The sequence below is a fragment of the Sphaeramia orbicularis genome, chromosome 12, assembly GCF_902148855.1.
Source record: "Sphaeramia orbicularis chromosome 12, fSphaOr1.1, whole genome shotgun sequence".
NCBI classification, from domain to species: Eukaryota; Metazoa; Chordata; class Actinopteri; order Kurtiformes; family Apogonidae; genus Sphaeramia; species Sphaeramia orbicularis.
The window spans coordinates 32919639-32991727 of record NC_043968.1 but is presented as its reverse complement, the minus strand read 5'-3'; the positions used below and the strand labels follow the sequence as shown (position 1 = coordinate 32991727).

The window sequence follows — 72089 nt, the reverse complement described above, 5'->3', positions numbered from 1 at the left end:
AGTATCAGGTACCAGATTCCAGGCCCTTTTTTGTAATGGAAACGCAAAAAGGCCGAGTTGAGTCGAGTCGAGCCGAGCCGATACCACGTAGTGGAAACGCGGCATAATGTTGCAGTTAATTCAATAGCAATTAAAACCCTGGGTACTATTCAACCTGATCCATAATTATCACTGCTGTTAGTATCAATACAGCATAGAAAGAAAGAAAGACAGAAAGAAAGACAGAAAGAAAGAAAGAAAGAACACCGAGGGTCATGGTGACCTTTAAAAAGGGAACAGTGCACAACATTCACCTTCTTCTAAAACTGACATGTTGACAAAAGATGCTCAAATGCAGACCGGTCACCGAAGGAGCACAATATAGAGAGGTCTATTAAGCCTTTATGAGTTTTAGTAGATTAAAAAGCACTTACCCAAATTGAAGTTGACCATTACTTCATGCCCTGTGATGCATGACACAGCATATAGTATATTATAGTACAGCATATTGCTGCAGGGGTGCTGCAAGGCATCCTGGGATATGTCTAAAACAAGAGGCAGATTTTCCTCCTATAACACCAGCAATCTGAGAACCCTGGAGGAAATGTTCTATTATATCCTGACAGATTATATTATTATGTGAGATAACTTGAGTTATTCAGTGGCGTCTGTAATGTGCCAGAATAGTAATGATGAAACCAATGAGAAACCAATAAAAACATTGGAATTATTGAAAATGTTTAAACCCTGCAAGCTGTACTCAAACAAAAAACATGGCACACTCAGGCAGGAAAGTCAAGGACAATTGGAATAACTCTCCAACCATGACTGCTACACAAACTGACAGTGAACATAGTACGGTGCAGCAGAGTATTGCTTTGCAGTGAGACACACTGAGTCTGTTAGTTGCATTGGCAGTGTTTTTGGGATTTTTTTTTTTTTCTTCATACCTTTTGGCAGGTTAGGGTTTTTTTTCCCTTTAAGAGATACTCAGTGCCAAGAAAGGCAAGAAAAAAGTGTGTATGAATGTGTGTGTGTGTGTGTGTGTGTGAGTGAGAGAGAACAAAAAAGATTTAAAAAAATAAAAAATAAAAAGGTTGGAGGACATGAAGAAGTAGAAGAAGAAGAGAGAGGAAGTTGAATGGGGAGGGGGGAGAAAGCAAGGAAGAGAGGTGATGCCAAGGTACCCTGCTGTTTTCTGTCTGACTAGAGGGCACAGTTACATTTCCTCTCTGTACAATTCTTTTTTATCACACACACACACATGCACATGAAAACACGCACACACACACACACACACACCCTGACTGGCTTTGAAATGTGGTTTCCTGGAAGCTACAGTAACCTGAATTATTGACTGTAAATGAGCACAATGCTGAAATACTGTCGATACCGCACTGTGAACATTTACAGGCTAATATCTGAGTGGTGTAGTTATCAGTGTCTTTTTTTTGGGGGGGGGGGGGGGGGGTCAGGAATCCAATCAAAAATCTGCAGAAAACTGGAAGCACTGTCAAACGCAACTGAAAATACAAAACTCTAAAATGTAGGTGCATGTATGTTTCAACTTGTTTTTCCAGCTTTTAATCAAAAACGTACGCAGATGCTATTATAGTCACTGTTGGGTCCGATCAAGCGAAAGTGAACGTCAGCATGAAAAAGCACATCATTTATCAAGTGGGATCATTTTTTCGCGAAAGATCTCTATTTTATGGAACTGTTATCCTTTTTAAAATACTACTCACACAGTACAGCAGAAGTTCCCAACCTTCTGCATTAAAATAACACAAAGACGTGCAGAAGACTGTCTATTACTTTGAGAAATTAAAATTCTGAATGATGATGTTTGTGAATTCATACACTGGTCACATTTAAAAAGACTACCTGTGAACTGTGACTGAGAAATGACTCTATTTGTAATTTACCTATATCAGAATGGACCACCACAAGTTGTAAAAACACTGTGTTAGTGTTAAATACATTAAATAAAGCATTGGGATTATATCTGACTTGTTTTAAAAAATGAGTCAACATTTGGGGTGATGCATACAATGGTCATCCACATGTTACTATGGCAACCTCCACGTGTTACCACATTCTCATGACTTTTCAATATTTTATTCCAAAATTTATTTTCAGCATAGTTGAACATAATATCTAAAAGGTTTTGTCCTACTTGATATCAATTTATGTCATGACCCGCATGTTGTGAATGTTTGTGTAAAGCTTAAAAGATTTGTCTGTTTCAAGTCCACGTGTTACCGAGCAGTAATTTGACATTTTTCACCTAAAAATTTTTTCTCCCCAAATTTTGTTATACATGTTAAAGTGCTTATAAAAACCTGCTCAAATAAGTATAATACATGCATATAAGTTACTCTGCTTACATGACAGAGACTGTTGAACTGTCGTTTCTTGATATTAGTGACACTTCAAATCCAAATCCACTAAACTGGTCAATGCAGCTGGTGTGTGGAGCCAGTGTTGGTCATTATTAAAATGGTTAATTATTAATTGCTGAGGTAACTGTCTGGATGTAAATGGGTCAGTATGACATCTGTGTGAATGGAGACAATGAAAAACCTGGACAATGTGATTGTGATCAATTTAGGGAGATGGGTAATTAGATTTTTAATGCTTATGTCAATATGATGTGATGAATGGCTGTTATTATTGGTCTGCTGTGTTTGCATGGAATGGCTTGGTTTCATTTTGGGCACATATTCATACTTGCATTATCTGTTTTTTGGATCTGATTTGACTTTAATAAAACCGCTCCTCTCCTTGTACATTGCACAATATGCACTTAAAGAATATTAATCTCTGTGATTATCTTGAAGTATCTGCAGAGTGGCAGGTTTGCATAAACTACAAATTTCCTTGTTCCTTGTGCTCCCCTGCTAGTGCTACAGTGCAGTCAGTCCCTCCATCAGCTGCCGCCTCCCCAGGTGGACTCACAGTTTGCAGCCGAGTGCAACAATCAAGTAGTCACACCTCAGAAACAGAAGGGGCTCACTCCCTCTGTTACAAACCCATCTTTCTATTCAAAGGTGTCCTTGTGACACAGTGGGCTACGGCACAGCATGTATTTACACACGGCTGGGGTTTTCAATCTGGACTCGTCTTGTTTTTGTATCAATTCGATCACAATCTGGAAGATCATAACTGTTTTATTATTGTGCCAGCTTTGGACGATTAATGTGCTGGCCAGAAAATGTTACCTGATGTTCAGAACCTTTAATTCAACGTCAAATCACAAATCACTGACCCAGTATTGACAATGATTACAATGGAACACTTTGTGTTTTATCGGTTAATGTAATTCAGTTTTATTTAATCTTTCTGAACTCACCAACCCACAGAGCATCTTTTTTTTTTTACCCTTTCCACTCAGAAAACAACTGAATACAGTGTGGCTCCACAATTTAAATATACAATATACATATGAAATATGATATGAACTAATAATGAAAACCAAATATATCACATTCCTTGACATTTGCACATTTTTAATTATTGCAAATAATAATCTTATCTTACATCAAGTTACTCGTTACTATTTTATTTCCTGCTATTATCAGTAAAAAAAATACATTTTACTTCACTTCTTTACATCAAATTCTAAATCTTGAATTGAAAATGCATCATTAATTGTTTGAGGCTTACCTACAGGACATAAATAATGACGTGTGTAGTTTTACTTCAACCTGTCTCTCAATTTAATAGGTTTCACAACTCCTATTCTTTAAACTGTCTTCCTGCCCAGTGGGCTCTGAGTAGCTGTCTATCACTGTTCCTTTGTTTCTTTCCTGTCTTTCTGTCTCTATATCCTTTTTCTTTTTATATCTCCGGCAGCAGTGTCTGCCCATGCAAGTCAGCCTCCCCCTAATTTTTGATTTGTCTCGGTTTTGTCATTGTGAATTCAGATTCTTCTCCATCACCCTTTCTCCCCATGTTGCTCTTATTCCTCTGTACACTTACACACAGCATTTATACAAGTGGCATTGGTGTGTGTGTGTGTGTGTGTGTGTGTGTGTGTGTGTGTGCATAAGAGAGAAAGAGGCGACAATGTGTTCAGCTTTTCAGCCAGTCTGAAGCCAATCAATGGGAGCTTATCAGGATGTGCTGTGCTGTGCTCTGTGGCTGTCTGCAGCCGAATCCAGAGGCAGATAGGACTGAGCCGAGTCTGTCGGGTTGGACTCAACAGGGGGTGGAAGAGGGAGGACTTAACAAGTGTGTCTGTGTGTGTGTGCGTGTGTGTGTGTGTGTGTGTGTGTGTGTGTGTAGTGTTCATGTGAGTATGTTGTCAGAGAGAAGGGCAGAGGAAAGTGTGTGTTTGCGTCAATCAGGCAGAAAGTGAATGGAAAGCTTTGATGGCCTACAATTTGAGTGTGTATTTTATTTTGGAGTGAGACAGACATAGATGTGTGTATTAGAGTATGTATGCACAAAACAGGGAAGCAGCGGGTGTCTGTGATCAAGAAACAGAGGATGAATGAATGCGTGTTTGTGTAATAGTGCCACTTAGGCACCCAGCCAGCTCGCTAATTGTAAACCCAAACTGTACTGAGTGCATTAGGTTAGAGTACTTAAAAACACACACAAACACACACATGTTGGGTTTCCATGGGTTTAGGAGGACTTACTTTCATCCCCTGGAGATGTACTCTAACCACAATATGACTATCCCTACCGCTAACATCAGTCTAACCCTAACTCAACCATAAATCAACTCTCAACCCTCATATTTAATAATTTACACCATGTGGACATGCATTGTGTCCCCATAAGTGATTATGGAAAAAGATATATGTCCTCATAGCATAATAAATACCCAAACCACCAGCACACATTTCCCTCCACTAAAAAACTAAAGTGACTGCTTCTCCTGCAACTTCACCGTCACTATGGTAATCACCAAGGCAACAAGTTACCGTGGTGACTTTTCTGTTGTTTTGTTTGTCTCGCCCAATTGTTGCAGCTTCCTGCTGTTAATTTCCTGGAGCAGATTAAGCTGGACCGCTTCAGGCAATTATAAATGTTAGCAATAACGGAAGATGATTTGTCTGCAGTTTTGATTTACCACGATAATAAAAGTCAAAGTAATCACTTCAGAAAATTCACCTCTTGATGAAAATCAGATTTTTTCGGCAGAGCAGCGACTCCGTTAGCATACTGACAACCAGGGGGGACTAATTGGGGTTTCAATTAGGGCTCTGCAGCACCAGACGGCTCCTCCTCTCTTTAATTAAAACCTCCAACAGGGTAATTATTGGAGGGGATGGATGTGTGGAGGGGTGGAAGAGGCAAAAGAGGCACATGAAGGGATGAATAGATGGACTGAAAAGGAAGGCAGGGAATGAGGACAGGAGGATGAATCGAATTAATGGAAGAAAATTAGGAGAAGTGGATGGATGGAGGGTAAGATAGCAAAAAAAGGATATGAGAGATAGAAGTGTGATAGATGAAAATGTGTGAGAAGATAAAAGTGGGTGTGGGGGAGATAAAGGGCCATCACAGGGGGGATGGGGGTGGAGGGGAGGGAGAGAGGAAGGGCGTGATAGAGGGAGGAGAGCAATTTGCTTGGATCTCTAAGGACGGCAACAGGACACAAAGGAGAAAGATCACCAGACTCTAATGATCAGTCGCAGGCTTCGCTGGATGTGTGTAGGGGTGAGTTGCCATGGCAATAAGTACTGCTCATTAGACGGTGTCCATCAAGTCGTCAGCAGCAGGTGTCCGTCTGCGGCCCTCCCACGAACACACACAAAGTAAAACCAGATCAGGCTGTAATCTGTCACATGAGCCAGATTACAGTTACCTGTCCATTTCCATCAACCAACAGTGATAAATCAATAACAGTGAACTCACATGAACACGCTTTCCCACTTCTCATCACATCGAGCCCATGTCTCAGTGCAGAGGGAGGAGCAGGGTGAGGATTGTATGTGTTTACGAAAGACAAAATTGCACCCTGTCCTCAGTAATCCCCTCTGTACCGCTGGCACAGACAAGTGAGCTGGAACAGAAGTTAGTGTGTGTTTAATCTGTGCTCATCCACACAAAACCACTGGGATCCATGCACTTTCAGAAAATGGAGATAGATTATTTCCAATTAGGCACTTGAACCTCTACCCTGAGTATATGACTGGCTGAACAAAATATTTATATTTTAAACGCTGTGAGAAACGGTGGTGCAGTGGATAGCACGGTCACCTCACAGTAACAAGGACCTGGGTTTGACTCCAACACCTACCTGTGTGGAGTTTAAGTGGAGTACACACATAAGGATTTTCTAAATCTGAAGAGATGTTTTATCTGTTACAGACTCCACACAGGGAGACGAAAGATCAGGCACTGAACAGTTTTGATGGTACTGTGTGTGGTGTGCTCCGATAATCTCAACACAGCACACCACACACACAACCATTCGGTCCCACCACCGAGCTAGAATCTAGTCCTCCAAGACAAATGTGGTCTAACAAAAACGAAGAAGAAGAAACATAGCATGACTCAGGAGCAGAGTCCTGAATCAGGTCAAGTAAGACCCCCCCCCCCCCCCCCCCCCCCCAAAAAAAAAAATGGTTGAGTAACCCACAAAAACATGCAGGGACAGGTATAAAAAAAAAAAAAAAAAAAGAGAAGAATTTTTGTGGGTAAAATTAAACGAAATGCTGGTGGGTACCGGGCAAGGAAGTGAAAAAATAAAATAAATTCGTGGCTAAAAATCATTTGCAGAACATTTAATGATGATCATCAAATTTGACCGTGGTTTTATTTTGAAGTGAGCTTCACGTCTGTTTACATCCGCCCACAGATTGCAGTTAGCATCCACTGGAAGACTACAACCTATTTACTTAGTTCGATCCAAGTGGAGACTGCTTTAACTGGGCGGTTATTCACATTTACCTTTAATCGCTACAGGTGGCTGTGACTCAGGAGGTAGAGCGGGTCGTCCAGTAACCAAAGGGTTGGCAGTTCAAATCCCAGTGTTCTTGGGTTCTTGGACAAGACACCCACCTTTCCTCTAGTGCTGCTACTCACACTGGTCTGTGAATGTTTGGTGGTGGTTGGAGGGGCTGTTGGCACGTGCTGGCAGGTTTACTGTTGTTGAGCTGGTTTTTATATGTTTCTATCTGGTTTAGTGCATCTCCTCTCACATAACACATCGGTTATTGTGCTCCTGAAATTTGATTACCAGTAGGAACAAATAATACTGAAATCATAGTTAATGTTAAAATATTGTTGAGCATGTGTCACTTAAGTGCGACCTCTTTTTTTTTTTTAGTAATGCATAACCACAGCTACATATCTGATGCTATCTTAAACAATCACTGGTACAGCTTATAGTTTGTCTGCTGAAGCTTTTACTCTAACTGTATAATAACATGTGAGAATGAATGAATAATGGATCCATTGTACGTGCTCTGAGTATGCATTAATAGAAGAGCGCTGTATGAATCAAATCCATTATTATTGATACACAACTGTTTCCAGTTTTTACAAGTATAAAAAAAATAATAATTAAAATACAGTTCCACACAATTAGTAACAGATGTTTTGGTGTTGTGTGCAACACGTGACATGGTTATAATTGATGGTTTATGTAAATTACACATATGTTAACTTCTGCACAGGAAGTATTTTTGACCATTGAGAAGTACATAAAGTGCAGGTCTGTTACCGTAAACAAAAACTGCATGACCTTTTTTGATAAAATGGTATATGAAAGAAAATCTGGATTTGTTTGTGGAGGAACTCAAAATGACTTTGCTTGTAAAAAGAAAATGTGCGTCCATGTCTTGGTGTGATGTTAAATAGGGATTAATGATGATGGATTCTCTGGAACAATTCACATTTTTACTTATTTTAGTCCTATTTTAGTCCTACAGCCAACTTCAGGCCAAAAGGTTATTGTAATCGTTTTGTTGTCCGTCTGTCTGTCCAATCAAAAACATAATCGCATTAACTGAAGAATGCATTGAGATATCCGCACAAAATTTATACTTGGCATGGAGCAGAAGAATATTTAAAATAGGTGACCTTGACCTACTTTTCAAGGTCAAATGACGACATGTCCTTTCAACAACGTAATCACATTATCTAAAGAATGCATTGAGATTTCCTCACCAAATTTACACAAAGGCAATCTAAGGGCAGTAACTTTCAACAGAATCTTACACTCCATTTGGCCAAGGGGGATTAAAAGTATGCAGTACGTTATGTTTCCTAATGTGTTCCAAGTAGTTTTGTGTGTAAACCTAACCAAACTGGTAATCTAGTATTATTAGTATATATAAAAAGTATTAGTTGTCTGTACGTTTCATGCCGATATCAAGGTTATTATCGTTAACAAAAATTAACGAAATGACAAAAACTAGAATTGAAAAAACATTTTCATTAACTGAAATAAATAAAAACTCAAATTAAAAGAAAAAAATAACTAACTGAAACTGCATTGTGTGCTTATAAAACTAACTAAAACGTATAAAAATTATGTGTAAAATTCCCTTCATTTTCGTCTTTGTCAATGTTGATATAGGATTGAACATGTGAAAATTTCATCTCAGATCAGTGGTATAAGAGAGGTATAGAAGTCAGGAGGCCAACGGTGAAAGAATGGAAAGTTTCAGTTTCATTTTCACATAAGTGACATTGTGTATGGATCACCCCCCCCAGCCTGCTATAGGGAATTTATACATCGTACTGTCCATATGTTCATGTTTCTGCTCAGTCAATGACCCCCAAATAAAGTGTCCAGGGTAACCCGCTGATCCGCACCTCACTAATTTCTTTGAACAGGATGGTGAGGAAGATAAAGTATATGAAAAAACTGAAACTAATACTAGAACTAAACTAAACTAAAACTAAGCATTCAGAAAAAACAACTACTAAAAACTAGCAAACCTGCTCTAAAAATGAATTAAAACTAACTGAATTAGAGACAAAAAAGTCAAAACTAAATAAAACTAAACTATAATGAAAAATCCAAAACTATTATAACCTTGGCCTATATGTCTTTTTCATCGTGATACTGTTGTTAGTTTAGACTTTGTCATAATGAATAAAATTTAAGACAGTTTAAAATGGTTCTTGCCATAAACTGTCATCAGTATTTTATTTATTCTAGTGTATTTATTTTTGGAAAAGGTTTCCACTGCCAACTGCCTCAGAAAGCCTTGTAGAAGACAGTCAGATTAACACACAAGTACCCTTTTCATCCTGTTATTTTGTCAGTTACGGAGTGGGTGGACTAGTTATTTGGCCTGAACTGCCCTTATCACAGAAGATCAGACCAGCCGATTTATTTGTCTCAACTCAGCGGTCAAAACATCAGACATACCTCCCATGTTATTCTGCAGTGAAAGATAGTGTTCATTAAAGTCTTTTACTCTTTCTCGCTGTAATCTGTACCATCTAAAGCGTGGCATGTCTGATTTAGTTTTTATTTCATCTTTTAGTCTTTTTGTGGCCATGTTATACTGTGAAATATTAGGTGTATTTTTCAGTAGATATGATAAAATAATGAACATGTTTGATTTCAGCTGGACTAAAATGAAAAAGCAATATGAAAAACCAACATCCAGCTGGGTATGTTATGTATGCTACACATGCAATTAAAAGAGCTACACATCTCACCAGCCATTATGGACGTATAAGCTGTCAAATACTGCTTTCACTGCAGTCCTTAAATTCCTCAGGTGTACTGAATGTAATTCATTTATGGCAACAATACGCTGAGGTTGTAATCAACCCCTTTTGAGACAAACCTCTGGAGGATTGTGCCCCTTATACAGTGCAGTACACAAAATGTTGATTTTCATTGTACAGATAAACTATTTACTCCAGAACACAACAACATCTACTCTGTCTTGGCTTCACATTATCGCACATACAGCATTTCTCAAATAAACAAATGAAGACAAACTGTCAAAAAAGAATTCTGTGTTTATGAAGCAAAACTTTTGTTCTTTGGGCTTCGTTTTCTCTGTCATTTCTTTGTGATAACAATACTTTATTCATGTAATAATGAACAGCAGAGCATGTCCTCTCCTGCAACAAAGCTTCTGCTTATATTTGATGATTTTTTTGGTTTCAGCACAATATAATTACACTCGCTGAGCGTAATTTTAAGCCTCCAACTACAACTCTCCATATGACTGAGCCAACTTGCCTTAAACAATAAATACAGTAGTTCGTCAAAGAGTGGAGTTTTATATTGAGGCTCAAAGGGTAAAATGACTGTGGTGAGTAAAGTAATTACCTTTCAGAGATGAGTATGTGTAGTCTGACAGTGTTTGTAATTATAACTCCCGGGACCATGTCTCTATATGTGTGTGTGTGTGTGTGTGTGTGTGTGTGTGTGTGTCCTGCTGCCTCTACCTCTGTGGGCATTGTGCTTTGTAATCTCAGCGTGCCTTCATGCATGTCTGTTTTATTGCACATGTCTGGGAGTTTCCTTCTTTGCTAGCGATGCAGTGAGAGCCCAGTGGATGCAGCAGAACACCAGCCAAACACCAGTGTGTCTGAAAACAGCTGGACTGGAACAGGCATCAGCACTGATTAGAAAACACTTACTGTGAAAAATACTCCAAATCAGCAGCAACAGTTGTTTCTCTGTTATTTAAGGATATAGTGAAGCTTCTAGTGTTTACAATTATTTACTGACACGCTTCAGTTCCCTATATTCCTTATTTTATTGATATATGTGACAACCTGAAAAATGTATATAAAAATAAATGTACGTTTTCATGCAGTTTAGTTCTTTGTTAAATGAGATGTCATCGCCTGTCATCTGCTGCTTTAGTCTTGATCTACTGAAACTAAAGTTTTTGTGGTATTTTGTGTTGAGCTATAAGTTGAATCTGTTATCTCTGTCAGTTTTTTGGTTCACTGTTGTTTTTTTGGTTTTCTTTTTTTAATGGGGGAAACATATACACCTTTAAACCTAGTTAAATCCATAATAATAATAATAATAATAATAATAATAATAATAATAATAATAATAATAATAATGAGGCAGTATTACAGTTGTTGATAAAAATGATTTAACATAAGGTAATAATACTGTAACTGATGGACATTTTGGCTATGCTCTGGGGTTTTTTAAGCTACTTTTACTTCAGCATCTCTTTAAAAAACTTTTCCACAGTTGACCAGAAGCAGAGGTTAGCTATTTATCTAATCCACTGACATTATTCTACTGAAGTATTTCATTATAAACAGACTTGTTTAAAGCTGAACTGATAAACACTAAACTTTACCCTGAATTAAAGTTTCTTCTGTAAGTAAATGAAGGGATTGTCAGACCAGACCTTGCCCATTTGGAATTTCTCCAGCCTGAAAAACACAGTTTCTACTCTAAGAGGCTTTCCAAATCTTTTGCCTTTTGTGATGAGAGCTTATGTGCAACCTAGAGAGCTTTTGACATAAAACCTGGGGATGCAGGAGGAGTTTCTTCTCTGATCTCTTAATCTTGAATAGGACAGCCTAATTGGAGCAAAACCACACAAAGCCCCTTATAGTGCCCACATTTGGAGCAAAACAAGGATAATCCGCTGAAGGAATGAACATTTCAAGCTATTTTATTACAGGCTACCTGGAACAAAACCAGCCTTATTTAGCATAATATAGCAACTCCAAAATGAAATGTGTTCACATTGAGGATTCTGGACATAAATGAAGTGATTACTTCAAAATAATTACATAGCACCAGAATTGCCAGAGGTTGCCATTTACTTAAAGCCGCAGTTGCTGATATTTTGTTGGTGTTACTGAGCGAGAATTCCATTATTACCTTCATCTGTTACTTCCTTATGTTTTCAGGTTGTAGAAAACCTGTGACTGATCTCATGAAATCGCGTTGTATGTCACACCAGTTCTTATGAAATTTGGTGTGCTATACGTAGGCATCAACGCCATTTGATCACATGTCAATTTACACCAAGATACCCAGTTCACATATCCGTAACTGTTAACCCTAACCCTAACCTTAAACCCTAACCCTAACCTTAACCTCGTAAGACCCAGGAAATGTCAGCAAAGTACAAGCTTTTTTTGTTTTTTTATTAAATAAGTGCCTATATTGGAAACATCATGATGCAACAGTTTTTTCAGATGCAGTTTTTAAAATTTTTATGGAATAACCTTTGTGGTGGACAGTTTTCTTTTCTTTTTTTTTTTTTTTTGTATAAAGTTGTGAAACTCTCGTCTACAAATGTGGACCAAAAACCCATAGCAGGGTCTTACCTAACCCTAACCCTAATCCTAACCTTAAACCCTAACTCTAACTCTAACCCCTAATCCCTAATCTCCAACCCTAACCCTAAGTGTATATTTACACAATTTCATTAAATTACTTTGGAAAACCTACTCCACAATGTAGCTTTTTGTCTAATTTTCAGACAGGCGTTTTCAGGTGGAAAGATAAATATGTGCTTGACAGCTGTAATTACCAATCACTGATCAGATTCTGTCAGACATGACCTGGACGCCCATCATATTGTATATATAAAGCATACTAGGAGTGTGTGTATATGTGTATGTGTATATATATATATATATATATATATATATATCACCCATTTTTAGTGTGGTTAGACCGTTTCAAAAGTACCTTGGAAGCACAAAAAGTGTGGGCTGATGTAAATAATACATTTCTATGGGGTTAAATTTAATTAATTGTATTGAATTGTATTGAATTCATAGGGAGTGTAACACACAGTTATAAGAAATGTCAAAAAATGAAGGCTCCAACATTTTACTGAAAGATATAACTCCCAGTTGAAAAAACATTCATGGGTAAATTTGACCCCCTGGCAGTTCTAGTATTAAAAGTTTTGCAGCACAACTATTGATTTGGACTCAGTTAATGCGATGCATAACCAGGAGCTTATTTGAATGTTCTACTCTTGCATGGCTTTTCTGTAACAGACAGGATTAAGCAGGGCTCATCCCACAGGAAAGGAAACAATTGCAAGACATAAAATGATGGTGAATACATCTCTGTGCAATTACAGAAATGCAAACACAACCATCTTAATCACATATTTACTTTGTGTGGTGTAACCTGAATTTCTGAATATGCCAGGATTTAACTTCTGTGTTTCTATTATCAGCAGTTTTGTAGAAGTGTTTTTGTTACTGAGTATCTTATTTTTGGATGGAGGCTCTTTGTTGGCTCTTTTCACACTCCATCATAAAACACCATCAAATCTTGGCTGAGTAGAATAGTGTCTGTACTCTGAGCCAAGCCATTACATTTTGCTGAAGGGGTGAATATTTTACTCACTGATCTTTTGCAGCAACATTTGAAGTGCAGTAGTTATGTCTAAAACAGAAAAACATCTTAGCCCATAAAGACCCAGTGTTACTTTTATGGCAGTTTGCAAATGAATTTTCTCTCTTTTTAATCTTTCTTAAGTGATTTATACCATTTATCATAATATTATCCTCTGTACTTTGCATTTTTCACTGTAAATCATGTATTTCCCCCATGTTTAATTTCCTATATTTAATTTAGATGATCATTAAAACTCAGAGTTAACGCAAAGATTATCAAAGCAGAAAAAATGAAGAAATATATGAATTTGTTTGTAAAATTTATCAATAACTGAACATAAACCCACTGTGTCCATCCACTGTCATTAACCCATAAGGGCCCAGTGCTACTTTTGTGTAAGTTCCCAAATAAATTTTCTCTATATCTAACCTTTCATAAGTGATTTATTATCATTTATTACAGTATTATCTTCTGTACTTTGTATTTTATCAGTATAAATCAGGTATTTTCTTATATTTAATTTACTGATCATGAAGACGTTCATAAAAACTCAGGTTAACGTTGGGGACATGATATCTTAAAACAGAGAAAACTGCAGAAAAAGTGACTTTTTCAGTAAAATCTATCATTAACTGGACATAAAACAAGTGTGTCCATCCACTGTCATTGATCCAATTCCATGGGTTTTTCTGATTAATCAATGTTGTAGAAGATGACAGTGTTTCCACGTTCACTACAGAGTCTCTGAAGACTTTGTAAGTCAGCACTGGTGTAAAACAGATATTTCTTTCGGAACGTTAGTGCCTTAAAAATAAGCTTGCAGAAGGTATTATTACAGTACAGCATTTAAGGTACATGGAATCAAATGTGTAAATAAAAAGACAGTAAAGAGATACCAAGACAAATAATGGAAAAACAAAGTTATTAGATTCACTTCCACTGATGCAAGTAGGCTATATTTATTTAGATAATGTTAATTTCAAGTATGTTTTTTTAACTGATCTGTTGATTTTATGTAGAAACAGTGAACATAAGTAAGTAATTAAGTTCTATTTCCTCCCACTCCTTTTCTAATATGCAAATGAAGTCATACTTTGTTTTCATGTATATGTTCAGGTTTTTGTTTTTTGTTTATTTGTTTTGTTTTCTTATAATCTGTTTCATTTGTAAAGACTAAGTAGGATTACTTTGTTTTGTTGCATATTGTTGCTTATTTGTATTACTGTACAGCTTTTTATGTTTTTAATCTATTCTTCTATTTCTTGTATTTCATTCAGGTTTTATCTATTCTTTTGTATTTTTATTTATTTGTTTACTTTTAATCTATTCTTGTATTTTATTCTGTTATTTTGTTTTTTATTTATTTTTCTGTACAGCACTTTGGTCCATTGTGGTTGTTTTAAAGCACTTTACAAATAAAGTTGGATTGGATTTGAAATAAAGTAAACTAACATTCATTCATTCATTTTCTGAACTGCTTCATCCTCAGGAGGTTCTCGGGGATGCTGGAGTCTATGAAAGGGTGAAGGAGGGGAACACATTGGATGTGTCACCAGTTCATCGAAAGGCTGACAGAGAAAACAACTATTCACTCTCAAAAAAAAAACTCAACGGTGAGTTAGCTTGACTGATTAACCTATTAAATATACAGCTCTGGAAAACATTCAGAGACCACTGCAATTTCCTCTGACATCAGCATGTGTGCATGTATGACAGCCATTCCATTCCTGTGTCTGTTGAATTCCAACACATGCACACCTTATTCTACTGAATAAACACCCAATCCATGTATTATTTAAGAAGGAGAAGTATGACGTCTAATACATGCAAAGTGTCTTATAGCTGGACATTGGAAAAGTGTTGATTGTCCATCGTTGAATTCATGGATTGCTGAACTCTCATCCTGCTTAGCTATTGAAAGGCTCACATACACAATTAAAAGGAAAAGTCATATCTTCCACTAGATATGGAATTCATTTCTAAAATTTTTAGAATCAAGACCTGATATCTCATCATCATAACTTATAAAGTGAGACCATACCCTTTTTTTTCCTTTTTGTTAAACAATGTTTGATTAATGTATCAGATATTTTATAAAAAATGGATGTTGAGAAGTATTCAAGTTAATATTACATATGTTGTCTGTCAATTATTATTTTATGGTATTTACTTTAATAGCTGTTTCAAAATGTATGTTCAAGGGAGACCTACACAATATTATCATTTCATGTCACATCATGTCACAAAATACATGTAATGTGTGAAAACCTTAATAAAGATATGTGTTAAAACAAGAAAAAAAAAGAAAGGACAAGTATAAAAACCACTACTGTGGCCATCGCTATCTTCTTACAACAGACAAAAACAGTGTTATTAGTACCGCAAAAGTAATGGGAATCCAAAAGTAACTATTGAAAACTACTGGACTTCTGCTCTGATGATGTTCCCAAGCTCTGAGGACTGGTTTTTCTATCAGGACAATGCTCCTGGCCTCAGCTAGGCCAATAAAGGTCTGGATGACGGACCACCAGATGAAGACCCTGTCATGGTCAGACCAATCTGCAGACCTGAACCCACTTTGAAAACTTCTGGAGGAACATGGATGGACACAAGCCATGGAACATGTCTGAGCTTCTTGAATTTCTCTGCCACGAGCTGCATAAAGTTATCCAGCAGCAATGGAGGAGAGCCAAGACACATGAAAGCTGTCACTGAAAACCAGGGTTATTCCACCAAATACTGATGTCTAAACTTTTACCAAGTTACAACATTAGTATTGTGTTGTTTAGAAATCAATATGAACTGGTTTTCTTTGTATTATTTGAGGTCTGAAAACACTGCATCTTTTTATTTTGACCATGTGTCCTGTTCTGCAAATACATGCTCTAAATCAGGGGTGTCAAACTCATTTTAGTTCAGGGGCCACATTCAGCCCAATATGATCTGAAGTGGGCTGAAGCAGTGAAATAATTAGTGAAAAAAGTTAAATTACACAATGACATTGTTTAAATCTACAAAGTTTTCTTACAAATGTGAATAACATGAACAACCTGAAATATCTGAAGAAAGTTAAGTGCAATTTTAACAAGACATACAGATCACAATACATCTACAAATGCACAAAACATTTACTAACAGGCAGAATATCGTTAAAATTGCATTTACTTCTCTTCAGATATTTCATAGTTTGAAAATTCATGTAATGTTCGGGTTTTTTTTACACTAAAAGAGGAAAACTTTGGAGTTGTCATTATTTATAGGTTATTTTGATGGTATTTTACTGGTCTGGTCCACTTTACATTATATTGGTCTATATGTGGAACATGAACCAAAATTATTTTAATATCCTTGATTGTTAATATCTCAGTGTAATTTTTTGCATTTCACTAAATCACCCCGCAGGCCGGATTGGACCATTTGGTGGGCTGGTTTTGGCCCATGGGCCGCATGTTTGACACCTGTGCTCTAAATAACAAGATTTTTTTTTAGAATTTGGGAGAAATGTTGTTGGTAGTTTACAGAATAAAACAAAAATGTTCATTTTACTCAAATACATACCTATAAATGGTAAAATAAAAAAAATAAAAACTGATAATCTTGCAGTGGTCTCTTATTTTTTTCTAGAGCTGTAGGTATTTTATTATGTATTATTATATTAGTAAGGTTAATCTATTAAGGAAACGATGAACATGCACCTGGTATAGTTCTTTCTTTTTGTCTTTTCCTCTTTGTATCACAGGGCACCAGCAGGATCTTTATGGAGTTATGAAGAATGTTGTCATAATTATCCTTAGGGAATGTCAGATTTAATAAATCATTATTGATAAACAACATAATGGATTAAAATGCATAAGCCATGAAATGAAATACAAGTGGGTCTTTTGACTTGATTTGACCATGGCTATTTCGGGCACTATACACCATGCCATTTCACTAACCGGCCATCCCTGATGTGCTGACCTGCAGTTCAGACTCAGCCCTGGAGGAGGATTGAAGAGAAAAGGCCTTTGAAGTGAAACGGATCCCCATCAGCCTCAGCGCTTTAACAAAGTAGCAGCTCAAAGCTGTGAGATGGAAAGAAACGGCAGGTAAAAGAAATATCAGGTTTTTTTAATGCTGTAAAGGCTGCTTTTATATGTGTGGGTTATATGTGTGTACGTGCATGTAGGTGACGACAACCTGAGAGTCAATCCAGAGAGATTTGTATGTTCCTTTGGGGTTTGGGGCGAAGGTCCTTTGCTTCAGTGCACACATACACACTCACACATGCAGTCACACACGGCAACATTCACATGGAGATCCTTCATTGAACATGTCTCAGGCTCAGCCAAGCATTCAATTCTCTCAGTGACCTAGAAATGACTGACAAGACAAACAAAAGCCAAAATAGACTACTCCTTTTCATAAGGTCATCCAGTAAGGAGTGTATATGTTCTATACTGACAGTTACTTTCAGGTGTAGCAGTACTATTGGTCATGAACACTGAGATAAAGGAAGAAAACCTAAAACAGGTACTACCAGGCACAACACACCCCACCCCTCACACGTATTGTACCTTATTTTGGCATCGATGCAGCTGATGTCGTCATGTCTATGCATGTGCTGATATCAGCATATGAATTACCTCTATATATGTGCCAAGTTTGAAGTAAATTGAAACAAAATGTATGTTTTATAGGTGTTTGAAATTTCACCCATTGTAAGTAAATGGGAGAAGAAAAAAGATTGAAAAAAATAATTAAAATTTGAGCTTTGACCTACTTTTCCCAAAATGTAAACACATCTATTCTGGGTCACTGGCAATCCATAAACGTAATTTAATGTGATTTCAAGCAATAGTTTTGCTGCTACAGACATTTGAAATTTTGCCCAATATAAGTAAATGGGGAAAAAAAAAAAGGTTAAAAATTTCATAAAAAATTTGAACTTTGACCTTCTGTTCCCAAAATGTAATCAGATCTATTCTGGGTCACTGATAATCTATAAACCTAATTTGGTATGAATTCAACCAATAGTTTTGCTGCTAGAGTGTAAACAAACAAACAAACAAACCGAACCAAAAACAATACTACTTGCCTTCCCTTTTTTTTTTTTTTTTTTTTTTTTGGGGGGGGGGGGGGGGGGGGTAATTACTTCTGTGACCTGTTTGATTTCTTAGCTGCACCTTAAGGGATTATAAATGGAGCAGGGTGGGTTGTTGACAGGTGGTTTTCAAAATAACTTAAACTTTCTATATGTTGTGAAGGCATGGACATGTCATTTGTTGGCCAGTCCACTAGGAGCACCGTCACCCACAGAGTAGAAGAGTAGACAACCAGTTTCTTTGGAGCCGCATGGGCCCTTGTGTCATAAAAAATTGCATTACAGTTAATTGCAAAAGACAAGTAATATTCAGATGAATTTAGAAGTATCAGTCCACCATTTACACATATCATATGTGTTTAAAAACGTCTGTTGTAAAACTGCTGAAGTATTCGACTGTAAGTGCATCACTGTAACTGTCTCTGTTTACAATCTTTTCAGAGTCGCTGATGATGTCTCTGCAGCTTCAATATAACCAGACTTGTTGTGATTTTCAACTCCTTCAATACAATTTCACCTTGAAGAATGAAGTGAAACATGCCAAGGAAAAAGCCACAGTGGTGTTAGTAACATATGTAATGTGTGACAAGAGATGCAGTCCACTGAGCTGTTTCTACACAAAGGTACTGTTATGTTACTGTCTTTGCTGCAAGTGGGGACTTTCTTGATTTGTAAAATTCAAAATGGATCAAAAAAAATAATTCATCTCCATTGGCTGCTCTTCATGTTTGTTTTGAACTGAGGTTCCATGGGCTAACTGGAAGGAGGAGGAAGTCTGTGTTAAAGGGGTCGTATTTTATTAGTCTTTGGTTCATTTATTTGTATATTTGGACCCTAATAGTTCATGAAGTTTGAATTTGAACCCTCCAGGTGCTGCAATACTATCTATATATTAATTTTGGCAAATATCGGATCTATAACTAGTTACATCACATTTGCCCATATAAGGTCAAGACTTCCAACGAACATTTCTCAGAGTACAATAATTGTTTGTCAGCAGCAGTGGTTGTAGTGCATGCTGAAAATATGTCCAAACTTTGAGCCAATTACTTAAAATGTTCAGTTGTTGGTTGAACGGGACAGCGCAGCACAGCCAACAACCTGGAGGTGGTGGGGCCTGAAGTGGCTCATTTGCATTTAAAGGGCTATCGCTCAAAATCACCTTTCTGGTGTCATTCCTCAGAAATTGGGTTGAAGATGGACCTGTGGAGTTGAATTAATGAAGAATTCAGACCCAAGTATAGCATTTACAGTTTATGTAGAGCAGTGGTTCTCAAATGGGGGAACGCGTACCCCTGGGGGTACGTGAGATTTTAAAATATATTTAAAAAGTAGCATCCATGCAAAAATTCTTTAAAAATAATTATTTAATTAATTAAATATTTCAGGAAAATATATAAGTTCATTACATGAATTTTATATTCAGTAGGCTATTCAATTTCATCATCCTAAAAACCCAGGGTCTCCCCCATACCAGAATGGTTCGACCCAACCTGTCATATGCCACCTAGCATCACCTGTCAATTACTTGAAAACTCAAACGATGGAGCCGTGGTTGAAGCGGAATTCTTTTGAAAACACGGAGGGACAAGTGGCAAAGAAGGCCAAACCAGAGCTGATAAAATTCCAGCTGTATCTTGAAGATTATGTTTTATTTGGATTTACATCCACAAGTTGCAACCCACCCAAGGCACTGTGTTTTTTCTGTGGGGAAAAACTAGCTAACAGTAGCATGAAGCCAGCACATCTGCAGCGTCATCTTAAGACAAAACATGGATGCCATGTTGGTAAGCCACCTGACTTTTTTAAGAGGAAACTGTCTGAATGGACTCTATGCACAGCCCCACTACTTCCTGAACTTCAGGTGGGTCCTTTATTTCCTGTCTTTCATTATTGGACACACTGACTAATCCAGGTGTGTCTGCTACTTCTTGTTGTGACTACTAATTAATTAGGCACACCTGGATTAATCAGTGTGTCCATCAGTAGATGATGATGTGATGACAGGGAAATGTTTTAAAACGCATAATTCCATTTTTAAAAAAAGCAAAATATCACTCCTTTAAGCTAATACTTGTTTAAGGTGATATATTCCACTGCTTGTGTCTCCTCATGTCCATGCATCCAATTAGAGATGAGTGTGACATTTCCTCTAGAACTCACAGTTAAAGAGTTGTTTGATTCTGTAATTGCCAGATAATTGGCGAAAAAGAGAGGAAATTTGTCTTAAAGTGTCATTTCCTCTTTGTTCCACTGACTGCATGAAAGACTATTCTCTCTATGAAATACTCTAAATATTGCAACAATAACAGCTCTGAATTTATAATAAAATGCAGTTAGATTGTTGAAACAGTGATTTTTGTGAGAGGAACACAACCAAGGACCTAAACCCTCCAGAAACCTAAAATAAAACCCTGATGGAGAGTGCTGTCCCTTTGGATTGTGCCCCACAGGATGTTATTCTGAAGAAAAACAAACAAACTACTGTAGTCATTGGAGAGAGACAATTCATATTTTGAAGCAGTTTGAATTATGTCATTATGTATACATATGGTGTTTGTATATCACACGGTAGATAATCAGATAATTTACAAGTAAGGAAAGTCTGTTGTAAAACTGTTTATCCGTCTGTTGAACTACCCTACAAATATGTAAATATACACTGCAAATTATTTAGTTCTTCCCAAGATTAAAAAAACCCCAACAACTTAGATTTAGAAATGTTAGACAATTTATCTTATTTTAAGACTTAATTTCTTATTTTAAGTGTAGACATGCTTATTTCTAGATTTCATTCATTAGTTCATTCATTTATTTGTTTCAAACAGAAGAAAAAAATAAACTCTAATGTGTACAAGGAACTAATAGCAGAGCAAATACATTAATAAGTAGAGGTGATCAAGACAATATAGCAATTGCCATGTACACTAGTAGTAACGAAATAAATTCAATAAGTATTGCTCTAAAAGGAGTGGGAAGAAGAAAACTTATTAAATTCCATCCCCACCTCTCATTTATACAACATAACACATTATCCTGCTGCATGGACAGATGTTTCACTTGTTTTCAGTACCTTTTTCCTACTTAGACTACACATCTAAAAATCGTAGAGGTGACGTCACAGTAACAGTCCCTCACCATGATCTGTTCAGAGTCACTGAAGATGTCTCTGCAGCTTCATCATGACCAGACTAGTAGTGATCTCACTGATTTTAACACTGATTGTTTTTTTTCACCTTCCACCTTGCTGCCGAAGATTAAGGTAAAATGTGTCAGGGCAGCAGCTGTTTTAGTGTTGGGGATGTGTGTCAGATGCAGCCCACTGAAACTAGATGTATCTTTACTATCTACACAAACTGTGACTTTCTCAGATTCTGAAATCATTTAAATTGATAAACATCATAATTCATATAATTTATAATTCGGTCCCATAGGGCACACTGGGACCTCATCTCTCTGTGGTTGATGACGTTTGATGACGTTTGTTTTGCCTTTGGTTGTTATAACAAAGGAAATGCTGAAACTGAGAAACAAGTAATAACAATTCACAAGTATTAATTTAATGTGTAATATAAAAAACATTTTATGTGAACTTTACTTGTATGTGTGACAATAAGTTATCTTCATCTTAACCTGTTTGTTCCAGTGTGTTTATTTATGACTTTTTATACCAAGTTCCATTGTTTATAACTGAAGAACCGCAAGGCCAAAATTAATCAATCACACCTCATTTGAATGTAATGACCTCTAATGATAATTAATCAAATACATCCTGAACTCATACACTGGTCCCATTAGCTCTGATTGCCTTCCAGGGGATTTCTTCACTAATTGTGTTTTTTTGAAAATAAACTTAATTCAACTGCGGAAAATCTAAGCTTTCTAACAAAAGTCTGCCTGGATAAACTTTAGTATATTTAATAGAAAATGACAACTGGATTACCAACAATCCAGTGGGAATGGAGAGGTTAAGTCATTTCAGTCTTAATGTTACTGTTCTGATACTGAGTTAAACTAAGTCAGATTACATAAGCGGCAATATTGTTATTAAAGTTATGCAAATGGTGAAAATTATACTTATTAATAATAATTCTATTCAGTCTAATTATATGAGAATAGATCTAATTTGTGGATATTCATGTTTCTTTTACGAGGATGCAGTCATTTTTCTTTTGTTTTAGTAAAATCATCATGTTTAAGTGCTAACCTGCAGGTCTGCTCAAACTGCTGTTACATGGATTTGTTTTTATACATGATGTGTTACATAATAATGTATATATCACATTATGTCTACATTGATTTCTGAAAATGTTCAACTCAATTACATCATTTATTTTCCATAAATAGGGACCACTAAAGTCTAAGCTAAACCCCATTTAAAATGTCTGGCTTTGCCTCTGCAGGCAAAAGGGAGATGCTAAAAAAATGACCTTAACCCATTAAGATCCAAACATCCTTTGGCAACCAAAATCATTTACTGATATAAAAAGTTAAATGCCTATTGATCCACTAATCCTATAAATACATGTCAATAATTGGAGTAAAATGCAGTTTGTCATCTTTTCATGGTCATCAGATATGACCCATTTGGACGTTCAGAGGCTCTGTAGTTACCATGGAAACACTGTCATCTTCTACAACATTGATTCACCAGTAAAACCCATGGAGTTGGATCAATGACAGTGGATGGACACACTGGGTTTATGTTCAGTTAATGATAGATTTTACTGTAAAAGTCACATTTTCTTCTGTTTTATCTGTTTTTGATATAATAACCCTAAAGTTTAATTTAAGCTTTTATGAACATCTACACGATCAATAAATTAAATATAGGAAAATACCTGATTATCATTGAAAAATGCGAAATACAGAGCATAATATTAGAATAAATGTTGATAAACCACTGAAGAAAAGCTAAAATAGAGAAAATTTCATTTGGGAACTGCCACAACTGTAGCACTGGGTCCTTATGGGTTAAAACAAAAAAAACCAAACTTGAATATATCTCAAATACAATTCATTGTGAAAGTATCAACTGGCATAAGAAAAGGTAGTTATCCTTTTCAATAGTATCCATAGCAACAGGAGTATTCAGGTGCCTCTGAAAAGTCAGTGGCGAAGCACACAAACGTATTATAGATAATTATGATGCATTATACAATTTAATATTAATCACTGGGTCTCAACTTTGTATTAAATATAGTTCTCCCATGTCAGAATTAGTATCTAGAATGAAGTGGTAAATAATGAAATATTTGTGTTTATTCTGTTATATTTCAACATTAATAGCAGTGACTGAACACTTCCTTCCAGTTCAAACCTATCCTGCATAAAAAGCTTACAAATGTAATAGGAAAGGGACAAGGACATAACGTCTTTAGTGAAATGTCAAAGGATGAACATAGTAAAATCAAAGAAGACGGGCTAATACTGTGCTTTCAAATGCAATTTTCAGTTCTGAATGAGACTGAAAGGACAAGGATATAGTCTTTAGTTGAACAAAAGAGACAATCAGGAGACACAGCGTACTGAATGATACAGCATGACCTCCCTCTCACCCATGTTAACTTAGATCCAAGTGACGCACCAACTCACAGAGGCTGGAAATGGGCAGGAGATGAGGTTTCGACCCACTGAATCACATCTCGACTGGTTCTGTCTTATACATAAACATGGCGAGCAGCAAGAATGTGTGACCTAGTCCGTCTATGAACAAAAGCCTATCTGTGCATTGTTTTTCCTTGACATTTGCACTGGGAAATAACTGAGCGTATGCGTAGGCATTAATATTTGGACTTATCTAACCATTTTAAATGCTTTAGGATGTTGGGTTTTCAAAGAATATTTAGTGTGAGAGGTCACAGAAATATGGAGGTATTCAAGGAGGTATAAGATCAGACTTAATAATGAACAGCTGCACAACATCTTTTAAAGTTGACTCAATAATTTTTTTTGCTTAGAATAAGACACAATAAGGGCAAGAGAAAAATTATGTGGAAACCATTGGCTCAAACAGTAGTGATGAGGACAAGACCACCTATGTCAGGGGTGTCAAACTTATTTTAGTTCAGGGGCCACATTCAGCCCAATTTGATCTCAAGTGGGCTGGACCAGTAAAATAATAACAGTGAAAAAAGTAAAATTCTATTATGATCAGGTTTACATCTACAAAGTTTCCTTAAATATCTGAATAACATGAACAACTTGAATTGTCTTGAGAAAAACAAGTGCAAATTTAACAGTGTTATGCCTCGGTTTATCTGTTTATCATTTACACATGTGCATTACAATCGCACAAAACATTTAGTAACAGGCAGAATATTGGTAAAACTGCATTTACATTCCTTAAGACATTTCCGTTTGTTCCTATTTTTTCAGGTTATTCACGTTTTTTGTAAAAGTATAGTTTGGTAATGTAAACATTTTCATGTAATTTTACTTTTTTACACCAAAAACCACAAAGAGAGAATTTGGGGTTGCCATTATTTATAGGTTATTATGATAATATTTTACTGGTCTGACCCACTTGAAATCTAGTTGGACTGTATGTGTCTGTATGTGGAACCTGAATTAAAAGGATTTTAACCCCATTGATTGTTAATATCTTGAGTGTAATTTTTGCATTCACAAATTGATCCCGCGGGCTGGATTGGACCCTTTGGCAGGCCGGATTTGGCCCCCGGGCCGCATGTTTGACACCTGTGACCTATGTCGAGACCGAGTCTTTGAAAGGTTGAGACCGGGTCGATACTGACATCGCTGGTTTTCAAATGCACTTGAGACCAAGTCTTTGAGGAAGCAAGACTGAGTTGAGACCAAATCGAGATCAAGAGCATAAAAACAAGTCAGTTTTCATAACCATGACTTCATATCACCCCAGTTAATAATCAACAGTAGGTCTACAGACTAAGCTAGACTGGGAACTGTTTCTAGGAGCAGTCTGGCACACTTTTGTCCACTTAACCTCTTCATATGGACTTTTTACTATCATTAAAAAAAATATTCTGCCAGTTTTTCATAACTGCTTCAACAGCGCTGCTCTGTCATCAACATGTGAAGCCCACCCAGGTCTTTTGCAATTACTCTTTTGTGAATAAGAAAGGCAAATTTTATGATTGCAGATTGGTTGCCCATCTCTGTGATTGCACCAGCAACTGAAGTGAAGTCACTGACACTCACTGAACACGGAATCTTTGCATTGCACCATGGGATGTACTTTTCAAATGATGCCTGTCAACATCCCATATGTTTGGGTTTTTTTAATTCAAATGTATTTGTAATGATGGATAATTGCATTTTTTGTTAACATGAACATAAAAAAAAATCTGTTGGTCTTGAGGACTCGCTCTGAAATTACGAGTCCTTCTTCTCCCACTGTGGTCCAAGACCCAGTCCTCGAAGGGTCAAGTCCGAGACGAGACCAAGACAGCAGAAAACACTCTTGAGACTGGTCTTGAGTTCAAGACCAGACTGGAGAACTACAACACTACCAAACAGTAGGACGGAGTAGAGTCTCTTTATTGTGGATCTACTATTTCTGTCATACAGTAACTTTAACACATTCACTCCAGTTAACAAAAGGATTATACTGACTTTGTACTTTATTGGTCGGGAAATGAAAGGTCATTACTGGCTCTAAAAGAATCTTGAATTACATGTGGTTGGGGCAACAATGAATTCATAAAACTGTGGAATTAGAGCTGTCGAGGTGCCTGAGCTTATCGTTCTATGCATTAAAAAGACATCAAACATCTTAAAGAATGTCTGACTAATAAATCATTCTTTTGCTTTACAAAGGCGTACGTTCAGATAACAGCTGAGGAAAGAGCCTGGACACCTGGCGATATTCTAGACACATTCAACTCAGAGCAGACCCCAGGGCAAAGCCAGAAGATGAAATTATAGGTATTATAAAGCCCACCTGGCCAACTGGGAAATGCCAGGAGGAGTTTAAGGATGTGAATTGGTGGGTAGGACTTCGGAGCTGTGATTGTCATTTCATCATGAACAGGAGAAAATGGACAGACCTTTATTGAGACACATTTTATTCAGTTTGAAAAATTATACTACTGTACTGCATTTTCTCTGCTACATTTTCAGATGTCTCGGAAGACCCGTTTTCATCTACCATTCATTTTTTCAACTATCCCTTCCTCGCTGAGTAAAACTGTATGCATGAGATGTATGATGAACAGCCACCCAGCAGAGGTTCTCTGCTGCATGTAAATGCAACAGCGAACCCCCTGCAAATCTATAAAGATTGCAACAGAAACACTTCTTAAATTAGATCCGCTATAGCCACACAACTCAGCATCTTGTCTCTAAATCCCATTCTACCCTCTCAACAGAAAGTGAAATGTTTATCTTGTTTTTTTTCCACAACACTGAACAGTAGTTGACTTATGTTGCTAAATTATGGATTTATTCAACACAAGTGGATGCATTTGAATGTTTTTTGACCAGCCAGATCAAACTGCTGCCATTAAAATGTATGAGAGGGCAGGGGAGTGCTCAGAAACGATGAGAAATAAATAAATGGTTGGAGAGGCAGTCGACAGAAAGGTGGAGAAGATGGAGAGGCAAAATGAGCCGAGCAGAAAAGAAAAGAAATTCAGCGTAAATGTTATTGTGCATGTACTTTTTACGTATATAGCACTAACTATAAGGTCGTCCATGTCGTGCATTCCTTTTATGCTGTTGTTACTGATATAACATTTTTCAGTGTCTGCTTTTTTCACTGCTAGATATTAAGCAGAAGAAGGAAAATAGAAGAAAGTTAGAAAGATGGTAACTTTACTCCCTGGTTACCTAGCAACCATTCATAAAGCACAGCCAGAAAAACCTTAGCTCGGCCAGATTGCTTGGCTGGAACTTCCCACATTTAATGAATGCCCAGTTACAAAACAGAAAGGTGGGAGTGTGCCTGAACAAACACCAAAACCTGCAGCAAGAGCAGGAATCTCTGCAGCCTTCCTTTAAGTAGCTTTTATGTGTTTTATGCTGAGCTCGGAAGTGAAACTATATATATAAAGCTACATGTAGAAACATTCATTCATTAGAACAGCACAAGTCTATTTATATTTATGTGCAACAGAAATACCAGTTATCCACCATCAAGTCTTTGGAGACATTTTCTTTTTGTTGCAATTATTTCATATGTTTGATCTTGGTGACTTGTAAAGTCAGACTGGATGATGTCTGATGTCAACAGCAGTTATTAATAAATGCAGTATTTCTCTTACTGGAAGACATGTTGTGTTGTCAGTTACTGGATAAACACACATTGTCACCTGCTCCATCACTTTAAAACCACCTTGTCTCTATCCCTGTTTTTCTTGGCAGCAGATGACTGTTTCTGTTGTTGTCTGAAATTAAAAATAAATGTCCATCAAATGCTGCATGCAGCAATTCTATTCCATAGTGTTACAATGCAGCAGTTAGGGCTGTGTTTTGTTGGATAACTTTGTATAATTAAAGCTTAGCACTAGTCTGTCACAACCAAAAATAGAACAAAAGTGAAAGGGATTATATAGTGTGAGTGGAAAAAAACTGGATCTCAACTTCTCAGTCTTTGAACATAAAAAGACTTTGCTGCAATAAAAAGCTGAACTGGGGAAAAAAAAGAATTTTGAAGACAATCAAATCATGCAATAAAAAAGCAGGCTCTTCTAGTAAGTCTGATGCTGATTGAGGCTGATTGAGTACAAGCAAGTGCACTGGCAGGAGGCCAGCTGTTTTGGGGAAATTACCAGAGATGAGTGGCATACTCCCTCTCAGCCTTTCTGGGCTGTGATGCCCTGAAACGTGCACATGCGTACACATGTGTTTATGCTCTCAGTGCTTCATCTGTGACAGCAGGGTGGAGACAGATGAGACCAGAGATAAAAGCTGGTACAGTGGTGCATCTCAAAGTTGACACCTCCTCATTTTGCATCAGATGTGTCATAATTAGTGTCTTTCTTTGCCTGGGAGATAAATGAGTTTTGATATAATTCAAAGTGGAAATTTGACATTTGAAAATGATGATGATGACTAAAAATAAGACTACCCAAATGCACTTCAGGCTCTAAAATATGTTCCAGTCAGGGGTGAAGCTCTCAGTGTATAACAAAGATAAAGCAAAAGCAAACCTGAAGTTAGAAGGTGTTTTTTTTTTTTTTTTAACTCAGATCTGTGGCCATGAAATGCTTTTGAGTGCTGTCATTCATTTCAGTGTCAAACTTTGCTGCACAAAAAGACCTGCTTTTAGTCGCTCATATCAAACAAATCCTCCAAGAGAGACATCTCCACTTGTCTGTGGTGTTTCTCTCTCTTCTTGTTTCCCATGCCTCTTCAAGCTGGAGCTCTCTGTCTTCAAACTCAGTCGGCTGGAGAGTAAAAATAAAAGAGACCACCTCTTCACCACAGTGGGAGTGAGTGGCGTCCTCTGAGGGACCGAGCAAGACGTCTTCGTGGCTGTGGAAGCTTCCTGGCATCTGTTCAGAGTTTCAACACGATGGCTAATTTTATTACAGGAGGTAAAAACAGTTCAGCATCCTTATCGCAAACACAGACCCAGTCATCGTTGTATAACACTTTGGATGCAACAGACAAAGAGAGAGCAACAGAGAGGAAAGAGAGGGTGTGTGTAGGATGTGTTGAGAGAGGAGAGCACAGTGATACATCACTGATGAATATTTTAAAGGTTCCCCTATTATGTGAGGACTAAGAAAAATGATTTGGGTTTTTTGCTCACAGATAATCTTACATGTAATATATTACACAGTCTGTTCATGCTACACATTAAAAGGCTTTTAGCGGGTCAGGTATCTGTTGCCTGTTGCTGTTATATAGTGTTTAACTGAACATTTACAGACTAAACCAAACTTCTCCTCTTACTCTGATAAGGTTAATGCTCAGACTGACAGTATATAATGACGAATTAACTTCTAGTGATAAAATGTGGTAAATAACTATCAGCCGTCACCATCTTCTTGAAACCCTGTCTGTGGAAGTGCAGTGCTAAGTTCCTGAAATACTCCTTTAACTGTATCCATAGCAACATGAAGACAAGAGATGGGAATATTTTGTGGCTTTGAATGTAGGAGTTCTTTAGATTTGCAATATTTCAGCATAGTGAAGTGAAACAATAAAAGATTAAAGACCAAGGTAGTCCAGTGCAGAACTTCCTTTGGTACACACTAGACACATAAAATATTACCCAGCAGTAGCGGTACATTTAGAATTTTAATATACAGATTTCAAGATAAAGTTCTTTGATAAACAAAGGGACAGTTTTTGGCTATATAAAAAGCTATTTAGAAACCAGTGACTAGACTTAGAGACAATAGTGGTCATGTGCTTACATTTTCAGGTATCAAATACAGACACGTTTTGCTCAGAATGAAGAGGATACTCACGAAGTTCAGAATAAACGTCTCACTGACTGATTTACAAGACTCACTCCATCAATAGTTTGAACCACATTACTACACACTGAGCCATTTAGAATGAGCTATACTCCCAGAAATATGCAGAAAGAGATAATCAGGTTCAGGAGGTCAGGTTATAATCCACTGTTCCATCAAAAAAAAAACAGGACGTAAAAACTACGCTGCATCTCACTGAGCTGAATACAAAAATCCTTCATTTTCTTTTGATTTAGTGGTATAAACTAGGCTGGTGCAGGATGATATAAAGACCCTCGGACAGGTTTATGCATTGCCCGCAATACTCTGAATGTGGTGGTAATAAAAAGAGGTGTTAACCAGGCTGCAGGGCAGTTTGTTGCTGAGCTCCTCTGTTGGTCTGTTTACTTGAAGAGCAGCAGGCAGCACCAACCAGCGGCGGCGTCCACCTGGATCTGTTAGAGCTCATAAACTCCAGTTCATTAGAGCCAAAGGGCTGCCTCTTTCAGCTGAGGAAAGAAAAAAAAAAACCCTGTATCTACAGTTTCTTACCACCTAGTGTAAATGCAGTATATTTTGAGAATGTCTAGCCCCCACTGCTGTCAAACCATTCATTTTAATTTAGTGAGACTTTCTTTTCCTGTATTGATGGAGCTGAGAGTAAGCTGACCTCCATGCTGAGAGAGACATCCAGAGATAGTGTGCTACTACCACAAGAGCACAAGAGACAGACAGAGAAGGTGTTTGGCAGTGCAGAATTGTATGAAAAGATCCATTGCTATGTACATTATACCACTGAAGATCACACCTGGGTCATCACAGTCAAGTCCACCACCTTTTACGAATTTCAATTTCTTAAAATATAAATATTTTAAGAAATATTGTTTCAAAAAATATATAAAAAACATCATTTTGGTCCTACTCAGACAACCTTCTACTATTTCTTACCTTTTGTCATATGTTTTCCCATACAGTGCCAGGTCAGTTTCCAGCCAAACATGGATTCTGTAAAATAATGATGGGACTTAGTGGTTTGAGCCTTTGTTTTGACCCAGGTCTGATTAGTAGGATTAAGAAAACAGATTTACAGTACAATACATGTGTAAATTTACACACTGTGAATAACATTACATTGGTTCTTCTTAAAAATTCAAGTAATGAAACTGCAGATGGTGTTAGAGGTCATCAACCAACAGGATACAAGCATATTTAATTCCATATGGTAGCACTTTGTTTTGCAGCTCAGCTTATAAGTAACTATTAAGTGCAAAAATAAAATATCTGGAACATTGGAGTAAATACTGGTACAAATATATAGTCCCCACTATATTATAATGCAGCAGTTACACAGTATTTACAAAGTACTTACAGAGTATTGGCACATCTTTATGAAAATTTGAACTTAGTAATATTGTAATGACCTGGTAAATGAGAATGACTGTTCATGCTACTTTGTTACATAATAGAGGGTAATTACATTTCTGTACCAATAGAAAAGAAAACATATGTTGATGCTGGATAATTATTGCATCTTTTCCAGTGTAACATCCTTTTACTTTGTCACTGTTTAGCAGTAACCTACTAAGTAATGACTGAAGTGGAAAACAAAGGGCTGCCTTACTTGGTGTACGTTTACATTTGTCTTTTCATTATCTGCCGTACAGACCAGAAACATATCATGCAGTTCATTTGCTTGCATTTTTAAGTCGAACCGATGGATTTGTTGTTTACAGTGCAGTCATCAAAGAGCACCAAAGAAATTATACAGTGTGTATATACAGCCCAAAGTGTAAGGCGTAACATGATACAACAGTGTAGTGCAGGTATTTATTTTCAGTCCATCCATACCATGTCCATCACCATCAATTATATTCCCCAGTGGTGTGATCCATTACTCTCGCCCGATTTATATTCAAGTCAATTTAATTGCGTTTCATTTGAATCCATTCCACTCTCTTCATTTTGATTAAAATTTGTTCGTTCCAATCCCTTTAATTCCACTCCAGTCCATGTATGATGTTCTCTGAGACCAGCCCAGTTATGTTTGATGAAGAGTTAGCTCGATGATTTTCAATATACAGTGTAAGTATTGTGAACATTTGAATTCTTCACTGCAATATCCTGTGTGTTTTCCTCTTGCAAACATCCTATTTACTGCACAGACATCCTGCACTTGTTTTAATTATCAAAAGCCTAGATTCCAAGTCACAAAGGCTTTGCATGTGTGCACCATTAAAGTAACTGTACATTTACAGCTGTAAACTGAGTCTGTAACTGGATAGGCAGTGTCAGCCTATATGATGTATATATATCTGAGTGCTGAGTTGGAATTATTATACAAGGTCAGTTCTTAGGATTAATAACATTAGTTTATAGAATTTTAATAGCGACACTTTGTGGAAGTTGAATGGCACCAATTAGTTCTCTAAGGTAAACAGTACAGTGTTTCATGGACATAAATAATATTTAACTGGCCAAACACATGTATCAGCGACACCGCCACAATTGTTTTGATTCATTTTAACATAAAGAAACACATACTCTGTACAACATTTTCCCTATGTTGTACAGTATAAATGATGTTATGTTTTCTTGCTGTTTTATAACATTAGGCCTTTGGGAGATACAGCAGATTTTATACTACGAACAAATCAACCTGATTTAAACCTCTTGTGTAAAGGATGGTGTTAAGAGCCCATCCAAACTGTCCACAGATATTTAGGCATAGAAGGTCTACAGCAGGGAGGTTTGTTAGTTTTAAAGGTTTCAGACAGGATTACTAACATTTGATGACGACCAGTGTGCAGTTACTGCAGATATGTACTGACCCTGTTTTAAGAGCACCCCAGGGTACGAGTGAAAAGAATTAGTTTTATATTCATTTTAATTGAAAATAAAGCTCATACAGTTACTGTAAATGTACAGTATTAATAGGAGTAATGAGAGCTGAGGACACAGGAGACTAACTGAATATGATTATTCAGTATTCAACTTCTTTTATGCACCCATTTGACAATGTGACTAGACTAGGTAAGGCAAAACTCTCCTAGTCCAGTCTGAGAAACACTAGCCATAAGCAAATATCAGGTTAGTGAAGTTTCCATCTCTGATGAGAAATGTCAGTTTAGCAGTTAGAGCCAGCAGGTGTGTAGTTACTGAGCTCTCTGCGGATGGTGCTGAAGGGGGAGAGCTCCAGCTCTGTGGTGCACTCATGTTCATTATCGTCACTAGCTGTGGCTGAAGAGGGTGCATGGTTACAGCAACAACAGCAACAGCAGCAGTCCAGGAAAGCCCTGCCCAGTGGGCGACAGAGTAAAAGCAGCAGCGCTGGCGTCACAGCGGCCCGACAGAAGAGCAGCAGCTGAGAGAGAAGATGGAGGACAGACATGGTGTGCTCTGGAACACCAGCTGCCATGTACGCTGAAACTATGTTGCAGATGTTTTCCGGCACCACACATGCACCGTAGACGATTGCCAAGGCGACAACAGTGCAGTTCATCTGGCTCTCCAGCCTGATCTGCTTCTTGTTGCTGCGCACACTGGCCTGCTCCGCACGCCGGATCTTGCGTGCCGTCACCAAAGAGCACCCGATAGTGAACAGGGTGGGAAGGCAAAAGTAACAGCCAAAGCACCACCACAGCCGAGCACCTTCATAGGTCAAGCCTAACACGTAGAGCATGTCAGGGAGGGAGGTGGATATCCTGATAATACAGCGTTCCACAGGAGGTTCGTCTGGGATCCCTGTGTCTTCTACTACCAGCTGCCGAATGAGGAGCTCAGGCAGGGCCAGAAGGAGCGCACCGATCCAGATGACGGCTAGTTTTGCTGTTGTGGAGGTGCAGTTTTCGATCATTTCATAATACATCTGGACATTAGTGGCTGCACGGAACCGATCAATGCACAGAGCACATAGGGTGAAGGTGGTCACACCCAAGGAAGCCACCTGTGGAAGCAGAAAAAGAGAAATGAGAAGAATTTAATGTTATGTTACAGAACACAATGTTAGAATGTAAACTTACCAGTCTCAGACAGGATCAGTTATGCCAACAGACAATGAATGGTACACACTGTAGCTTTCACAGATAGATGTACAGTTAAGAAAATGTGGATTAGTGTTTATCTTGTCAATGAGCAAATTTGTTTCAGATTACTTCTATGGCATCGTTCAAAAGATGATAATACAGTTTGACCTTTTAAGATATATACCAGTATAAACAAGGGAATAACAACAAACAGAGCATGTTATCTCCGACCTGCTGCACTATCATCAGCTTACAGGAACTTAAAAGAAGGGCTGCAGATAAAGTAGATGAACAGATTCACAAACAGAAGCCTAAAACCTTATTTGTCAGCCAGCAGCACATAAACGGTTGAGATGTGATAATGGTATTGGCCTTTAGGCACTCCTGACAGTAGAATAATTACAATCAGAAAAGCAGCCTGTGCACAGTGAAAGGCCTCAGTATACATGAATGACACCACGTACATAAAGGATAAAGACAATGCTATATTGAAATCCTTTGTCACACATCTTTTTCTATGTATTTTTACCTCTTTTGTTCCTAAACAAACCTCAGCCCAACATCATGTTCACACATTCACTGCAGTGAGTCTGCAGATGATAGGAAAGAGCACACATTTCCTCGGTGTGTGGAAGCGTTTGTTGGATTAGCAGTCATTTTGGCAGAGTGGGCACCCTGTAAGATATTCCTCTGCAGCAGGAGAGACGGTGTGTGTGTGTGTGTGTGTGTGTGTGTGTGTGTGTGTGTGTGTGTGTGTGTGTGTGTGTGTGTGTGTGTGCTGCTATCCTTAGGTGAACCAGTTTTTTCCCATGATTTTGCCTCCAGCACCAAATCTGCCAGAACAGACACTGATCCCTTCCATCCTCTATTCGGTCTCACCTTCTTCTTTTTTCTCCCCTACTCTAATATCTCTCCCTGTCGTCTCCTCTGCTCACTCCATATCCCCCTTCGTATATCCCTTCTTTATTCCCTCCATCCCACCCTTCGTATCAGATTTAATTACAACAGCCCGCTTCCCAGATGGCCCCAGTGAGCTCTGGCTTTAGTGCTCTAAGAGCATACATCCTGGACAGATATAGACGTACACACACTGCAAGATGTTGTGTGTGTCTACGCCTGGCACACAAGCGCTGACCCTGTGACACACATGGATGTCCTAACCAGACTAATGATGGGCGACCACATGGAAAAGCCAGGGGTAACTGGAGTGGACAAAGCGCTAACAGGCTCCAAAGCCCTGGACAGTAATTATGATCAATGTGACAGTGTTGTGAACCAGGACGACTTATTACATGACATCACTGCACTATTTTGTGACTATAATTGTGGTGGATTGTTTCCTCAAACAGAGCAGTGATTTTTGGTAATTACTTTCATTTTATGCATTTTGTTAAAGTGACTTGGAGAAAATTTAAGCTGAGTGTTATTAAAGGAGTGACATTTAGCTTTTTTTTAAAAATGGAATTATGCATTTTCAAACATTTCCCTGTGGTCTACACAAACTGTAAATGCTATGCTTGGGTCTGAATTCTTCATTAATTCAACTCCACAGATCCATCTTCAAAACTATTTTTGAATAATGACACGAAAAAGGTCATTTTGAGTGCTGGCCCTTTAAATGCACATGACCCCACTCCCTCCAGGTTGTTGGCTGTGCTGCTCTATCCCATTCAGCCACTTGTGTTCGTTAATATAACCAACAACTGAACATTTTAGGTAATCGGCTCAAAGTTTGGACATAATTTCAGCATGGATTACAACCACTGCTGCTGATGAACAATTATGTCGTACTCGGAGAAATGTTTGTTGAAAGTCTTGACCTTATATGTACAAATGTTGTGACGTAACTAGTCATAAAACGTAACAAATTAAGAAGGATGAAAATGAATAATGTAATGAATAATGCCCAAATAAATATAAAGATAGCTTTGCAGCACCTGGAAGGTTCAAATTCAAACTTTATGAACTATTAGGGTCCAAATACACAAATAAATGAACCAAAGACTAATAAAAGTGGGTTTAGCAAAATATGACCCCTTTAAATTAATGTGTATCATGCTTACGTTGTTTTAGAAAAGTGACATAGATGACAGAAAGACTCTGGGTGCACACTGCAGATGTTAAACAGATGCTTAGTTTTTGAGCTAAGCTACCCTTATCAATGCCTTCAATGCTTTTGCGTTTTTAACTCTGGTAAACAACAAGGAAAGTATTTTTAAGGAGATCAAAACAGGTAAAGGGCTCCAGAGATTCAGACATGCTCACAAACAGGATCAGACTTTGTTTTGATGCGACTGGCACTTGATGCCAAAATCTTTCACAGGATGGCAGGCTGTAAAACTGTAACTGAGCAGCAGAACATATTTTAAAAGCACCGTTAAAGTAGATATCAGTGCATGTCGGCATTACAGTCAACACCTAATGTTTAAGTGTAGGTATTATTTAATGAAAGTTTCACAACAGTGCAATGCTTTTGACAGCTGGAATATACTGTAATTTTTTCACTGCTATACTGATAGGTAAAATGTCTTAATATCTCACTAGACTGCTTCAGCTACACAAAATAAAAAAATAATTTTGTTTACCTTCATTAATAGTAATAGAAAGTTCAAACTCTACATGTGACCCACTTCCTCTTCTTCCACTTCTGTAATATGAATGCAGCACACTCTTATATCCATGTGTACTGGCTGTAAATGAACCCATACAAGTTCCCGTCCAATACACATGGAAGGATGTGTATTGGAAATATTCACCCGGTGCAAGCACCTGGTGAATATTTCATGGCTTGAACAACAGGGCTGGAATGGCTTTAAAGGCTGTCATGGAGGACTAGAGAACCCAGCTTTGATCAGCGTGTCGGGGCGGAGAGCAAGGGCAGGATGAACAAGCATAGCTTTGTACTGCAGAGGAGACGAGAGAGAGAGAGAGTCAAGAGTCAGGTCTGGGGGGTGATGACGCTGTGTGTGTTTGTTTGGAAGGACAGGGGTGTGTAAAGGATAGAATGAAAAACAGGGAAAAAGAACTGACAGTGAAAAAAAAAAGAAAAATGTGGAAAAAAACTTAATCGCAAAAACACATCCGTCATATTGATATGGGCCAAAGTGTCACAAAGAGAAACGAGCCACAACATCCTGAGAGTGATTAACAATGTTAATGTGGCATTTGTTCAGAGCGGCATCCCTGCATCTTTGACCCTGCCATGTTCATTTCACCTGCTGGTAAGACGCCTGCCCCAGTATGGGATAAAAATCATATTTACATACATCAAGTTACTGCCACAAATATATTATTATTACCTGAGTGAGCTTTGGTTTAAGACAAAAACAAGTAATAGTTTGAGTAGGTCATCTGCAGTGGCAATACAGGGTATCTGCAGGTTTGAAGACATTTAAAAAGATGTCTATGGTCAAATTTAAGACCTTACATTCACAAAAATAACAGTACAGCAGGCCTCATATGTAGTTACTGCCTTGAACCAGTTTTAACTATGTTTTAATCCAGCTGACGTTACATTCACATTTGTCCAAGACTAATGTTTCTGCTACTGATCCACTAAAGCTCATACCTGAACCCCTCCACCCATGACTGCGGTTGATGGCTCCCCTCATTCCACTCTCCATTATGATAAAATGCTGAACACTAATTACACATTGGACAAATCCTTTACATAGATTTCCAAAGAAAATAGAATTATCATTTATTACATATGGATTTTTAAAACTTTTGAGTAATTAAGGCTTTAATTTTGAATGATAACATTTAAGACTTTTTAAGGAGCTGTAGACACCCTTGAATAACACGATACATTTGTTCATCATTTTACAACTTCAAATTATTTTCAGATGTGTTTAATCTGCAAAGCTGAATCCTTAAATTTCACTGGTGATGCAGTGCAACTGTGAAGTGCAGATAGTAACAGTTCAGCACAGTTTTCCACTTCATATGATCCATTTCTTCTTCAAGGGGTAAAAAAAAAATAAAAAATTGGACAATGTCTTTCATCCACAGCATGTTCTACAGATTGTGGCTGACTATCACACAGCAGGTGAGAAACACATTTTCCCCTGGTGCTGTTTTTAATAACGGCCCATTAGCTTCCTGATTAAAGGTCTTGTGAGCTGGTGGCACAAAGGCCTTGTGTTATTAATTGGGTCTTAACAAGGACTGGTGGAGTCTGAGTGGCCTTACTGTGACTCGAGCCACTGTCAGAGGTAATAGACATTATCAGGTGATAAATGGACTAATGTAGAGACGCAACACACAGCTACACACATGCACAATTATTAGTAATGAGCCATAGAGACAAAAGGTTATTTTAGCTGCATTATTTTTTTTACTAGGTTAAGTGTGAGTGTGTGTGACCTAGAGCAGGCTCCACCAGACCATAACTCTAACTAGAGAGACTCTGCATCTGACAGCCACCATCCATCTAACAGCTGGGCTATATCTGTAAGGGAGGGGATATGAGCAGCATACAGGCCCATTTATGAGTGTGTGCCTGTACACGGTCACAGTTGTGTAGAATAGTTACTTAGTATTTCATTGTAGTCGATATAGCGACCATTATGGGTGTGCACATAAATACAGTAGTGTGTGCTGGTGTAATAGTGTCTGTGGTGAAATTACAAAAGCTACATTTGTCTTGTATTTATAACACAAGCACTAAAAGTCTACAGCAGAACATTTTTCTTTAAAAAAAACAACATTCTTTGTAAATTAAGTCTCCTGAAGACCTCCACAAACATCCACAGCATTTTCACATAACAACATGCAAAAATGGTCTTCGTTTTAATTAAACTAAAAGCAAAAGCCCATTATTCTGCTCTTTTCTGCCACTTTCTGCCTCACTATTTAAGAGTGTATCTGAGGCAGTTTTTCTTCCAGACAATAAATTTCTCTCCCATTAAATTATATCCTGACCTGTGGCAGATTTCCCCTGGACATTAAAAAATGTATTCTGCTCTCAGTGTACAGTGGCTGCTGGAAAGCGCCGTTCCAGATCATTGATCCCTGTCTAGAAATGAAATGTTTTCTATTCTTTTCTGTCTTGCTACTGCATATATTCTTGTTCTATGTCATTCTGAAACTGATAAGCTGTTGTTTTACATTTTTAACCAACACTGTGAATTCCTAGTGGTAATCATCTAATGTCTGTTTCATTTTTCACTGGGATAATTATCAATTTGTTTAAGTGAATCAAACAATAAGCTTTAGTTCACGCTGTTGTGTGGTCTTGTCTCATCACACAAAACAATATGTAATCATCCATGGACAAAAAGCCAACTGAATGGACTAACCATCATGCATTATGTAGAACAACTAATTATATACCCTGAATAATTTACATATCCCCCAATTAACTATCATTCATGAGAGAGAGCATGACATCTTGTGTGTGTGTGTGTGTGTGTGTGTGTGTGTGTGTGTGTGTGTGTGTAGGTGTGTGTGTGTGTGTGTGTATGTGTGTGTGTGTGTGTGTGTGTGTGTGAGTTCACGTACTATAACAGTCTGTAACTTTGTGTGCATCCAGGGTATGTGGACAAATGTATGTAAGCTAACATGTTTTTATGACTGTATGTATTGTGTCTGTGTAACTGTGTATGTGTGTGAGAGCATGTTCTTCCCCTGTGGCGTACTTCTAATCAGAGATAGCTGATGCAGAGAGAAAGAAAGAGAGAGAGAGAGAGAGAGAGAAAGAGAGAGAAAGAGAAAGAGGGAGAAGAGCCGTGGGCAGTGATCAGTAGAGAGAAGGCCATCCCACCCATCTGGAGGATCAGCACACAAACTGACTTTGTGCATGTGCCTGGTTAGCCAGAGACAGACAGACAGACGTATGCATGGAAGTCAACTTTCATGATTTATTCTGTCAGAATACGAGATGGGGCTGAAAAAATGTTAAAAAGGTTTGTTTTACTTTAAGGTGTTTGCATGTGGACTCCGTGGCCTCATTTTATTGGCCATTACACAACCATGCAGCCAAATTTGTAATGATGATTAAACTTGTGATAAACGTGTGTGTGTGTGTGTGTGTGTGTGTGTGTGTGTGTGCACTGTCAATAAACGGTAACATGTCAAGATGATGCATGTTCTGCCATTACCATCAATACCAACACAATACATGGGTCTACCTCTAGTCGTCTGTGCTTCCTCTCTCGTCCTCTTTCTGTCTATCTCTTGCTCTCCTTCCCCTGCTCCAATAGTTTGTTTCTCACTTTCTACCCATTGAAGACAAATGCACCACAGCCACATCAGCCTACAGTGTCTGACTGCAGGGTGTTGTACATCACAACAGATTCCAGATGTTTAAATGAAGTGCACAAACTCAAAGAGGAGCATAAACCGTGTAGAATATATGTGCCAAGTCAGCTGCGGTATGTTCGAGATAAAGACGGCACTTGAAAGACTAAGGATCTCCAGCCCTTTATCGTCATCCACATACACTCATACTGGTTACATATGGAAATGATTATAGCATGTAGTAATGTATGAAGCAGTGTATTTTCTACAAGCAGTCATTCATCATCAGATTATGGGTCAGTCGATATGACATGCATAAATCAACACAAGGTCTTAAAACTCAATGTGTGACAATAAGGGTCATTTGTAGCAATCAACAGTAACACTATTCTGCACCATAATTACTGCCAATTAAGCAAACACAGATGAGAAAAGGTGCAAACACACTTTTATGTATGCTAATTATCACTGTGCTGCTGCACATACAGTAGTTGGATAATTGAGACGATAATGTCCAGGAACCAGACTATACACATTTAATATAGCCGACAGATGTTAGTCAGTACTAAGAATTTGGAAGTTTATTTCAGTCACATGTTAAAATCTTGCAATTAATGTGCTTTTCATGAATCAGATGATAAATAATTGTGTGTTAGCATAAAATTAACTTAGTGGAATTAGTCAGTAAAATTAAGTAGAACTGCCTGTGTGTTTTACAGATGATAAACTGCTGAGAGGTAATGAGATAAAAATCACCGTGTTCCAGTGGCATAGCACTGAATGAACCTTGATAAATGAATAATTTCCCTCCTGGATTATAAAAAGCTAACTGCAATGATTATTTGTTTTAGTTAACTTTCAAGTCTCGTTCTTGTGATGTGCCAGGTACAAAACCACTCATTAGACCAGTGGTTCCCAACCTTTTTTGACTCGTGACCCCATTTTAACATCACAAATTTTTGGCGCCCCCAGGTTATTCAAAACGGAGACATTTTTCTCTTGGAGATGTCTTAGCGGGGTTAGGCAGGTGAAGAAATCTTTCCATTCTTTGTTCGGTCCAGTTTTCTGACTGCAACTGTCCGGGCAGGTTAAAGCGTATAGTAGTTAACGCACGTGGTCACATGATCAGGTCAATCAAGATATGCCCTCTCAGATATTATCCTGCATTTTATTTGAACTTGAACTTTTTATTAGGAAAAGTGTGTGGTGTTTTAATTATAATGAATGAATCATTAAAAAAAAAATTATTAGTATTTTTTTTTGTTTTTGTTGAATCAATTACTAGAAATTTCAGGCGACCCCATGTGGAGTCGCGACCCCAAGGTTGAAAAACACTGCATTAGCCATTAGTTTTGGTTTGAATTTGCTGTTCTGTGCACATCACAAACCACAGGGTCATCTGTAATGACAGCATGAACTAAAGATATGAAATACTGCAGTCTGGCATTAGTCCACATTTTCATCTTACATGCATGCTGTCCATTTGCCTGCTTTATTTTTTAGAGTTTATATGAGTCCCACAATCGCTCTCTTTGGAGGCAGATGACGTCTCTCAGTTGCTAAGAGAAATAATGTTTACTGAAGGCCATGCCATTGGATACGCCCTCGCTCTGAGAAGAAAACAGATACATTACACCTATAGCACTGTCTGGTAATATGCACACATATGTGACCGTATAGCAGTAACAGCCTGTATATGTGAGGAGGCTCTCTGTATGTCTTCATTTCAGGCCAAATGTGGGGCCAATATCCCCGCAAACGAATTTGGGTTAAGTGAAGAATAAAGTCCACAGGGTGGTTCTGTGTGTTTCACTGAATGTTCCACAGGGACATTGTGCCCCAGGCTGCATTACTCATGGCCTGTTTTGACACATGCACGCACAGAGACACACATTTAAGAGACAGTAAACACACACAGACCCCAGTGCACATGCTCTGATGTCCTACAGAACAAAAAAAGCATATACACATCCAATAAAAAAAACAAAGGCCCACTCTAAAACAAAGCTTCTATTAACTGCCATTTGGTCTATGCACAGGCAGAGAGATATTAAGGTTATTAAATAACATCCTGTGGTCCTTGGATAGCTCATATGCAATAACACAGGGAGGGGTCTGTTTCCTCTGATCCCCAAATAATTAAAACATATGTGAAACAAGGAACACATGTGGTCAGTGGTAACAAAGGCTGCAAAAAGACATATGAAACGATTAGTATGTTTGCAAACAGGATCATAACAAACTATTTCTGCTGGTTTTGTGCTGTATGAATCATTGCCTATTGCTAATAAATATACAGTATGCGTGGGGCACTGTCAGCAGCCCAGTCTGGATGCAGCTGCTTCAGCATATAATGTCTGAAACTGGATGGGATGGCAGGTCTCCAAAGCATAGCCTGTTTCTAAACATATAGCCTGTATTTCTCACAGATCTATACCATGTCATCTAGTGTGGGCTTGGATTTATGAACGTCTATTTCAGACTTTAACTTCCACATATGATGTAGCTGTACAGACAAACTATTTAGACCTGAAGGTGATATGAGGAAGACAACATCAGATCAGATCTCATGAGACTCTGTGGGCTCATGAGGGTGGAGTCAGAGAATATTTCTGGTCACCTGCTCTAGCGTCTTGTCTTGTCAGCCTGCAGCAGTATGGTCTCTCTCTCTCTCTCTCTCTCTCTCTCTCCTCTCTCTGTGTGGTGTGTGTGGTCCTGGTATTTAGTTTCTCTCAATGTGTGGTCCCTCCTTTTCGTCTCCCCCCCCTAAGCCAGGTTCGGACAATAAGCCATTTCCGACTAAGCTTTGTACCCCTGAGCTGGGAAACCCTTCTTCTGCACAAAAGACCTTATGGTTGAATCTGACACTGGTTTAATTTCAGCACTCAAACAAAAGCAAGGTATTAACACGATGTAAACAACATGTCTGACATCCGTCCACGTCTCACTGATATGATCTGGAGTGAAAAATGATCACAAATAAGAGTGAGGAGACAGAGGAGAGTAAATGTGTAGATGGAAAATACAACACGGTGCACTATGTGTATATTTAAGCAACAGAGAAAGGGAATACACACTGTGTTATGTCATTGTAACTGGGAGATGGCGGTTGCCTCACAACCTGGGTGTAGATGTGTGTGTATTTGTATTGTCGTGCCGTGGGGGCTAGGTGAGGTTCTTTCTCCAGTAGCAGGTGCACAAGTGACAAACAGAGTGGTCCTTGTTATTGGGTGAGGGTGACATCCTATAGCTGTGCCTGTGTACTCTGTGCCCATTCAGGGTTTAAAACCTGAAACTTCACTCTTTACATCCATTTACTCAGGCCGTAGGAGTGTGAAATGACACTTTGATACGCCCCAAAGGACCAACAGATTAGGTCTATTGTCACTGGAGGTGTGATCACATTCATTTTAAGGTGGAAAATATGTAAATGACGCTGGTTGAACTCCATTTCCCATCTGTCAACTCTGCAGAAGAAAATACTGCCTGTAGACACTGCCTTCATTTATAAGCGCTAATATTTTCAGTCAGATCCCCAAAAAATTATCTATGGCATTCAAGTTGAATAGAATAGAATAGAATAGATAGATAGAATAGAATAGAATAGAATAGAATTACCTCCACAATAGGGCACCACTTTGCAGGTGAATTCTCCTAACAACCAGGGACTTTGTAAGTTCATGGAAAACCACCATGGGCAGACAGAAGAAGATGAGTACAAAATCCCAGACAGCCAATTAGCCAACAGGGAGTTAGAGATGCTCTTCATGTAAATAATTCTGACACACTATGCATCAGGATGGCAATGTTCCCTGCTATCCCCACTAAAAAAATGACACCGGAGACGCACGTGATTGGGCGTAAGCCCCGTAAGTCTCACAGTGTCACCGGGTAAAAGGGGTTCTTGATCTCATCCACAAAATCCCGCGAACTGGGAGGGGTGATCGGAGTGGCAATCCCAGGGGTTCTCTTCCTCTGAAAGTGAAGAACTCGTTCCTCCCTGGTGAAGAGGTCAAAGGGCAGGTCTGTGGAGTGAGGGCCACCGGCTTGGGGATGGGTTCCCACGGTGACGCGTTGAGGTTGCGCCAAAACCCCTGAGCTTTTGTTCAGCCTGTTTCTCCCCCTCTTCAGCGCTTTCTTCTGCTCGTCTTTTGTGCCTCTCTTGTGCCTGTCCCCCTCCCGGGTCCCCCTCCCCGTCTCCCCAGCCCATTGATGGAGCTTAGCGGCATTGTAGCGTCCACTGGCCGGCGTACCCGTACTACTAAGTCCGCCAGTCAACTTTATCCTCTTAGTATGGGGGCGCGTCGGGTCCCAATGTGAGCCGGCGTTGGGATCGCTCCATGGGTGTCACTGTCCTATGAAGTCGCGTTTGTTGTGTACAATTCGCCTCGTTTCTTCCACCAGCAGTTAACCTTTTCCAGGGGTGATGGAGTTAAGGGTCCCTCGGCCGAGTGCCCGCTGCGCCTGCGGGTCCCCGAGGACGCACACTTTGGCGTACCCGGCAGGAAGCGCATGGTCTCTGGCTTTGTTTGGATGCCCTCCCGGAGTGACCAGTGTAAAAGTCTTGGCAGAGTATGCGCTGGTGTTACTGTCCTCTTTAGTTCGTACCTCTCCATTATTTCTCAGTGATGAATAACACATGTGCGTGGGCTAACAACACGAATACCGTCCCAGGCTGCAGAATCTGCATGGTCCAGGATTTAGTGAGTGCAGCTGAAAATTTCTCACAAGTGCATCCTCATATCTGTGACAAGCGCGGAGATACTCTTCCATTCAGTCAACACCCATGTTGGAAACAGTACTGGAGAGGAAGCCTGCTGCCTCTGCTGTTCAGCTACATTCGCCACCGGAGCTCTGCAAACTTATGAGTTTACCCCCAGGATCGGATCGTACACTAATGTGTGTGGTGTGTGTGTGTGTGGTGTGTGTGTGTGTGTGTGTGTGTGTGTGTGTGTGCTGCAGCTACAACCGGCGGATTCTCCAAACAGCCCGCCGCCTCCTTCAGTCCACTCCCGCTCCTAAAGTCTTGACATGACCTACCAGGACAGAGGATCAGAGTCCCGGATCCACAGAGAAGGCAGCACGGAAAGGTGCACAGGGAATTGTTGCATTATCCACGCAAAACACACACAACCTGCACAGCATCCCTGTCCCAGCTGTGGTAGGAGCATCCAAAGCAGGCTGTGTGTTGTGCGTTAGTTTATAGAGGGCTGGGTCAGCCAGCAGCAGCAGCAGCAGCGTCAATGCGGTGCAGACGCAGACCGGGTAAGCCTACTAGACTGCGATGCTCTGAGTAGAGAGAGGAAGGAGAGTGACAGAGAGAGAAAGAGGAGGGGTGGAAATCGGTGGCTCCCTTTTCTCGTCCCTTCCTCCTTTGAGTCCAGTGTCTCTCTCCTCTGTTTTCTCCTCAGATAGGACTGTGCGCTGGAAGAAAATGGACTCCCCTGGCGGCTAACCCCCGATCTGTCACTGCCTCATCCATCATGGAGCATCCAGCAGCCCTAGGCATGCTACGGCTACAGCCCCCCCGCAGACAAGCCAGCCACGCCCGACAGGCGGACGAACAAATATATTAGGCTTCCCATGTTTCAGTTTTACGCACAGGCGGCGCTGGGCCGTCGACCGCGAATGACAAGCACGAATCATCTTAGAATTACAATTTTGTTTTAAGGCAAGAAAATTCCACCGGGGGAGACTTTTCTACTTTAAATTAGCCCCCTAAAGATAACAGATTATGGTAAACAAGTTACACTGCCAGGCCTCTGTTTGTCTCAGCTCTTTTATCAGGTCTACATACTGAATTTATATTTATTATCCATGCTATTCATCACTTTTGCTGTTGTAAAGTTACCAGAGGAACTCTGGGACCACCTGAAAACTGCCCACCCGCCAGCTTAGATCCATCCATCTATGACATGTTCCGGGCTCATCTCCATTCATTGGCCCATGAATCACTCATAGCTCCCCTCCACCTCAGCAGTGAGTCTGATCTGAAAGGGATCATCTGGTTCAGCTGATTTAACCCAAACTTTAGGGGATGGTGGACATTGATTGTGTCTTGTTCTACAGGCTGCGTACATCAATAACTGCATCACTGCTTAAAAAGTCATTGAAAATGTCTTGTTGAAAGTCATTTAAAAGTCAGGTCTATCTCACTATTTTAGCTGTTGTAGTCTTTGTACTTACACAGACAATAGGAAGTGCAAACTTACCAAGTTTCCTAAACTACTAAGCAGGTGTATTAGGGTGGTCCAAAAAATGTTTTAAGATTCTCTGGATTAGAACCCTGCATTTGGTTCCATTCTGGCCAAATTACTTCGGTCCAAATTTTTATGCAAATTAATTTATATTTAGAGGTTGCACAAGACACGGGAAGATTGCCTCTATATACTGTAATAGAACTAGCAAATGAAATAAGGCATATTAGAATAATTTGTAAATTTATTCTCAAAATCAAACGGCAACTCGCATAAAAATGTTACTTAGAAAGTTCCAGCAACCACTGTTGCTTTATTGAAATTACAAAAAATGTTCCTGTGTTCTTTGACAACTTGGAGCAAGTACTGTTTGTGATCTGCATTTTTTGTTCGGCTACAGTTGAAGTCTTGAATAAGCTTCACCCCTCTTTCAGCAACATCACTGACAGCTTTTCCTGGAATGCACAATGTGAGGCAGCCTTCTGAAAAGTCCTGCAATCATCAGCCCAGTCTTCTGGAGGAATTCGGAAGAATGTTTGTGCAGATCCAAAGTTTCAAACAAACGCATGGTGCTGGTGGTGACAAAAACGCTGATCTGCTTCCCTTCATAATCTGCTTGATTAAGGACATCCCAATGCTTTAGTGGAACCTCTGAACCTTCATTTTCCATCATGTTGTCAACCATCAGCTGCTTCTGCTCTTGTGTCACACTGGAGTCCAAGAATGCCAGGCCAACCAATTCTTCACTCCAGTACCACAGATGTCGGTGGCCTTACTTAATACATATATAGCTAGATGAAGCACTCAAACCTTGGTTTTGATAGTACTGCTGCTTCTCTTAGTAGGTCAGCTCGGCTATGCTGAAAATGCAAAATTAGTCAATTTCCAGGAAACTTCCAGCAACTTGTACAACCTCTAAAACATCTCCTTTTTCTTCCAAATTTTTTCCTAAATCATCTTTTGAATGCTAAAACCTAATGCAGGGTTCTAATTGAGGTTATCTGAAACTATATTTTTTTACCATGATTGTTGGACCACCCTAAGGTGTATTCTTAACAGTTCTACCTACTCAAAGCACAGTGTTATACATGCACAAACAAACCTACAGCCTGTGACTAAACATTGTATTGGCTGTTGCCCAGGTCAATAATTTAAGAGACTTGAAGTGCTAATGAAATGAACATATTATGTCTCAAGTGCCCTAAGTGCTGTAAGTGGAGCTTTCTTACATTAACAGAATACAGGACTGGGGAAAAGACAAGAGGTACAGTGGTCCCGCTGTCAAAAGCACGTGCACAGATACACATATCGAATATACACACACACACATATGTCTTAGAACTGTTGGATATGCATATTGTACAAGCACTGTTCATGAAAACATATTTGCATATTTTTGGACACGTATTGAGGACATTTTCTAAAAATACCCAGCTGGCGGTAATGATGGTGAGTGAACTGGCAAATGCAGCAGAACATCCAACTGCTGACCTTCTACATCAATAGGTTGATAGGGAGCCAATTCTTACCAGGACATCACACACAAACCTACATACACAGCCAAGTTTCACTAGGGGGGGATACTGAAGATGGATAACTTCACTGTATAACCTTAATATGAGTTTAATTTGACTTCAAGCAAAATAGAACCAAAAAACTGAATAAATTTGAATGACTCCAGGGGAGAAGTCAGCAAAAATGTACTCAGGCATCTGGGAGTCATGTAGTTTTCTTAAATTCTTACAGAAGTTGTTGAAAGAGGGTTGAAGAACTTGCCTTTTTCATCCAAACTTTTCTCTGCAGTGAGCGATACTTGGGTATATTTAAACCCTGTGATTTCAGAAGGAGGCTTTTGGAAAACCCTGGTGAAGCAAATGGTTTAGTAAATGTAAGATTCACAGGTTAAATGATAGGGATTACTCTGTGAATCTGACCTTGAAAGTACCACAACAGCAAACTATACTACCGTTTTAATCAACAGGAAGGCACAGGGCAACACTTCATGTGTAATTATCATGCCTATTGTGTGTGGGGTCCACAGAGACCCACTAGTTGGTGTGTGTGGGTGGAGATAAAGAAGAGAGGTTCTCACTGATGTATTCATGCATGGAAACACTCACTGGTTCAGTCACAGAGGGATGTCAAGGGCACACGTCATGCATGCACACATAAGGGACTAAGAGCACATGTGCACAGCAAGACACACATACCGTGAAGAGGTCTGAGTTTAGTAGGGCATACAGTCGGGAAGAACATGCCAGGGCCATGAAGATTTCATGGATTTCAACGCAGAAAATAAATTATACACACATATAGCATACAGGCATACAGAGAAAAGAATGAACTACACTGCAAAACTCAAAAATCTTACCAAGTGTATTTTTCTCATTTCTAGTCCAAATATCTCATCATATTTAAAATAAGACAGATCACCTACAGAGTAACTTTTCAGTGAGATATAAGAACTTATTTTTAGACAATAGATCTGGAAAATCTTATTTCAGAAATCTTACCAAGAGTATTTTCACTTGTTCCTTTGGCAGATTTTTTTTTTTTTCTTTTTTTTTTTTCTTGAATTAAGTAATAAAATTTTGAACTAAGCAAAAAAAAAAAAAAAAAATCTGCTCATGATTAAGTAAAAATTATCTTGGTAAGATTTCTTGAAATAAGATTTTCCAGATCTATTGTCTAAAATTAAGTTCTTATATCTCACTGAAAAATCACTCTTTAGGTGATTATGTCTTATTTTAAGTGTGATGAGATATTTGGACTAGAAATGAGGAAAAATACACTTGGGTAAGATTTTGATTTTGCAGTGTACTTTAAAAAATTATTAGACCATCAAGAGTCATCAAAAACAATGGTTATACAATCAAGTACTAACTCCTGTGTGTATCATGTGACTAAAACAGACACAAAAGAAAACATGGAATGCCTAAAGCACTGTTTTTGTCAGTACAATGCCATAGGTATTGATGTAAGAACTGAAGTGATTTGGTTATTATCAAGAAAACATGGAAAATGGATAGATATCAGCTTTGAAATTAACTACTATGAGCTATTTTAGTTGTTATCAATATATTTGTCCAAACAAATGTACCTTTAGTTGTACCAGGCATTAAAATGAACAAGAAATTGAAGAAAACAAGGGGTGGTCTCATAATTTTTCTGCGACTATTTTGACACATGCACAGACTCCTACAAACCACCCATGACCTGTGGCATGACACACATTAAACAAAGCAGACAACAGACCCACATACTCACTCATAACCAGAATACAGTGACTTAAATAAATCATGGAAACATGTAGATTTTTTTTTTTTCCTAAACCACCACCACCACCCCTCTTCAGAGGACAACTTTTTTTTTCTTACAGCTCATGTTTAAGTAAAAATGTCCAACTTCATATTCACATGTTCATTCATTCCTTGCTTGTATACATATACATAGAGGGAGGGGTTATATAGATGAAAGTGTACAGACAGGACGGGACAAGACAAAAAACGATACTAATTACATATTCATCATTATACAGTAGTGTGTGTGTGTGTGTGTGTGTGTGTGTGTGTGTGGTGTGTGTGTGTGTGTGTGGGTGTGTGTGTGTGTGTGTGAGGAGAGGTGACCAAACACAGAGGCGGTTTCTCTGGCTGGGTGTTGCATGGTGAGGGTAGTGCAGACAAAGAAGTTTAAATTCATTTGTTTTATTAAAACCTCAGCACAATTTTTTTTGTTTTTGTTTTTTTTTGAAAAAGTAATTCATCTAAGTAAATCAATGGAGGATATAAAGTTTCTTATCAGGGCTGGTAGCAGCAATTTGTTAGATCATGTCACTGTGAAATTATTGTCATGGATTAATATTGAATGAAAGACGTATATTTCATACTAAAAAGGTCTTCCTTTTGTTTATGAAACAAATCTAGATTTACAGGATGTTGAAGAAATCGCAGTGCTGTAGTTTTCCTTTCAGTCTATACTCACCTTTGTTTTGTTGGTTTGTTTATTATTTTGAATATTACATTAAAACCAAACCACAAAAATTATTTATATAAAAAAGAAAGGAAAACATTGGAAAAGGAGCGGGATGAAGTTTAATTTAGAATCTCTCATCCACTTAACCCATCCTTCTACCTACTCTAAATTCCTATGTCAGATCCCGTAAGTAACTCAAACATCCTACACATATCAGACTAAATTCTGACTAAACACAAAAATGCTGTACTTGTCAAGGATAAACTGTCCATTTTGCAACAGCATTTCCACATCAAAATAAACTCTGTCCCTTTCAGAGCAGTAATACACATATAAAAAACAAAAATAAACTGTCCATTTCATAACAATAACAGACCTATTAAAATAAACTGTCCATTTCTTAGCAGTAATATACATATAAAAACTAAACTTTATCCATTTTATAACAATAAACCTGGTTGTTTACAGTGTGGAACAGGCAGTCTCTGTTCCAAGACCATTTCACCAAAGTCACTGTTATCCTGTAATCCATGTCCTTTTGTGATGAGCAACACTATCTTTCAATAATGTCAGCACATCCTCAGGATCTCTGCCAAGTTGGGATCATGATAAACAAAGATGCTCAGGCCAACATATGGTTTAATGCTGCCATCTGCTGCTCTTTTTGGGATTTGCAAGAAAATAAGCATCACCTCGGAAGTGTCATCTGTGATTTACTAATAAATATTAAAGATGTATGTACAGTCGTGAAAAAAAAAAAAAAAAAAGGTAAGACCATCCCTTGCTTTCTTTAATTTATTGTTCATTTTAATGCCTGCTACATCTAAAGGTACATTTGTTTGAACAAATATAATGAATACAAAAAATAGCTCATAGTAGTTTAATTTCAGAGCTGATATCTATCCATTTTCCATGTTTTCTTGATAATAACCAAAATCACTTCAGTTCTTACATCAATATTATGTCATTGTACTCCCAAAAACAGTGCTTTTCGGCATTTGATGTTTTCTTTTGTGTCTGTTTTAGTCACATGATACACACAGGAGTTAGTACTTTGACTGCATAACCATTGTTTTTGATGACGTTGATGGTCTAATAATTTTTTCCGCGGCTGTATTAAATATACTGTCATAGACTAACATGTGATTTTGATGTTTTAAATGTCTTTCTGCTGTCTTTACTTCCCTTCCTTTTTGTCCTCTAAATTATCACCACACTATTTCTAAAATGTTTGCCTTATCTTCTTTGGCTTCTCATTTGCTTCACATACTAATTATTTCACACCAAAGGAAATAAATTAAAATATCTAATGCTTTTTCTACTAATGTATCTTTAGGTTTTACTTTTGTGTTATTGACTTTCCATCATCCTGCATTTCACCTATAATTACTTCCCTGCTGTCTCTATCTCTTCCTGCTTGTGATTGACAACATAATTACTAATGTGTTTAGGGTGGAAAGATAGTCTTAGTCAGCATTCAGAGTGAATAGTTTTCCAAAAGGCAAAAGGAAATGGTGTGGAAACAAAAGAGGCCAAAGTGACTGATAAATACACAGAGAAAGACAAAGAATAACGGTCCAGGGGTTGAGATACTATTTTCCTCTCACGGTAATCAGCTACAGGAGGTCCATCATTTCAACAGAACACTATATTTAAGTTAAGGACTTCGCCTGTGATTGCCTTAATATCAAATGTCGCTGCTATAGATGCGGTTTACTCAACTGGATGAGTATAGAGTGGAGATACAAAAACACTTGACTCCTCAAACCTGACATTTAACTAGTAAAACATTTACGACACCCGCCACAGAGGAGGGATAGACAGGACTGTGGTCAAATAGTAAATGATATACTAGTGGACAAACGGACACACTGCAACTCTATTCTAAAAACCACAGAGTCACTTTCACATCCACAGATAGAGAACAACAACTGCAGCTGTCAAATGCACATTTCCATATTGTAACAGGCAGTGATTCTGCAGTTTCACCCTGAGTGAAGTCATATTTAGTGGTATATTTTAATGTATCAGTCCAATGTCCATATCCCCAAAGGTTGTTTGTTTATCAGACTGCTAACTCTCTGCCAACTCTCTCCCTTTTGCCGCTTTGTGTTTTCACAACTTTCTGTTCTCTATTCTGTTTTTCTGTCTATGTGCTTTGTAAATGTAAAAATTGTAATATTTTTTATTGAGAAATAATCATGTTGTTTTTAAAGGTGTGGGAGACTTTCATGACCAACTTTTCATCAGATCTGTTAAACCTCAGTCATATCCTCAGTATCACAAATCTGTAAGTCTTTCTGTGATTACTCACCTGAATCTCTTGCATTACGGTGCACAATTTCGAAGTGCCATCCACCATAAACAGACCATATGTTTACAAACAGAGTCTGGAGGTAACTCGGGCATCTTCAGAATTTTGTTGCGGCGTGCATTGTGGAAATGGGAGGTTCCTGACAGCGGCAGCACAACCATATGGTATTATATGGATGAAAAAAACATGACACGGAAACGGCTCAAACTTGGAAACGGCTAGAGGAATATGCATAGAGGGAAGGGGGCTCCTGCCGTTTCCACATCATGTCTGTAGCAGCTGCCGCTGTCAGGTGGCTGCGCGAGCCTTCGCTTCCCACAATGCACGTCGCAACAAAATTCTGAAGATGCCCAAGTTACCTCCAGACTCTGTTTGTAAACATATGGTCTGTTTATGGTGGATGGCACTTCAAAATTGTTCACCGTAATGCAAGAGATTCAGGTGAGTAATCACAGAAAGACGTACAGATTTGTGATACTTAGGCTATGACTGATGTTTAACAGATTTGATGAAAAATTGGTCACGAAAGTCTCCAGCACCTTTAAGAACAAATAAGATAACAAATAACAACAAGAAAAGCACTCAGAGAGCGCAGACCTCCGCCAAGACAGATCTGCACCCCCCATCACCAAAATTTAATCATTTCTTCCTTGTGCCAGTATCAACATTTCCTGAAAATTTCATGAAAATCCGTCCATAACCTCTTCAGTTACCTTGCTAACAAACACAAGCACGCACGCACACAAACATACAAAGCAAAGTGATCACATTACATCCTGGCGGATGTAATAAGAAATCTGTAATGAATAATGAAACAATGCTAAATGAATCTAACTATGTTTAGTTTAGTTTTGTTTCTGTCTACGCTACCAGTCAAAAGTTTGGACTCCCCTTCTCATTTAAATGACATGAGCTGGACCACAGATGGTCAAAAGTGCTCAGCATCACTGGGAACTCCTTCAAGACTGTTGGAAAACATTTCAGGTGACTACCTCATGAAGCCCACCGAGAGAATGCCAAGACTGTGCAAAAAAGTAATAAAAGCAAAATGTGTCTATTTTGAAGAATCTAAAATATAAAACATGCTTTGGGTTATGTCACTCTTTTTTAAACTGCATAATTCCATGTGTGTTCATTCATAGTTTTGATGCCTTCAGTGAGAATCTACAATGTAAAGTCAAGAAAATTCAGCAAAGCCAGGTGAGTCCAAACTTTTGACTGGTAGTGTATGTGCTTTGTAAAGGTAAAAATTGTAATACTTTAGTACTGGGAATGGACCCCAGGAAGAATAGTTTCTGCTTTGGTACAGACTAATGGGGATCCTTACATAAAGAAAGAAACTAATACAACATGCAAATTCCCCCACAGGTTCTGTTTTTCACAGTTTGATCAGAGTCCCACAGTTTGTGAGCAGCTACAGTGTTGTAGCGTCATTTGGACAGAATTTTGGCGCAGCTTCATTGGCTGAGAAGTTTACAGCTGAGGTGGATTCATAGCGTTTTAGGCTACATTCAGACTGCGGACAAAAGGTGCCCGAAATCTGATGGTTTTACTCATACGTGCTTCAGCCTTAAATATCTTCTGCAGTAAAATGCAACACTAAAAGGAAGGTACAAATGTCATATACAGTTGCTGATAAAGTTGGAATAATAATTTTAAACTTTTTGTTTTCACACTTCCAGTGTATTTGGCTGATAATATATAGTTTTACTAAACTATGCTTTTGAATGAGTACTTTTACTAAAGGAAACATAATGAATTCCTATAATTTCACTGCTTTTGCTCATGCCGTGATTCAAATCAGTTCAGTTCAACAGAACTTTAAGTAAAGCTGTGAAACTCATGTCCCCTACAGAGGACAAAAATGCGTCACTTGGTCTCAACATGAAATACTGAAGTGCAGTATCACAAATCACATTCAGCTCAAAGTCCTTATACCCTCGATTTGAGTGATTGAAAAGTGTCATGAGATAACTTTTGTTATGATTTGGCGCTATATAAATAAAATTTGAATTGAAGATATCTGTTTTTAAAAAATAATTTAGCAGCAACCATAATAGCTCAAATTGATGGTCTAACCAAGTACTTTAATACCCCATTAAGGAATAATAACCAAATATTTAATAAAAACATGAATTTATCATCACTGACAAAGCAACAGAGTGAGGAAAACTATACAGCAGTTATTCAAGGTTTGGAAGAAATACCAAATAGTGCTGTTCTTCAAGGAAAGTGTAAATATTTAGCATACCACACTTTTCTGAATATATGAAAATACATTATATTCAAAAATGAAACTAATATAATTTATATTTTAGTTTTAAAAGACATTAATTCATGGTAACAGAGTGAGAATCCAAAAAAATAACAGAGTGAGGTGTTTGTTCAGTGTGATGCACCAGAATAATAATCAAAGATTTAGTAAGATACTAATAAAATTATCAGTTTTTGGCCACATATTTTTCATTACTATATTTAATACACATCTGTCTGCCGTTTTTAAAAAAATAATAATATAATAACATTCAAAATCATTATAGTATTTGATTATTATGAAATGTAAAATTAGACACAGGCATATAATTTCAACGTATTTATTTATACATTGCTATTTACATTCTGAATTTATGTTGAATACATTCATTTACAACCTTTCCTGTTCTTCATTTACACTTTATTATCATATATTTTCTTATATATCCAGTTGTTAATTCAGGTACAAATTAAATAAACACAGTTTTAGAAACTAGAGATGTATGTCTTTTATGCTGCATAATCAAAAATATTGTTTAAGGAAAAAATAAATGGACCCTGACGTTCACTTTCACTTGGCCAGGCCCAGAAACAGATATGAGAGCAGGACTTCACACCTCATAAAAACCTAGACACAGCAATAGGTTTGACTAAAGATTTCCCACTTAACAATTCAGTGAAGTTTGGACTGGAATTTGAAGTCACATAAAGAAAAAAAAAAAAAAAAAAATCAAATTGGAGCAGTAAATCTGAATTGAGCACTACTGGTTGTATGAACATAATGACGAGTTGTTTTATCACATACCAAATTTATAAACAATGGGAAAGAGAATAAGCGGTTAAATCTTCACTGAGTTTAGATAAATAGATAAAAACCATTTGTAAAACATAATGCAACTGAAAAATGAACTGGCTCCACCCATAATCCTGGGCAGTGACAGTGTTATCGCTGATCGACGTGTGTTGTATCAACTTTTAGTGTTTGACGTCTGCTCCAAAAACACTTGAGAAGCTGAAAAGGCTTTAAGGAGATGCTTAATCTTCTGATGCCACTTGATGGTATTGAAAGCAGTGCAGAAATCAATGAAAATCGGTGTGTTATAGAGCGTCTGAGTGTAATGGATGTAGGAGACAGGCTTCTGCATCATCTGTGCCTCTTTTGTTGACTTTGAAGGACCACTTTCCATTCGATGAGAGATGTTTATCCAAAGCTCCTCTTTAACCTGTCTTCATGGCACTCCGCTGACCTTTTAATATTCACTACGTTGAATGTAATTATGAGACGTTTGAAATATTAACTTAGGTTTCCTTTTCATCACATTAGAACAACAGTGCCCTCTACTGGTTCAACCAGCACATTGTTTTGTAAGTGTGTGTATTTAACTGTAGGGACATTATAAACATAAGTTTGTTCACTTGACCTTATACAAACATACAGCTGGTGATCTTTGTTGGTTCTCAGTCCTTTGTTACATGCATGTCTAAAGGAGCACATTGTGTGTGAGAACACAACACAGATGGAGTCTGTAGAGATTCCATGCACTGTTTTCTTTTATTCAGTGGGAATACCACATTCTGTTGAGCTGCAGCAAGTAAACAAGTAAACTATCTATGTATCTATGTATCTATCTATGTATCTATGTATCTATCTATCTATCTATCTATCTATATCTATCTATCTACTATCTATCTATCTATCTATCTATCTATCTATCTATCTATCTGTCTGTCTGTCTGTCTGTCTGTCTGTCTGTCTGTCTGTCTGTACCTGTTACCCTTCATTAACATGCAAACCTCTGTGTATTTCCCAATATTCTAAACACAAAATAAGACACATAAACTACAAAACATCAGAAATGGCATTCAAACTATATAAACACTCCTATTAATACTATATCAAAACACAAGAACATCATTTTTGTCTTAAGTTGTATTAAGTCTTGTGCTGCAGAGATAACAAGACATTGGTTTGCACAGGTCAAGACACTTCTGTCTTGAAGTGATGGCTAAGCGACCTTGTGTGTTTCCAAAGTGGTTGTAATGTTCTGTATTTGAAGCATCAGTATACTCCACTGAACACACAAATATAGTGCTGGAGGAAATTATTTTTACTGCTCAGCTGTGAAGAACCATGGTCTTCCACCACTATCTGTTGTTCTTAGAATTTCTGTAGAGGCACACTACTAGTAGATCATTGCCACTTTTGCTGACATTTGTAAAATCCTGTGGTTAGGAAATAACATAGTACATTTGCTGTAGTTTAAGAAATGCAATGTACTATACAGTGTTGGACAAACATGTATGAGGTTTCATCTGTACTCTTTTTAAAAATTGGCCATTAAAATACCATGAAATAAATTAAACATCTACATCATTATCCTCTATAAACCATATAATAGAACCATCATGAGGAGATTTAGGTCATTTTCTTAGAACAAACCAGTCTATTTTTACTGCCAATATCACATAATTATGTTCTTTCACAGAAGGAGCCAAATGACTCATGTGATCATTGTCAGGCATGATCATGGGTTAAACTGATGTTGGTGTGATGAGTCTGAGGACACAGCTGTGTGATTCCACAGAATGTACAAGGCCTATGCTGGTCATTAAATCAATGTAATGGTTCAAAGTGGATAAAAACTGTAGGACTCACTTCATCTGATATTTGTTGTGCTCAGAGCATCCATCTGCATGTTTCATGGAGATTATGAAATAAAATCATATTTGGAGGCAAAATGGTCATATTTTCAGATCTGTCAGGTGTCCAAATAAATTTAGCCACCACTGTCCTGTCCTCTTCTTCACTCAAGTTCTCATCTTCAGCTCCAACTCCAGACCCTCTCTTCCTCCTTTTATTCCAGTGTGCTGACTTGTTTTGCAGAGCATTTAGCTTGTAGACATTCACTGATTTTCAATGTTCAGTAAGGATACAAGTGTTCTTGCTTCTAAGAAATGAGTGTCAGTGACTGTGACCCATTTGAAGGCCTTCAATTTGTTAGCCCCATGAGGATTTAGTTATTTGTTGTCTTGTATTAAGAAGTGGGTATAGTGTTTTGAAAAACTTTTATAATAGACCTGCAACCTTAGCATAAAGCTGCTGAATATTTTGTACATAAATTTGCAAGCATTGTTAAAGTTTTTGGGAACAACAATCTGTGGATTCAGTGATTGAAGTAATCATCCAGTTCCACCTCCGAATGTTAATGTTTGTTGATTCTAGTCACAGTGTTCTAAAACATTTTAACAATTTCTGTACCAATATATTGTATCACAGTACAAAGCATTATAATAATGAAGTGTCTGTTGCCACAGTACTGTAGGACTACTTCCTCATTTGTCCATTACCACAGAGCCAATCAGCGCCCTCGTTCTATCCTGTGTAGACTGGTAACCTGTCACCCTGCTGCCACAGCACTGTGGCAATAAACACTGCACATGCCATGGGCCTATCCGGGTACAGGAAAAGGATAGGGGACCAGTTAGGCTACGTCCAGACGACAAGGATTGTGATGTTTTCTTTTGTGGATTCTAAAAGTTTGTGTCTATACATGTGTCTTTTCCAGAAATATCTGCATCCAGGTGGAAATGGGAAAACTGGGTTAAAACGGTGTAATACGTATGCCATACTTATGTTGCGCTGTACACACACACAGACAGAGCCACAGGATACACTAAAATCACAGAAGAATGCAGTGAGCATATGCATGAGGTTATAGCCGGGGTTTTCTTCTTCTGGTCACGTGGTTCGATGGTGTCATCGTTTCCATACAGTGGTGTTTTGACGATATATATGTCAGTACCAGGGGCGGCGTTGGAAGATTGTTAGGCTCTGGGACCCATTCCTCCAAAACTACCATTTCAGGGCACCAACAACATTGGTGTCATGTGGACAAAAGGCCAAAACAATATTAATTTTTGCGGATTGAGATAATTTTGTTGTGGTGTGTACAGGGCATATACACCATATATGACCACAGTACTGTGCAACAAGAGGACAATGAGTTCATGGAACAGTGTCCGTGATTGGCTCTGTGTCTGCTTATTGCCACAGTACAAATGCTAACATTTGATTGGCTCTGTGATAATAGACAAACTGATATTTATGCCACAGTACTGTGGCAGTAGCCATTGCCTTATAATAATCCAGTCTACATGTAACAAAAAACATGGATAAGAATTCATACATCTGCAAAACAATAAGACCAGATTTTAAGACATTGGACAGATTGAACAAGGCACTTCTAGACATGTTAGTAATGTGTTGGTCAACAGATAGGATGATGCCAAAGATGACACCAAAATTTTGGCTGTGACTATAGATAGATAACTTATTCTCATTCTAGGACCTAAGCAAAAGAAACTTCGGAATTTGTTGCGGAACTCTCGACAACACAATATAAAAAAAAAATAAATACAGTTGTCGAATATCAATTTTAAATATTAATATTAAAAAAGTGCTCTGTGCATACAGTTAAAATCTGTTTTAAAAAGTCAAAAAGCTACATAGTTGTCAAGCATTAGGTTCACATTGAATGAACTGCAGTTTTATCCAAATACAGAAGTATGAAATTTTATTACATCCACCTTTTTTTTTTTTAAAGCAGACAGGTCTCTATCACCTGAGAAGGATCATCTACCATTATCAACATGTATAGAGGAATATTGTATGCATAGCAATGAGATTGAATTCCATAACAAATAATACTTTCATGAGGTGAAATATAAAGGGAGAAAAATAGTGGGTCAATTAATGAGCATTGAGGTACTCCATAATGACCCATTAACAAAGGGAAAACTCTGTAAAAAAGTCACTGTATTCAATAAGGCAGATAAGATCTCAACCACAGTGAATTTCTAATTAATTTAAAAGTGTATGGTAATCTATCAAATGTAGTACTGAAGTCTGGCCAAAGAAGCAGAGTCCATTTATAATATAATATAATATAATATAATATAATATAATATAATATAATATAATATAATAACTTCTGCTGCTACTGCTGTCTTAGCCAGGACACTCTTGAAAAAGAGATTTTTAATCTCAATGAGCTTTTTTCCTGGTTAAATAAAGGTTATAATAATATAATAAAAGATAATATACTGTTATTAATAAAGGTTATAATATAATATAATATAATATAATATAATATAATATAATATAATATAATAATATAATATAATCCTATGATAAGTCTCTGTTGGGCTCTCTCCAGCAGGTACAGTGCTGGCTTGAAACTGCTGCCCGTAAGTCTCTAGTGAGATGTCAAACTTGCCCAGGAGTGCTGCAGGAAGGTGGTCATAGGAATGGCTCGGTCCTCATCTATCGCTGTGTAGGCCTCCAATGCCTACCCTGTCAGCTTTGGAGCCAGCCATCATGCCCATTCGCCCTCTGGCCATCCCCAGGTCCAGTCGATCCACTCAAAGCACAGGAGGTAGTTTTCGATGTCCTCACCCAGCTGGAACTGTGGAATCCTGGGGTCACTGTAGTGGCGGACCTTGGGATGGCAGACACAACTGGCTGGACTGCAGGTTGAGGACCTGAGTTGGGGTGCTGTGTGGCTGCGGTCGTGGTGCTGGGTTGGGCAGGTCCATCCTCCGGCTAATAGCTGACCATGTGGCCCTGGTGGCCTCTGCTGGAGCTGTACGTGCTGGTGTCCCCGGTGGCTGTGCCGCTTGTGGAAGTGCGGCTCCCAGCACCTGCAGATGGGCCAGGAGGTCTTCCTCATGTCTCTGCTGTCCCCACAAAAAGTCTCTCATTAGACCCACCAGCTCGTCTCTTGCTCTGGGTGGTGCTGTTGCTGCAGGCTGCTGCTCTGTATCCTGGACCTCTTTCTCCTCTGACCCCCAGGGCTCTTCCTCTTCTCCGGCGGTCTCCATGGTTGCCAGGCCCTCACACTGCAGTTGGGTTTGGGAGCGGAGGCCTGTACGTGTAGGTGGGAGGGGACGTCTTCGACCGGCCATCCCACTTCTGACACCACGTCACAGGTTCAGGTCACAAGTTCAAATAATGATGGCTCAGTCTCCAAACTATTTTTTAGATTTATTTAACACTGCTCCAACCAGAATAAACTTGAAAAAAAAAATACATGCCAAAAAAACAAAAGTATATACAGGAAAAACAATCCACACACACAGCAACTCCCCAGTCCTGCTACCAAACCCTCTCTATCTCCATAGAAGTAAAACCCTCATTATACAGCCCCTAGCCCCTCCCCTGGGCATACCAAATCAACAAAGCAGAGGGTTTTAATAAAAGCTTCAAAGCTCAGAAAAAAATAATTAACCAAATAACACACATTACAGAAATATTATAGTATCAACATGCCCTTTACGTGGCCTTTACTTTAAATGTAAATAACACAAAAAAAAACAAAATATTGAATAAACAAGGGAAAAAAAATAAATCAGTCAGTCACATGACTTAACAGCGCGCCAAAATGCGCCATATAAGGGTTTAACAGGAAGCGTTACGGTTCGGTACCGGAAGTGACGCATGGAGGCGGAGGACGCAGTAGCGGCAGTGTCCAGGTGAGTCTGAGAATGTAGGTGTTGAGTGTGCACCCTCTAACGCTCTAATGACCGGTGGGGAAGAAACTGTTCTGACAGGAGAGGTGTGGGGAGAAAACACTTCGTAGCACCTCCATTGTGGCGTGGCTCCGTGGGACACACACTCCGCCTCCTCCCACAGGGTTTAGGGGACCGCGAATCCGACTACCGGTGCACTGAACTGGGACACAGCAGACACGGACTGGAGGCTTCGGACTGTGGACGAGTCTGTTGTTCAAACAGAGGCAAACGATACTGGTAAGTTTTGTTTCTCAAACGCATGGTTAATGGTTCACAAAAAGTTGACTTTAGAGATTAAAGAGAGCTACAAACGTTACGGACGTTAAGTCGCTAGCTGCTGGTATGCTAACAACAAGCTACAGTAACATTTCTGTGTTTTCTCTGAAACGCTCGGTGGGTTGATAAAAGTTAGAACTGAACCCAGTAGTTAACTGAACCGTGTTCCAGTAGACAGGGTTATGGTTCTAACAGTAGTTAACTGAACCGTGTTCCAGTAGACAGGGTTATGGTTCTAACAGTAGTTAACTGAACCGTGTTCCAGTAGACAGGGTTATGGTTCTAACAGCAGTTAACTGAACCGTGTTCCAGTAGACAGGGTTATGGTTCTAACAGTAGTTAACTGAACCGTGTTCCAGTAGACAGGGTTATGGTTCTAACAGCAGTTAACTGAACCGTGTTTCCAGTAGACAGGGTTATGGTTCTAACAGTAGTTAACTGAACCGTGTTCCAGTAGACAGGGTTATTGTCCACATTATGGAGAACATGTCAAATTAATGCACGTTTTTTTGTTTTGTTCTTTACAGTTGTCCACAGATGAGGAGGCAGATTCACACCAACGCCACCTGGATTTTTCTTCCCATTTGTAAAATTTTAAAGCATTTTTTGAGCCTGTTTATTTTTACATCAGTGTGAATAAACCCATTTGAAATGCATAAAGTTCATTTTGTCCGTGTTTTCCTATGCCTCACGTAAAGTTAGGTAACAGTACTGTTCTGCCGACCTTAGTAATTATCTGTTTACAGATTATCCTTGCATTATGTTCCTACGTATGTCATAGAGAAAGCCACGTAGTTATGTTTATCACAAATGCCACAGAGTGAATATTTGTGTTTGGCCTGTGGATTGCAATTTAGGCTTGTAAACACAAGAGCAGCGTCTCCCTCACCAGATCCAGACACGTGATCACGTTTTATGCTGATGTAATGACGCAGCTCTGACTTGGCTCTTGGTCTATGGGAAAGCAAACCGGTTCTCTGGAGGAACCAGTTAAGCACCGTGTTCTAGCGCCAGGTTTTTTTTGGTGGAAAAAGGGGTGACAGAGACACGGGGAAAATGTACTGTGCAAGAGTGACGTGGTGCCTACAGCTGCTCCGTCACAATTATAATACAAGAAAAGCACTCGGAGAGTGCAGACCTCCGCCAAGACAGATCTGTTTCCCCCTCCCCCCCCCAATCACCACCAAAATTGTATCATTTCTTCCTTGTGCCAGTATCAACATTTCCTGCAAATTTCATGAAAATCCGTCCATAACTTTGAGTCATCTTGCTAACAAACACACAGAGCAAAGTGATCACAATACCTCCTGGCGGAGGTATAATGTAGTATAATATAATAGTGGTAAGTGCTGTTTCCATAGAATAAAAAGTCCTAAAAGCTGACAGGAAAGGTTTAAAAAGATTACTGTGATGTAGGTGCTTTGAAGGTTGTTGGAATACAACCCTCTCAAGTACCTGAAAAGAAGGGCAAGTTGGAGACAGGACAATAATTGTTTAATGAACCTAGGTCAAGATGTTCACCAACACTTGAAACTGGTAAGAACTCTGCCAGTAGTGACTTATAATTTAACAGCCAGGATCCAGGACCTTCCTACCCGTTGAGTGTGTTAAGTCTGGAGTGCAGTTGGCAGCACAGAAGCAACTATCATTTCAAAATTAGCATCTGACTAGATTTGTGCTATCTATGCTCCAAATTCCTGCAACGCTGCATGAGAATAACTTCACTAACTTGAAGAATAGACCTTTTAGTTGCTCTTGTTTTACTGGTGAGCAGTGCAATTGAATTTAACAAGCAAGAAAGAACTGTGTGCAGTTCTCTAATACATGTTTTAACTGAACTGAGATACATGGCAAAAGCTAGAACATCTGATAGACATTCTGAAAACCAAGTAAGAGCTGGATGATCATTGTTGGAACTCATAAATACATCAGTGTCATAATACATGTGTAAATTATGTGGAGAGGCTACAACTCCAACTTACTTTTAAAGGATAAGCATACCAGAGTATAGATATTATAAAATAGAGGGGTTTCATTTAACCCAGTGGTTCCCAACCTTTTTTGGCTCGTGACCCCATTTTAACATCACAATTTGTGGTGACCCCAGACATTCAAAATGGATACTTTTTTTTTTTTTTTTTTGCTAAATTAATTTGTTTTTGATCATGTAATTATTTGCTATACTACGCTGGCAAATAAACATTAATTTTAGGTGACATTTTAGTCTATATAATGTATATTATTATGGACGGAGGCAGAAAAGCCAGGTGTAGATTACGGCCAAAGTGAGAATTTGATTTTCCTTGGTCAGGATATGTACAGTCAGTCCAGCTGGATTTACAAGGCTGACAATTAATACTGAACAAACAATAACTCAAACTATGAATTATGAAAGCGCTGCAGCATCTGAAACCGACCACAATGAACATTTGAAAGATAACAGTACCACAGTGCTTCAGTTTCACAGTTGTCTTTATGGATTGGGATTATCTCTGTCAACTCACCATAGATTTTTTAGCAGTAGGTTTTTATTTTTATCAATTACTAGAAATTTCAGGCGACCCCATTTCAATTCCAGGTGACCCCACGTGGGGGTCCCAACCCTAAGGTTGAAAAACACTGATTTACCCATAAGGACCAAGTGGGGACTTTTGTGTCAGTTCCCAACTGAATTTTTCTCTCTATTTAACCTATCCTAATGAAATATCACACTTCCAGACTTTTGCAGATCTGGGCTTGTTGAGCATTAAGTTTGATGAATTGTGTTAATTTAAATGTATTAAATACATATAATTGAACATAATAAATGACAGAAAAAGAGAATAAAAAATGCGGAGGGAAGAAAAAAGCATACAAAGACAAGGGAAAGAAAAGATAAACTGGGGAGCCTGAGGAGACTGTGGCCCACTGTGGCCTTGTTTGCTGCTTCATTAATTGTGCCTCCAAAAGCTACTTTATATCATGAGTGTGTGCAGATAGTGCAGCTGCATACTGTGTGTGTGGTGAGGACGTCTACTGCATGTGTCTGTTTGTCAAGTGTACTGTTTCATGCTTTGAGCCTTTTGTGTTTGTTCATACTGTACTGTGTGTAGTATCTGTGTGTACTTCGACTTGAGTGCATATGGATGTGTGTACACACTTCTATGTGTGTACACACTTCTGTGTGTGTAATAGGTGCTGACTCTGCAACTCATTACAAACCACCAGGGATTCTTGTGGCCTCCAAACAGCGAGGAGGAGGAGGAGAAGTCAGTGACCCAGACATGAAGAAAGGCGCTGGGATGGAGAAGCAGCTCGACTCGGGTCCCGCTGGGCATACGTCTACTGCCTGACAGCCTCTAGCAGCTAACCCTGTAACCACGCTTAAAGTTCATGTTTCCAAAGCTGTAAGTTATTACATATTCTAAGTAGAGCTCTCACACCTTACTGAATTACAGCCTACAAATTCTATAAATAATAAGTATCAGTGTGCTAGAATAGTAAGTTTAACACATCACACTAATCCAAAGATGAATCCAGTGATGAAAATGTTATGAAAATGTCACTAGTCGCTTTTCCATTGGACATATGTGCAAAACTTTACCCATATTTATTAAATGTGAAAAAACACAAGTATGTAATGTCGGTTTTTCCATTAAATCACAAATGCGATGATTTTTTTTTTTCTTATTGCAAGACTTCACGAGAAGTCATTCCAAAGACATGACGATGAACGTAAATATTGTATTGATTTATAGATATATTCATTACCTCAGCCAAGGAGGTTATGTCTTCATCGGGGTTCGTTTGTTTGTCTGTCTTTAGATTAAATTTTGGTGGTGATCAGGGGGGTGCTAATCTGCCTTGGCGGAGGTCTGCGCTCTCCGAGGGCTTATCTAGTTATTGTATATTAACCCTCTATTCCATCCTAAATTAAATTAGAAAAGCCCTCAGAGAGTACAGGGGAGTGCAGACCTCCGGCAAGGCAGATCAGCCCCCCCCCCCCCCCCCCCCCCCCACCCCGGTTACCACCAAAATTTAGTCATTTGTTCCTTGTGCCAGTATCAAAATTTCTTGAAGCTTTCATCAAAATCCATCCATAACTTTGAGCTATCTTGCTAACAGGCAGACCCTGATGAAACCATAACCTCCTTGGCGGAGGTAAAAATGATTTGCTTTCCTGGTGTGGTATCGCGCCATGTTTCTTTTAAAACTGTTCTTCTTTGCTTATAACATCCATCAACATCTTTTTTTTTTTTTTTTTATTCACGTGACTAGTTGTGGAAAAGGTCTTTTCATTGCAGTTTTGTGTACCACCTCTTACCATCTCTTGCCAGCGCAAAAACGTTTAATCGAAAAACGAGAGTTTTGGCAAAATTGTTGTTTTTCCATTAGGTAAATTATGTGCAAGTCATATTCGCACAATTTTAGGGTCAATGGAAAAGCGACTACTGATACATTTTTCCATGATGTTGAAGAAATGCACTTTGTGGGTTAATAGAACTTTCACTGCATTTGACATGATCACGGCTAAACATGTATCACCTAAAATCATCAGCAACCAGTGGCATCATCTATGTTGATCATCCTGGATGCCTTTGTTTGAGAAACACTTTAGCTTAATATAAAGGAAGGATGTTAATGATAAAGAGACAAGTGCTGGAATGAGAGCTGGACCAGCTGTGAAGGGGAAAAGTCTGACAGTAGTTGTTTTAAAACCTCAGCAATATACTCCTGACTGCAGCAAAACCTGGCAAAAGAAACAACAGGAAGTCATGTAAAAAATGATACTAGAAATATCACAGAGATCTAGCTCTGAAATAACTAGAGGGAGTGTAAGAGGAGACTATCGCTCCTGTAAGAAGAAATGCTGATGCACTTTTATATAGAATTTTATATAGAGTTATTTTAATACTGATGTGTTTGTTGAATGCATTTATGAGTGGGAAGAGTCTAGTTTGAATGTTATTTGTGTTTTTTTATGTGGGGGGCATGTGCAATTTTGTTGTATTTATTATGCAATGACAAAGATTCTATTCTATTCTATTCTATTCTATTGCTAATCTGCTTTTACAATAAGAGCATCTAAAGTATGGAGTGTACTACTAGTACCCATCAGAGAACATGAGCACCTTCCCATTGTTTTAGTTGTTAGTTTATGTTGTGGCTGATAAACTACCAAACGTGTGAACACTGAATATGCCTGTACCTGCCTCCAGATGCTTTAGTGCTGCAGTGTATTTTCATTCAGTTATCGAGTTCTAGAATAATTATATAGCTGCTGGTTACATTGTATTGCAATTAAATTCATTTTAATTTTACACTATTGACCTTTTAGTGATGCTCTTTTTAATTATTGGAGTTTTTATAGATTTTATTCTTCTTCGTAGCTTATGTCTGTGATGTGTGTTTGAGAGCAACAGACTACACAGTTTCCTTCAGGACTTGACTACTGCAACAGCACTCTCTATGGTATGTCATCCAAAGCCCTTAATAATCTACAGTGCATCCACAAATCCACAAAATTACAAGTACAGAGAATTGTTTTCTAAATTAAAAGTGAATCAAATGTAGCCTAAAAAAGCCTAAGAGTAGACTTTTATTCAGTTTGTTTATGCAAACCCATGTTTTGCGTCACCGTCTCTATACAGTTAGGTTACCTAGGTTACCTATTGTCGTATCAAAGACCTCTTGAGACTTGTGATGGAAATGAAGTAGAATAATTAATCTGAAATGAAGAGTGACATGAAGAGTGACTTGAACAGTTCTAAAGTACGACAATGGATCTGTGATTGACGAGAAAAGCTGGAGAAACGACGACCAATGTTAGCAACAAGGTGCAAAAACATTCTGTTAGCATCAAGCTTTTAGCACCATTTGTAATACACTGTAGACTTAATTTGTAATATATAAAATATAACAATCACTCAATCTTTATTTCAGACTCAGAGGTCCATATAAAAAAAAACAAAAAAACACAACAATGAAACAACCACACACCTACAGTGAAATCTTTACCTACGGTACATATAAGCACCGTCTCCAGTGCCTCCATAGTCCAGATGTGTACCTGACACTGCTGTCCCCAGGTCTGACAACTGCATTTTGTAATTTTGTTCTGCGACAACTCCAGTCTGCCTATGAATTTTTACATTAGGTTTTTGATTACAGCATCAAGAGCAGGAACATTATTTGTGCAAACAGCTGACTGGCACTTGCCCACAGTGGGACCTTCAGCAGTTAGCACAGTGCATCAGCGTATGCAACCTGCAGCTTCTTGTATTGGCTGTGCTGTAGTTCCACCACAAATGGGCAGTGTACAGTTGGGTACAGTAGGCTTTGAACAAACCTATTTTTACTTTGTTTGTACAGATGCTAAATTTGCATGTAATCACATTTTCTTGGACATACAATTTACAATATTACCTCTGTATATCCTCATTGTCACAAAGATCACTCCTTATGATGTGCCCAAATAGAGTAAGAATAAGAAGAATAATATTGTAATATAGGCTGTTTAAGAATTTATTATTATTATTATTATTTTTAATAAAGGTGGGAGTGGGAAGCTGGCCAGCTGGTTAGGTGGTCCATGAATTGTTTTTTTTTTTTTAATGATAAAGTGGTCCTTAGTGTAAAAAAGTTTGAGAACCCCTAGCCTAGACTATAAGTATTTGAGCAGATAAATAGTTCCATATTGTGTTCATTTGTTGAATAGCAGAAAAAACAAGGTAAACCTCCATCATGACATGGTGTTTGTCTTCCTCTCAAACACATATGCAGAGGTGTGTGTGTGTTAAAGAGAGAAATGGAGAGAGAGAGAAGGTGCAAGGTGAACAAGTAATCAGCCTCCTGCACACAATATCTGGAACTTATTTAGAACTTCATTGCTGAATGCCTGCTCTTTGACCCGACTTGCCTGAATCTGTGATGTTTTCTACTAAGCTTTCCTGGATACATTCGACCTGCGGTGCATGGGTTGACTCGCACTTCGTGCTGATATGAGGTGTTGCTTTTTTTTTTTCCCTTCAGTGGTGATACTATATGAGCTATTCTTCTCCTCCTGCCATAAACGTCACTCAAGTCAGAGTATCCTTTGCTTTAAATAACAAAGTCAGTTTTTTAAGACATTTCATTTCTTTCTGGTAGCCTATCTGCGGCAACACAGCTGAAAAACGAATAAAGCGATACCAGTTGAAATTGGTTGAGAGCTTATAGTATGTTTGAAAATGACATGTACCGTAACAGTATCGAGCATAACACATTTAATCCTGCATGCTTGCTTCACAGCTTGGACTGAAGGGAGATGATGATAAAGGTGACGGTCTGAAGAAGGTCTTTTATTCCTTCAGCAACTAAATGAAGGATGTGAGACTTAGTGTTGCCAAAGTGTAAAGGGAGATAACAGAAGTACACAGGTAAGGGGCTGGACTTGAATGCTTTGAGCCAACTGAGATACAGACTGTACAAGCAGCCACTCAATATCAAACTCCCAATGATTTTTCTCCTTTTTTCTTGTGCTTTTGCTTTTATTTAGTTTTTTTTTTTTTTTTTTTTGGCTTCGCAGGTAGCTACTCTGCATTCAACCCTGCAGCTCTGATCAAATGGACAAAATGCAATTATAGATTGACATGGTTTAGAGCAATAAGAGCGGGGTTTGAAAGGTCACCAAGGCTTGACTACATCATTTACACAAACTGGAAAAACATATGGGGATGTCACTGTACGTATATGTGTACGTGTATGTACGTAAATCATATTATTACAAGTAGAATTTATAGTTACCCGTACCAGGGTTTCTACAGGTATCAGCAAATCTAATTTAATGTTTTTTAATGCTCTTCTTACTGTCCCTTTAAACTAATTTAATGCCCATGTCCAACTGCAGATACAGTTTTATATATAGTTTTATATATATACATGACAGTTTACCATCAACAGGCTTCAACCAGGTTCTGAATAGTTCCTCCTCCAATCACTTCTGCTGAAACTTGCATTTTCCCATTTTCAGACATTTGCTAATATTCCCTCTGCTCTTTTGCCACAGCATGAGCACACCCACAAGACAATGCATTCCAAACATCCAGTGTTGTGACTTCGTGCATCGGCCATAAACAATTGTCAATTAAAGGGTTCCACATGTCAATCATCACACTATACTTCCGATCAAAATTATTAAATGTTTATATAATCAAAATACATTGTGAATAACAATGCTTTTTTCCATCAAGTATATTTAATTTTTTAATGCCTTTGGACATCAAATGTAATGCTTTTTAATGTCATTTAAGGCCTTAATTTTCATAAAAATCTATGTAATGACTTTTAATGCTTTTTAATGACCCACAGAAACCCTGAATACTGCTCAGCAGCCAACAGCGATATGTAGATTAAAGTGGAGTTCATTTATTTATCTATAGTAAATGTATATATGAATGAATTTATTTTCTCCATTGGATCTGATTCTTCTGTGTCTTTCAGCCTCTGTCACCTCAATTAATTGTTCGTGTGTTGAAAAACTACAGCGACTGGGGAAAAAAATGTATTTTTATATTTTGCTTTCCTGACATCATGTATGAAAGTGCAGAGGTGATATCACATGGACTGAAAGAGCTCAGGGATACAGAAATGAGGCCAAATTCATACAGACACGACAACAACAAACCCATCCCTGACCCTTCACTGCTTCTTGATATAGATTCAAGAATGATAATCAAATATACACAGCCATGTCTGAAGGTTTTGTTCATATCGAGCCAAAAACCTAAAAGTGCTCATCATTTCTCTGACCAAGGAACACCAGAGAGAGAGAAAGAGATGCACAGCAACATAATAACGCCCTAAAATTCTCCATTATTCCAGCTGAGACATCTGTTTCTGTAATGAAACCAACAAACAAACATGCATAATTCAACTAGCCAGCCGGTTCTGCATTGAGTGGAAATGAGGGAAAAAAAAACAAGAGCTCAATAATTATTGCTGTGGAAAATGATGAAGTACCACACTTACACCTAAACGGCCTTATTTACACTCATTTGTTAGGAGCAATTCAGAAGGTGAAACACTTAGTTGTGTGTATACTGTGTAGCATACTGTACAACAACAGAGAAACATTCCTCTGCAGATGGGGAAGTACTATTGTCATTTTATGTGAAAATACCAAACATTAGGTTGCAATAAAGAAAGTTTAGCCTAAATTACAACGCTAACACTGAATAAGAGTTATGGTGATGCTGCAACATGAAATAAATCTGAGGAAAACACACACACACACACACAAAACAAAACAAACACTTCCACGAGCTTTAATGCAAACACATTTGCACAATAGTAGTGTAGGCACAGGCAGAGTACAGCGTACAGGCAGGTATGGACACAAACACATTTTATATTTTATACTCCTGTTTATCAGGTTATCTGCAGCTTCAAAACTCCACTACATGAGGAGACAGAAATAGCTAAAGCAGTGACATTGAAAGAAAAAAAAAAAAAAAGACAAAGAAGAAACAAAAGAGTGAACAGTGATTGAAGCAGAAAAGGGCATCAGATGAGAGAAGAAAAATAAGAGACAGCCCCAAATAGAAAGATGAAAGAAGGAAGAGAGGAAAGACAGCCAAAAAACAAAAAAAAAATACAATTAAAAACAAAGAGAGAAAGAGATGAATTATGCATTGGTGCGACTAGAGGGTAGGAGGAAACCAATCTGGAAGCAAAGAGATGCCAGACTGATACAGGCTCCACTTATCTCTACAGTGACCTTCTCTACCAGTCCTACTCCTCAGCTAAAACCAACTGTCTGACGGAGAAGGAGAGGGAAAAGGTGAGGGATGGTGGCTAAAAATGTGTCAGTAGCTGGGTTTCCATTACCTTCAGAAAAGCGCAAAATGTAAATTGTGCAGTAGAAAACTGATAATGGAAACCCCAAAAGGTTGCAAAAACTGTCAAAGATCGCAAAAAAGTGTTTAGTCTGTCACAAGGTGGTTTTTGAGACGTTTTGATATAGAACTACCGCGCAAAAGTGTAATGGAAACACATGTTGTGCATTTTCACCCATCTGTTTACGGTGGTTTTGCTCAGACCAAACGTCTCCCCTATGACCCTGGACTCAGAACAGGTGGTTCTAGTTTAGAAACTGGCCTTAGTAGAAGAACTGCTTCCAGAGGGCAGGACAAGTCTGGGCACACCAGAGGTTCAAGAACATCACACTGTTTATTAAACGTTGCCATCATTTGGAAATTCTGGATCCACAACTTTTTGGTGAATTCCTGTTGTACAATTCTGCATGGCCGCTACCTTAAATAAGGACTTTGCCTTAGGGATGATTATACATTCCTTTCTTTTGTTTAAAACAATAGCAGTAGATGAACAGACACTACAGTAGCAACACTGTGGAGGTTTGGCATCAAAAACTGATGTTCATTAAAGGGGTCATATTTAGCTAAACCCACTTTTATTAGTCTTTGGTTCATTTATTTGTGTATTTGGACCCTAACAGTTCATAAAGTTTGAATTTGAATCCTCCAGGTGCTGCAAAG

At 38.3% G+C, this 72089-nt stretch overlaps 1 protein-coding gene across 1 annotated transcript; it reads right to left on the bottom strand.

Annotated features, from left to right (window-relative positions):
- Positions 1-29551: 29551 nt before the first annotated feature.
- On the bottom strand, positions 29552-60693 carry LOC115429076 (G-protein coupled receptor 37-like 1). The gene is given in 12 exon segments (XM_075353501.1): positions 29552-33674; positions 42925-42950; positions 43612-43657; positions 43659-43729; positions 43732-43765; positions 43767-43787; positions 43789-44024; positions 44027-44073; positions 44075-44342; positions 44406-44625; positions 44627-44706; positions 60228-60693. Coding segments are annotated over 12 exon segments (2334 nt in total). The 3' UTR covers positions 29552-32855.
- Positions 60694-72089: the final 11396 nt, after the last annotated feature.